A 69,210-nucleotide genomic window follows, 5' to 3' on the forward strand; every position below is an offset into this window, starting at 1 on the left:
CTCCCACCATTGTCCGTGTCCTTGGGTTGTGTATACATGCACATAAATTCTTTGGTTACTCTCTCCCCCTCCACCCACCCGCCCATCTCATTCACTTTTCTAGGCTTCCTTCCTCACCCAGGGATGACCATGCAGTGGACTTCCCACCAACTCAATAACCACGTGTCTCAAAGAGCTAAGACCCAAAGAGCAGGAAATACATGCTCACAGGTTGTTGCAATACCAAGCAGAAGAAAATGGGAACAGTTATGGGATTCTAGACTTGGCAGCAATCAGTTTGGACAGATACTTTCTGGAGAACGTTCCACTTGAGTTGCCCCTCGAATTCTTTGGAGGTCATCAAATGGAGATGGAACAGAGGGTGTGCAGGGCAGGGCGCATGCAGAGTGCCCTGAACTTGAAGGCTGTTGGTTGTGGCAGGGTGAGCAATGCCAGTGCCATGGGCAGACCAATGTGGGGCGCTGTTGAACAGCCGGAGCTGGAAGGCCCTGTGAAGGAATGAGGCTTTTTACTTGACGGGGAGAGAGGGGATTTTCTGGAGGCCAGTGCAGCGTGGAGGCAGAGAGACTGACAATGCCTGAACCAGGGAAGGTAGTGACCCAGAACACAGTGGTGACAAGCCATCCAACTGGACAGAGATTATTAAGTGGTAGATGGGACATGGGGTCTGCTTGGTGGGGGATGAGGGAGAAGAAGCAGGCCACACATGCAAGCAGGGTGCCAAGGGATACTGAAGCATGGAGGGGCACAGGGCCAGCAGAGAGGCCATAGTGAGGGGCAAAAATGCTTTCTGCCTTGGCAGAAGGCCAGGCATCACCTCTCTGCCCAGTCTCCTTATCATCAGTCACTGTGAGCCCCCATCAGCCACAGCAATGACAGCTCACCAGTTAGGAGCAGCTCAAGGACCCAGCATGGCTCTGTCTGGGCTGCTATTGCTTAATGGAGGGCATGGCCACACTGGGGGCAGGGGCAGGGCGTTGGAGGGGGAGGACGGAGCTGGCCTTGGGTGAACCCTGGAGGGGTGGGGGGTAGGGATGCCATGCTCCTGGCCTACAGGGTACCCTGCCCCTAGGAATGGGCATTTCTGTTGAGCCACTGGGATGAACCCCCCTAACTACGCACCATTTACTCTGTCACCCCCAGAGCCCACCAGTGCCATGTGGCGGGAGCCAGTGCTTTCCAACCAAGTGTTATTCAAGTGGGTGTAGATGCTGAAAAGATAAAAGGTTCCAAAGGAACAAAATCTTCCATCTGCTTCCCTTTTAGAAAGAGCCCCTATAGAGTCCTTAGGTGGCTTAGTGGGGGTCACACAGGCACACAGCTGGCCCCTGTTGCCTTGGCCACATGTGGAAGGTCTCCAAATGCAGACCAATGACCTACCTGCCAAGGGCATCAGAGCCTGCGGTGAGTGGCCACCACTCTCTTCAGCCAGTACTGCCAGGGATGGCATGACTTAGGGACTCTGCTCAGGGACAATTGACTCACGTTTATGCCAATGCCCCTGCCACCTGGCCCCAGCACTCACAGGACCAATTGCTTGGTCCTCTCCCGGCAACCCTGCCTGCCTGGGACCTGGAAGACAGCTGAGCCTAGGAAGCCAACTCACAAGGGGGTTTGTGGGTCTGATGCTGGCTGAAACTCATGTCTGCCCAGATAAACCAGACCCTGCCCCCCCCCCACCTCCAGCAGCCAGCAGGCTAAGCAAAGGTCTGGAGGGGGGAGAAAAAGCTGGGGGGGACAAAGGCATGGGGCGTGGGTGGAGATGCCAAGTGAAGCTGTCTGCAGAGGGCTGAGGAGTGCAGGTGACAGTCTAAAGCTTCCATCACTGTCTCCAGCGGGTTCCTGGGCCCACCGAGGCCTGTGGTCAGAGGCAGAGACCTGGGTGTCCTCATGGCTCTGCCACCTCAACTCGAATGGCAGAGTGATTCCTGCCATGTCCTACCTGGGTGGGTAGCGTATATTCGTATAGCAACCCAAAAGGAGCCCAACCTGCCTCATATACCACAAAAGCTTTGCTTCCTTCAGATCCCAGAGCTCTGCTGCCCCATGCATCTTTGAGCTCACGGCTTATCGCCATTGCTCCCGCCCTCACCCAGAGAGGCTGAATGACCCACAAAAGCCCCCACCCCCTCCCCCTGTTTCTGCCTCTCCAGTCTGTCTTCAGCCAGTAGCCCTCTGATAGGTGGTGACCCATGTCAGGTTCACCTTCCCAGGCCATCCCCTAGTCCTGCCCACCAAGGGATCTGCAGCCCCCTTCTCCCACCAACCTGTCCCATTATCTGCCTTCTTCCTGCTGTCAGAACACTCTTTCCTCCAGAAGAGTGGCTCACTCCACCACCTTGTTCTGATCTTTTCTTAAATGTGCCCCTTCTAAGAAGCCTTCCCTGACCCCTGCACCCAACTGAAACTGCGCTCCCATCGCTCTGATACTGGTTTCTCACCAGCAAGGCCTGCTATGTACCCATCTCCCAGCCAGATGGAGAGTGTGGGAATGCATTCAGTCCTGTCCACCCTTCTGTGCCCGGTGCAGGCTTGTAGTAGATGTTCAGTAAATATTTGTCAGATGGCGAACTGGAAGGATGGGCAATGGGAAGATGTGTGGGTGTGGGAGAGGACAGCACATTTGTGGGTCTGCCACTTGGTTCCTACATCTTCCAGCAATGAAGGCTTTTAAAACATGGATAGCCATTTTCTGAGGTGCCTCTCTGTTTCCCAGACTTCTCAGGCAAGGACTGTCCTAGGTACCCGTGCTTTTTCTTGACAGGTGGGGCAAACATCTGGAGGAACTGGGGCCGCCATCATGTTACAAGCCCCCTGAAGGTTGTGGTGCATTCACTAGGCTCTGAGTGGCGGGCTGGGCTCTCCTGAGAGCAGCAGGACATAGGGCTCTGGGCTATTGTGTTTCCATGGAAGGTTCTAGATCAGAAATCTGGATTGGAGGCAAGTTCTGCCTCCAAGAGGATTCTCCTGAGCCAGGAGCCTCCTCAGAGGTGAGGGATGAGGCCCAATTGATCCACGTTGCCAGGAGGCCTCTGCTGGTGTGAAGACCAAGGTCTGGTGTGCACTGAGACTACTTCAGTCCTAGTTTAGGGTATGGCCTTGGGGGATGCTTCCACTCATGCGCAGGCAGGCTGCAAAGCCAGGAAAGAAAGGTAGAGAAAGACCAGCAGGAGAAGCTAAGGGCCTGGGACAGGCAAGCCCACCAGGCTCAGCAAGCCCTTGTCATCCAAACCGCCAGACCCTGTGAAGACCGAGGGCGGGGCAGCCCAGCCAGCAGTTCCTTGGGCAGGTGTGGGCAGTGGCAGTGGGGTATGGGGACAATGAGAAGAATGACAACTTCATGATGCTCTGCAGAGGAGTGAAGGTGGTGTAGCCAAGGAGTCAGCTGGCTGCTCTCTGTGTGTGGGTTGGGTGGGTGGCACTGTGCTGTGGGGCAGGGCAACAGAGACCTGTGGCTGCTTTCCAATTTCTCCTGTGTGCCCTGTCCTCCACCCCTTCCCTTCCATTCCCTTTATCCCCTCCTTTCCTCCCTTCCCTCCTTCCCCCTTCCCTCTCTCCCTCCTTCCCTTCCCTGGCCCTTCTTCTCTTCCTCTCCCTCTCTTTCCCTCTCTTCCTTCCCACTTCCTCTGGGCCTCCTCCCTTCTTTGCCCCCACTTCCCAGGTACCCACAGGGCAGCAGAGACACCCTGACCTGACACCCAGCTGGCCCTGTCCATGGCTTGGCCTGCTCCCTGGATCCCTGTGCATCACCGACCCTGAAACCGTGAGCTGTGAGCGGCAGAGGCTGAGCCAGGATTTATAGCATGCAGGTCTCACAGGGCGAGTCTTAATCAGGCAAGAGCCAGAGCAGGACAGATTGAACGATTTGCTGGAGGAGGGGCATGGCCTTGAGAGAACCATGGCACAGCTAACCCACCCATGCCAGAGCAAGACCCTCACTAATCAATCCTGCCCTCCCAGCTTGGGTGCTCACAGTGGCAAGGCTAGGGGTGGCCTGACAGGTGAACCTGGCAGGGTAAGAGGGCCACTGACCCAGACTGGGGGATGAATTTTGCACTTAGTGAGTCATGACTCGGACTGAGTCAGAGAATTACAGAGAATGATTTACAGAGAATGTTCTAGAAGAGTGGACCTCAGTTTTGTCTCAACTGTGTCCCTGACTTCTTCTCACCTCCTCATCCCCAGGTGTCTACACTTGACCACTTCCCTGCTGCCACCACCTCCGCTATACCTTCCCCAGGCACTGGGACCTCAGGTGGCCACCTTCCCTTAACTGAGGCTGTACCTGTGAGAAGGCCCAGCACCCTCTCCTCCCAGTGCAACAGGCAGGATGGGTGACATGGCCAACAGTTCCATCGAGTTCCACCCCAAGTCCCAGCAGCAGCAAGAGGCCCCACATGCAGGCGGCTTTGGGTGCACGCTGACTGAACTGCGCTCCCTCATGGAGCTCCGAGGGGCTGAGGCGCTGCAGAAGGTCCAAGAAGCCTATGGAGATGTCAGCGGGCTCTGCAGGAGGCTGAAGACCTCGCCCACAGAAGGTAAGTCTGCCCATAGAGACCAAGCACAGCTATCTGTTCACAGGAGACTCTGAACCATGTGCCACCCAACACTCCTCTTGGCTATCTAAGGGCATCCTGAAGATGTTCCCTACCCCCAGGGCAGGCTGGGCCAAGGGCTGGGTGGTGCTAGTGCAGCAGCTTCCTAGAGACACTCTAGACCATGACCATGCCCTCCCAGGTAGCCATTTTCCCCTGAGCAGGAGATGGTCTGCATGGAATAAGGAGGTCACCCTCTGAGCAACCTGCAGTCTTCAAGGAGCTGTGGCCGGACCCCTGCACCCACACCTTCATAATCAGCAGCTCCTTGCTCTCGTCTCTTCTTCAGAATAATATAAGTCTAGGGACAGAAAAGGGGAAGGGAGGAGGCAGCGCCAGGCCAATGCATGCAGGCAGGATGGCCTCTTTCTGCGTGTTCCAGGCGCCCCGTGTGCTCACCCCTCTGTCCAGTTGAGCAGGACTAGAAGAGGAAGAAGAGGTTCAGAGTGTGGGCCCTCTGAGGGCGTAGGTTGCAGGAAGCCTCTCCTTGGCAAGGGAATAGGTGGCTTGGGGACAATGGGACCTGGGAGGGTGGTACCCAGAATGCTGAGTGGAGGTGGCACTGGTGGGAAGATGTCCCAAAGAGGTGCAAGCTTGAGGCAGTGTAGATGTGAGAAGATCTGCCACAAGGAGCCTCTAGGGGACCTAGGGAACATCCTGTAGAAGGTTCTAAGAGTAGAGGCCTGACTGCCATCTTGGGTTCCTGCCTCTGCCCTGTGGTCCTTTTCCCTTGATCCAGAGGCAATCTTCTGCCCTGCCCTGTACCTTCCCTAGTCCTCCCCTAGTCCTCCCCTAGTCCTTCCTGCTGGGTCTGCTGGGACACCAAGACCACCAGGAGCCAGGCTTGGCCCCAGGTTCCAGGAGCTAGAGTGTTTTCTGGCCCAACTGGCACCTCCCTGGCAAGGATGCTGGAGCTATCCCAGCCCAGTGCCAGGCTTACTCTGGCCAGCACTAATTGATCTCATCATCTCTGCTCTCAGCCCTGGCCATTGCCTTTGTCTCCTGCTCCCTGGTCCCATCTGTCTGTGGATGGCTTGTGGGCTGGAAAGGGAAGTGGAGATGGCCCACCTGGGAAGAAGTGGGCCCAAGGGCCAGGTGAGAGGGTGCCCACCTGACCAGGTCAGGAACTCCAAGGTGGGTGGGCTTCCCTGGACTTCCTGCGTCTCTCTTGGTTTGCACTTTAAAAGGCCCATCCTGATACAATGTGTCACGGGGGCAGATGGTTTGACTCAGGGCCAGAGGATCTCTCTCCTTCCCTCCTCCTTACCTCCCCCATGATCTGGGGCCATTTAGCCACAAGAGCTCAGGCCTCCCCCAGATAAAAGGAAGCAGATGGACTTCAGCTGGCAGCTCTTTCCTCTGCCTGTCAGGCTTTGTTAAATATTTAAAATGTCAAGGCCCCTGGGAACTTGCCTGATTCTGCCACAGCAGCTCTGGAGCACACCCGGTGCCTGTGGAGGAGCAGGCATGGAGAAAGGCAGGTGTCCAGGTGGGTGGCCCACCCCCAATAGAAAGAGCCAGCCAGGCCTGGTCTGTGTCCTGAAGGATGAGTGGTACAAGGACCACCCCTCCCCTCTCCAATCCCTGGAGCCCTCAAGGTCTGGGCACCAGGAGTGGTTGACTCTGGCCCTCCAGCAAGTGTGGGATCTTTGAAAACCTGCTGACTTAGTCCCCAAGTTCTCACCCAGACCCTCACTCACTCTTGCTCAGACAGTGGACTCATCTCATGGGAAGGATTAGCTGTGCCCCAGGCCTTGCACCAAACCCCTGGCAAGGTGGGCAGACTGGCCATGCTGGCAGGGTGGTGCTTTGGGGAGGGTGGGCAGGTATATGGTGTATTGGGAGAGGGGACTTTTAGCAATCCGAAGAATTCCAGAAGCCAAAGAACCTGGGTCTTAGGCCAAGCTCAGTGGTAGGCCTGCTTGGGGGACCTGGGTCCTGGCCCTTCCCGTCTGGCCTCCACTGGCAATCATGGAAAGGAGGGGGCAGATTAGCCTGGAACCACACGATGCGGTCTTAATCCAATTCCAATGGCATCTGGCCTCTGCTCTGGGCAGGGCGCCCATCTGTGTCCATGCCAACTGGCGGCCCCGCACCCTGGACCTGGGCTGCCCTTGGGGTCCTGCTAGGCCAGGGAATGCTTGGAACCAGAGGGGCTGCAGCTGCCTCCCCACACTGTGAGTACTTTAGTGGCAGCAGCTGTCAGGACCCCAGAGCCCACAGGAAGGTCAAGGCCTCCAGCTAGTCTAGGGCAAGGGAGAGAGAAGCATTGCTGCAGCATCAAGGGCAAACCAAAGCCAAGGGACAGGCTGAGGGAGGGAGGGATGGAGAGAGGAAGGGAGAGAGGGTGGAAAGGAGCTCCTGGGGACTAGGCCCCTTGAGAGGCCAGCTTCCCTTAAGGACAAACTGGGTTTGTAGGGCAGGGAAGACAGGATGCAGCTTCAAGTGGCACCACAGACCATAAGCTCTGGGGGGTGGGCATCCCTCTCATGGACTCCAGATCAATGTCTTTTCCTAGGGTAGGGGTAGGGGAGACCTGGGTGTCTGGGTGCCTCCACAGTCCTGACCCACCCTTTGTATCTTCTATAGCTCACGGACACAGGCCCCAGTCAGGAGTGGGGCACAGGCCCTCGGCTCCGTCCCTGGCCTTTAGGAGCTGAGGTCCTGAGCTTCTCCCAGACACCCAACTGGGAAGGTGCAGACTCCAGAAACTTGAGCCACAGCTGGCCCAGCACGATGAGGGGGAGAAGGGCAGGGACAGCTGCGGCTCTGCTGGGAGGGGAGGACAGTATGTGGTCATCGCCTTGCTGAGGAGACGTGCCAAGTCAGTGCTGGCTGTGGGCTTTTCCTCTTATCAGTCCTTCCACCTCCAAGGGGCCCCACACTGCTCCTCCCCAGAAGCCTTCTTTCCCTGCCCAAGGCACCCACCCTCCTTCCTCCCAACTCCTTCAGCGCCACACTTAGCATTTCCTTGTTCTCAAGTCTTTTGGGGCCTGGTCTGGTATGCCTTCCCAAACTGCCTGGGAGCACCCTTCTGGGCAGCCCCTGTCCCTCAAAGAGACCTTGGGAGTGGCCACTACTCAGGGCTGAGAACTGCAAGTCGCCATCTGTCCACCAGGTGTCAGTGTGGGCCTGGCTCTGGGGAAAGAGGAGAGAAAGGCTAGGGGAAAAGGGCAGCGCTGGGTGTGGGGAGCACCGCACAGATGAGCCTGGAAGGAAGCTGAATCTTGAGGGTTGAAGGTGGGGCAAGGGGACTGTGTCATCCTATCTACTTGCCTTTGGGGAAAGTTGCCAAGTGGGTGTCTTGCCTTGGGAGGCAGTGGCCTGGACACCAGTCCCACATGGAAGCCTTTGGTACTTTCATGCATGTGCCTGAGGATACTCATGCTCTAGAGTCTAGAGCCAGAGGCCTCACATAGGCCTGGGTAGGAAGTGGGTTGTCCCAGGAAGAGAAGTAAGGGCCCAGCTTCCAAATGCCAGGCTAGCTCCTTTGTAGCCCTTAATTCTCAGCCCCTGTGTCGACCAGGCCTACCTTCCCTCCCAGCCCACACACAGCAGCTTGTCCAGTGTGTGGAGGTGCCTCCCAAGCTCTAGAACCATCAGGTCAGGCCCCTGTCAGCTTCTCAGCCCACGTCACAGTGCCCCATCTGCTCAGGCTGCAGGAGCTTTCACAGTGGGACTTGTTTCTCAAGTCTTCACCCTCCTTGTCCTTTGCCTGGTGGCCTGAGGACACCGTGGCATGAGTGTGAACCATTGACAATGCCACTAATCTTATAGACGTACAACAACTGCCGAATATGCAGATGCAATGGGGGGGCCTGTGGGCAGGGCAAGGAGCTCACATCCTGTCCTGCCCTTTATTGTGTCCACCAGCTCAGGGATGGAAGTTGGAGCTGCTTTGGGGTTTGGAAAAGGCACTAGAAAGGAAACAGCTGTCTCTGGAAGGCAGGGCATGAGAGCACAGGGCTGGGAGTAGTCTCTGTACACCTCCTAGGCATCATGGGTGCCAGGCCCTTGCTCAAGGGCATGAGCAAGACTGATGAAATCCCTTCAGAGGGACCCCCTGTAGTCCCTAGACCTCCCCAGGAATATCAGGAGGATGGTCCAGCCCTTCCTCATGCTAGGAGCTCCACATTGTCTAGTGGTTACATGTCCACGCCATCCGGGCAGCTGGAGGGGCCACATCGGCACTCCCTCACACATGCCCCAAGGGTTGCCAGGCCAGTGCAGTTTCCACCTTCCGATGCTTTCAGTCCAGAATGGGAGGCAAGCTTGCTCGGGAGAAGGGGAAGGAGCAGGGCCACGTGGGGCGGGGCTGCGGGCTGCCCTTCCCATCACCTCTGCACCTCCACTCTCCATTGCAGGCCTGGCGGACAACGCCAATGACTTGGAGAAGCGCAGGCAGATCTATGGGCAGAACTTCATTCCTCCCAAGCAGCCCAAGACCTTCCTGCAGCTGGTGTGGGAGGCCTTGCAGGACGTGACCCTCATCATCCTGGAGGTGGCCGCTATCGTCTCCCTGGGCCTCTCCTTCTACGCACCACCTGGAGAGGAGAGCGAAGGTGAGGGGCAGGGCCTGGAGAGCCAGCAAAGGGGGGCAGGGGGGGCAGCGCAGTGGAGCTGGCAGCAGGGGAGGAATGGAGCCTGAAATGAGGAAGGGCCACAGGATGTCCCCACTACAGCGGCAGGAAGGAGCCAGCTAGAGTGACTCCCCTGCGCCCTCTGTACTCCCCTCTGTCCTTGGGCACAGCGTGCGGGAATGTGTCAGCTGGGGCAGAAGATGAAGGGGAGGCCGAGGCTGGCTGGATCGAGGGGGCAGCCATCTTGCTGTCTGTCATCTGTGTGGTGCTGGTCACGGCCTTCAATGACTGGAGCAAGGAGAAGCAGTTCCGAGGCCTTCAGAGTCGTATAGAGCAGGAACAGAAGTTCACAGTCATCCGGAATGGACAGCTCCTCCAGGTCCCTGTGGCGGCGCTGGTGGTGGGGGACATCGCCCAGGTCAAGTATGGTGAGTGTGCCCATCACCACCCACTCCGCAAAGGGAACTCAGCTCTCATTTCAGGGGTGGTGTGAGGCAGAGGAGACACCTCCCCTCCCCCAGTGCAGGCCTTTTCCCCAGGAGCACGGGTGCTCTCACCTATGGGAGGTTGGAGGTGAGGATCATGGGCAGGAGGCCCCAGGAAATAGGCTGTCCCCACAGCCTGTCAAGGGCTTCCCCAGCACTGCAGGACACTTCTGTTGTCCCCACTCTCTGGGAGCTGGACCATAGGGCTAGGGGTGGGTGGAAAGGAGGAAGCTGAAGGAAGAGGGCCCTGCATCTGACGGGACCCCCCCTGGGTGAGGTAGGAGGCAGCAGGGAGGAAGGCCGCCTGGACCCATAGCCTGTGGTTCTGGCTGCCTGGCCGGCCTTAGGAGACCTTCTGCCTGCCGATGGCGTGCTCATCCAGGGCAACGACCTCAAAATCGACGAGAGCTCCCTGACTGGAGAGTCAGACCACGTGCGCAAGTCAGCTGACAAAGACCCCATGCTGCTCTCAGGTGAGGCCTCAGGGCACTGGCCCAGCCCTGACGAATCTGGGAGGTGGCTGGCCACCATCCTTGGACCAGCCCAGCATGGAGGAGCCTTGGAAGATATTTGGCCCATCAACCCCCACAACCAGCAACCCCCCCAATAGCCCTTCTGGTGATGGAGTCTGAAAACTTCACCCCCTTCAAGGTCAGAGCAACCTATGGAAGGCGTGGTGGCGGCGTTCCAGCCTCAGGGAACGACATGGGCTTTTCCAACCCCAGAGGACCTTGAAGTCCTGAAGGAAGCCCTCAGAGGTGGGAACTGGCTCTGGGTCAGCACAGTGTTGTGCTCCAAACCAGACCCTTAAGAAGAGCCAGTGGGGACAATGTTCCCTTTCCAGAAGGTTCTGTCTTAGCCCAGTGTTTATCCCAGTGGCAAATGCAGTGTACAACAGAACAGAGAGGTTGGAGGCCCCAGGTGAGCCTTGTGAACAGTTCAACCCGTGCCTCTGAGACGGGAACTGCTCCAACCCAGGGAGGAGGCTTTGGTCTAGGCTGAGGGTCAAAGTAGCCTCCAGGGACCTCCAGATGCTGAGTCCCTGCTTCAGGAATTCCCAAGACAGAACCTGTAGGTGCTGAGCATGCCTCCCACCTGGCAGTGCGAATCTCTGTCTTGATCTCTCTGTGTTGGCTGTGCCAGGCACTCATGTCATGGAAGGCTCTGGAAGAATGGTGGTGACAGCTGTGGGTGTGAACTCCCAGACAGGCATCATCTTTACCTTGCTTGGGGCTGGCGGAGAGGAGCAGGAGAAGAAGGATAAGAAAGGTAAGGCCGCACAGACCTCAGGTTCCCAGCCCTGATAAGTGCCGGCCCCTCTTCCACTCAGCTCGCTTGCTCTTCTTTGCCTGCCTGCTGGCAGTTCCCCACTGGCCCAGTCCCTGGCTCCAGCTCTAGGAGAGAAAGCCCTCAAGAGGTGGGAGGCCATACCCTCTCTTCTGATTCCTTTCAGGGACCCCCCTTCTGGGGTCTTTGCCCCAGAGCCAGCAGGGCAGACCCCCCAGTTCTGTGTAAAGGCAGCTTCCCTCAGATGGCTGTTCCCCAAAGGCATGTGTGTGCCAGGGTGAGGGGAATGCCCTGCCTTGGTAGGAATGGGGTCAGAGTGACAGGTGCTTGAGAGAATGCTGCCTACCCTCAGGGGTGCTCAACCACCATGGTAAAGTGCTGAGGGTCCCAGGCCAACATGGCAGCCGGGAAATGCAAGTCATGCAGCCCGAGGTGGAGGGCTCCAGAGCAGAAAAGACCCAACAAAGGATGTCCGGGGCCAGAGGAAGCTGAAATGGGCAGGGGTCTTCACTCCAAGGGAAAGCAGTATCGAGGGACAAATATCTTCTGAGAAGCCAGCTCTGATAGCCACCCTGGCCTCCCTGCTGCCTTCTCTTGCCTTTGCTCTGAGCCCCAGGCATGGCCAGTGCCCCCTCCAGTCCTCAGAACAGGGCTTACAAAGCTACAGAACTGCCCTCAGCACCCGCACCCGGCCCTGGTCCTTCAGGTCAGGGCCTCATTCTCTTCTATGACTCAGGCTTGTGCCTGCTCACGACTCACCATTCTCGGACCTGGGGCTCCTGGTCCTGTAGTCAAACCAGGTGGGGAACAGAATTTTCTAGATGTGTGCCTCACCACTGAGAGAACCTACCAGGGCCTACTAGAGGTATAAACAAACCGCACGCATGCGGGTGGAAGGAGTGCTCCAAGCCTGCAACCAGGGCCCCAGAGTCAGTGAGATGCTGGGGCTGGTGAGCTGGGCAGGGGACAGAGGGGTGCCGATCACTGGTCCTACCTCAGTCAGTCAAGGCCACTGGGCCTGAAGAGCAAGTGGGATCAGTCTACCCAACCCCAGCAACACAGGGACAGGTCAGCATAAGGACATGCTAGTATCCCCAGGCCTCGACCACCCTGCTCCCGGAGGTGGTGAGGGAAGAGATGGATGAACTGCTTTTGCCCAGAAGCAGTGGGCCCTGTCTCCTGGCACCTTCCAGCTCCTGGCTGGCCAGGCCCACCCTTCACAGCCAACTGGCACTAATGGACCCTCTTCCACCTTTGCCACACTCAGCACCCTCTCCCTGCAGAGCTTATCCCAGTGTCTCTCCACAGTAAGGTCTCTCCAGGGAAGCCCACCTGACTTTGCCTGGTGGTCCTTCATCAACGACCTGGTAGCTAGTTGGCAAGGCACCCTTTCCACACTCCTTCCTAGGCCCCCCTTCTTTGACCTGGACAAAACCACTCCAACCCCTCCCCCCAGGTCCCTCTCCCCTTGCCCTTCTCCAGCACTCCAGGCTGGGCTGCTTAGGAATCAGAGGGGGCACCTCCACCAGCTGGCTTCCTGGAAGAGGGGAACCCTGAGGGGACCCTGGAGGGGTAGCAGAGCTGGGCAGGCTCAGGAGAGGGAGCAGCAGCACCCACAAGCCCTCACTGACATCTTAGCCCAAGGACCAGGCCACTGTGGAGATAAGAAGGTGGCCGCTCCCAGTGCCTCCCCCAGCCCTTGCTGTATCCTGACTGAGTCTATCTGCCCAGCACTCCCTGCTGCCACCCACTTGTTTCTTACCTTTGGGCCTTGATTCCAAGTCATCTTTCTCCTTAGGGTACCTTCCCCTCCTTTGGCTCCTGTGCCTCTTCAAGCTGACCACAGTCTTCCTCTTCCTGTAGTGCTCATCCCAAACCTCCCTCCCTCCCCCACAGGCCTCCCCTGGCCCTGTCTGCAGCCTGGGTCCTCTGGGCCCATTCTTCCTCTGGGCCTCCACAGCCGCACGGCTTCCGGCAACACCCCCTCATTTTGCTGTATTGTCACCATGTGTCTACAGGTGTCTCCCCTCCCCACAGAAGCTTCCTTCACCTCTGAACCCCTCTGCACCTTCTCAGGGGTCCTGGGCAGAGAGGATCCAACCCACATTCCACTCTGCCTTGCAAGGAGCCTCTCCCTCCTCCTTGGGACCCCCAGACCAAACCCTACTGCCTGGGACCCACCTGGCAACCTGTGTTCATGGATCCCTAGTGACATAAGCTATTGGGTGGCAGCTGACAGATCAGCCCACAAGCCTCTCCTGCCCCAGGTCAGTCATCTCTGGGTCCTGCAAGCTCACATGTGGCCTCCAGGAGGAGCTGGGCTACAAAGCCGGGCCCCAAGCACAGTGCAAGGCCCCTGCTGCAGTCCCCTCACCTGTCAGGTCTCCTGGGCCCTTCCAGAGTTGCAGCCCTTGGAAACCAGAGACACAACCAGCACTGTTTACCTTGACCTTGAGAAGTCTGTCATTGCACAGGACCTGACACCTAAGTGCAGGCTTTGGTTGCAATGAGCACATTCATGTAAGTTGTTGGCTGCAGGAGCTAGAGGAGGCAGGCTGGGTCTTTGCCCTTGGGTGCACCCACCACCTGATCCCTCCACATAAGTCCACCTAGGGTCCAGCCTATTCGATGACTCTGCTGCTCCTTCCAGCATAGGTGCCCAATGCCCAGCCCAGTGCCCTGAGCTGGGCGAATTCCTAGAGTCTCTTTTGTCCCTCAAAAGTACACATAGAGCTGGCTATGAGCCAAGCTGCAGAGAAAGCACATCTCTAAGCCAGCAGGCATTAGGAACCATCTAGCTAAACTACTAGCACTGGTTTTGTCTGGGGGAAGGCACATCCTGACTGCGAAGACCTGCTCAAGGTGGCAGAGCTGAGACCAGATACCTGACAGCTCTCACTCCCTGTGGTGATGGCCCTCTTGGAAACCTCCTACTGCCAGCCACATGTGACCCAGGGTCCATTGAGGGTTGGCTTAGGGAGTTCAATGGAAGGCTGAGGTCAAGGCCCAATGGGAAGCCCAGATACTCACAGCGCCTATGTGCCATGTGCTGGGAGGTGACGAAAGGGCATCAATGTGAGCCTGAAGAGGACAGGGCCCTCCTCCCCTCTCTCCTGCCTTTCCCCTGTGCTCACTGCTGGACTGGCTGTGCCCTGCTGTCCTATGTGCATGTGTGTGTGCCAGGGCCATGTGGGTGTTCTCAAGTCTCCGTGTCTGTCGTTCCTTTTCCATTGTAGGCAAGCAGCAGGATGGGGCGATGGAGAGTAGCCAGACCAAAGGTAATGCGCACCCTGTGCTCAGGATGGGGTGACGGATGGAGGGCACAACTCAGGGTGGGGGGCTGCCTACCTCAGTTGCAGGAGCAGCACCTAGAAACCAGGTGAGTGGGCAGGGCAGCCCCCTGCAGACCCTGCCAGGAGTGTGCAAAGATCACCTGTGAGCTGGCATCCCGGTGAGGAAACTGAGGCTCAGAGAGGGTGACTTGCCAAAGGCCTAATCAGGCCTGTGGGTTTCCCAGTTCAGCTGCCTTTCTGCTGGGCAGCTCTCCAAGGGGCCGAGACCCACTCTTCTCTCAGCCCAAATGCCTGGTGGGAGCCAAGCCTCTGTGGCCAGAATGAAGGCTTATCAGCAGTCATTCATAGGCACCAAGGATTCAAGGGTGGATAAAGCACCATCTCAGCCCTCAGGACGATCACAGTCCAGATAGATGGCCCCAGGGGTGGTATTAAACTGCAGTGTGGGACCCAGGGACAAAAACAGTGTCAGACAAGAAAATAAGAATTCAGAGCATAGCTGGGGTTGGGAAAGCATTTGGAACAGGGTGACAACCGATGGCTAGGGTCTCAGGCTGGGGCAAGGAGTGACAATCAGTGGGTCAAGAGGCTCTAGTGGCCCAGCTGAATGAGGCCTTGAGTGTTGCTGAGGCCATGGGGTCTGGCCTGAGGCCCGTGGGAATAAGCCTTTGGTGAGTGGTCTCAGGCAGCCAAGGGAGAAGGGATGGGTAGGAAGACTGGAAGCAAGAAGGAGCAGCAACACAGCGAGGTGGCAGGAGGTGTGCAAGGGTGGTGTCAGGAGCACCAAGAGCCCCATTGGGTAGGGACAAGAGCAATGGAGTCAGAAAGATGAGTGGCAGGGCTGAGTGCCCCCTCTGGGTAAGCAATGGGCAGGATCACTTGAGGCAGTGTGGTTGGAGACCCTTAAGCCACAGAGTATGTGAGGTGACAGAGGTGATGGAGGCAGGGTAGGAGACACACCACCATCATCACCACACCAGGGGTAGCATGAGGAGTGCAGGGCCACTGGGGGAGTCATGAGGAGGCTGCCTGTTCCAGAGAGAAGGCAGGGAGGTGGCTAGAGGAGAGTATTGAAAGAGTAGTTCCATGGAGAGAGAGGTGCAAGGCTTGCCCAGGGCAGCCCATTTGAGCAACAGCCTCTGGCAACCAGGGAGCAGGCTGAGAGCACTCATGGTGATCTGAGTCAGTGCTGGAAGTAGGGGCTGTCAGGAAGAGACAACCTGAGCAGGGAGCAGGAGAGGAGAGTGCAAGGGCTCCTGGACCTCCCTGAGAGGAGAGGGGAGGTGGCTTGGACACTGGTGGGCCAATGAGTCAGTCAGCTCAGGGCTCTGGAATGTTCTTTGGGCCCCAGGCTTCGGCTCTCAGGTATTGAGACTTGGGGCGTTACAGGACTTGCTGCCCTGTCTGTGTGCCCAAGTTACTTGTGCTTGTGTCTGTCCTCCCTTCCCTGTGAGGCCTCAAGAGAACCATCTCCATCCCACCCAGGAGGGCCTGGGCTGCCTAGGACAGAGGAGAGAGAGGAGAAAGCCCCGTGTCGTGTCGTACTCAGAAATCAGAGAAACTCCCTGAACCCTGTGCCCTCTTGTATGATGTGGCATGTCTTTCCCTATGAAAGACCCTTGTAGCTGTCACTCCAGCAGCCAGGCCCTAACCTTGACTGTGGGGCTCTTCTGTGTGCAGCTAAGAAGCAGGATGGGGCAGTTGCCATGGAAATGCAGCCCCTGAAGAGTGCAGAGGGCGGGGAAATGGAGGAGCGGGAGAAGAAGAAAGCCAACGTGCCCAAGAAGGAGAAGTCGGTCCTGCAGGGCAAGCTCACCAAACTGGCTGTGCAGATCGGGAAAGCAGGTGGGGGCTGCAGAGGGGTGGCCCAGGGTCCCCATCGGGCAAGGAGGACGCCAAGTTTCCTGGACATGAGGCCAGGCCATGAAAAACAAGTGGGAAACAGATGTGGCAGATGGTGTGGGCCAGATAGCAAGGGGATAGGCCAGTGAGCTGATGGCCATCAGGGCCTGGTCCAGCCCTTCTGGCAAGCATGGATTCTGAACCCACCATAAGGCCTGAGACAGGGGCATCTCCCCCAACTCAGCTCAAGCTGGCACCAGCTGCAGTGTCCCTTACCTCTTCCCTCTTGCTCTCTCCTTTTCTCACCCCTGCCAACCCCCATTTCTGTCCCCACCCTCTGTTGCCTCTGTTGTGGCTGGGCAGGGCTGGTGATGTCCGCCATCACCGTCATTATCCTGGTCCTCTACTTCGTGATCAAGACCTTCGTCGTGGGTGGCCGGGTGTGGCTGGCAGAGTGCACACCAGTCTATGTGCAGTACTTCGTGAAGTTCTTCATCATCGGTGTCACTGTGCTGGTGGTGGCCGTCCCGGAGGGCCTACCTCTTGCTGTCACCATCTCTTTAGCTTACTCTGTCAAGGTAATAATACAAAACACAGTAGTAGGACTAAGAATCTGTGATACCAGGTTACAAACCCAGAACTGGGGTGTGAAGCCAGTAAGCATCTTGAACACAGTGAGGACTAGAGAAAATTTGGTATCTATCACTCAGGGGCAGAGCAAGGGAGCCTAGCTGGGACCCAGAGCCGAACTCAGCCATCCTTCCCCACTCGGCTTCCTGGGCACAGTGACATGAGCCAGAAAGCAGGCAAGCAGTGGGATAGACCTGGCATCTGCAGGATGAGAGTAGGGAGCATGGAGAGCACAGGGAGTTGGAACTGGTGCCACTCGCAGAGGTGGAGGCAGGGGGAGGATGATCAGGAGAGGTCCCACTGGGAGACAGTGGGTGGAGCATGGCAGAGATTAAGGGTGAGGGGAACTGTAGAGAGGGCACTGTGGGCAGGGGAGTGGTCGTGGGCAGTAGGGAGGCCCCAGGTGAGCTCTAGGAAGAGTGACTGCCCAGAGTTGGCCACTCAGCCTGTCTGATGAGAGTCCTTAAGCCTTACTGGCCTGCTACCTAGGTTTGACCACCACCCTGCAGCTACTCCAAGTCGTGCCTTTGGGCACTGCCATCAGCCCCTGGTCTGTTAGTGCCAGAGTCATAATGATGTCTGTACCCTTTACAGAAAATGATGAGGGACAACAACCTGGTCCGACACCTGGACGCCTGTGAGACAATGGGCAACGCCACAGCCATCTGCTCAGATAAGACGGGCACACTCACCACCAACCGTATGACCGTGGTCCAGTCCTACCTCGGGGACACCCACTACAAAGAGATTCCGGCCCCCAGCGCCCTGACCCCCAAGATCCTCGACCTCTTGGTCCACGCCATCTCCATCAACAGTGCCTACACCACCAAAATACTAGTGAGCCAAGAGCAGGGCTGGGATGAGAGAAGGGGCCTGGGGCTCACTATGCTTTCTTGAGAACTTTTGACCAGAGCTACAATAGTCTCTGGGGTGTTGGTCACCTCCCCTTGTCCCTGGCCCCAGTACTCCTGCCCTGGCTGCTGGTTTTAGAAGCCCCTTCCAAGCCCAGTGAATGGTGGGGAACCTGCCCATCTAGTCCACACTGGAGGCACTCTTCAGCTCTCTGCCACAACACCCTAAAGACGTGGTGACCATGGCTGGGCTGGGGCCCCAGGGGTAGCAAGGAGGGTGGACTTGGGCCTCCAGCGCCATGCTGGTTTGCCTCACCTCACAGCCTCCAGAGAAGGAAGGTGCCCTCCCGCGCCAAGTGGGCAACAAGACAGAATGCGCTCTGCTGGGCTTCGTCCTGGACCTGAAGCGGGACTTCCAGCCTGTGCGGGAACAGATTCCGGAAGATAAGCTTTACAAAGTATACACCTTCAACTCAGTCCGAAAGTCCATGAGCACGGTCATCCGCATGCAGGATGGTGGCTTCCGCCTGTTCAGCAAGGGTGCCTCAGAGATCCTGCTGAAAAAGTGAGTGGGTCACAGGAGCGAGCTCAGGGCTGGGGATGCCAGGGGCTGGGGGCTAATTGAAGGATACAAGCATCTGGTATCACTACTGTACTAAAATAGACATAACATAAAATTGGCCATTTTCGTCACTTTAAAGTGTATAGTTCAGTAGCATTAAATGCATTCACAATGTTGTGCACGATTACTACTATCCAGTTACAGAATATCGTCATCACCCCCAAAGGAAAACCTGTGATGTCACTCACATCCCCCCTCCCAGCTCCTGGCAACCACTAATCTTTCTGTCTCTATGGATTTGCCTATTCTGGACATTTCACATGAATGGAGTCCTATGGCCTTTTGTGTCTGGCTTCTCTCATTCAGCATAATGTTTTCAAGGTGCATCCACATCATGGCATGGATCAGTGCTTCCTTCCTTTTTAGGGCTGAATAATATTCCATTGCATGGATAGACTACATTTGGTTTGTAACTCACCCACTGGCAGGCACTCGCATTGTTTCTACCTTTTGGCTACTGCGAATCATGCTTCTATGAACATTGCTGTACACATTTTTGTTTGAACACGTTTTCAGTTCTCTTGGGTGTATTCCTAGGAGTGGAATTACTGGATCACATGGTAATTCTGTGAATAGCTTATTGAAGAACCACCATGGTGTTTTCCACAGCAGCTGCACCATTTTACATTCCCGCTAGCAATGCATGAGGGTTCCACCTTCTCCCCACGCTCAACAACTTCTGTGACTTTCTTCTTCTTCTTCTTCTTCTTCTTCTTATTATTATTATTACTATTATTACTACTACTATCCTTGCCATCCTAGAGGATGTGAAGGGGATCCCTCGGTGGCTTTGATGGCTATTCTATGATGACTGGTGATGTTGGCGCCTTCTCAGATGCTCCTTGGCATTTGCACTTCTTCCTCAGAGAAATGTCTATTCAGATATTTGCCCATCTTTGATCTGAGTTATCTTTTTATTGTTGAGCTGTGAAAATTGTCTATATATTCCGCATACTAGATCCTTAACACGTATCTGATTTGTAAATATTTTCTTCCATTTTGTGGGCTGCCTTTTCACTCTCTTGATAGATTTTTTTTTCTTCTCACTCTTGATTTGTCCTTGGATGCACAAATGCTTTCAGCTGGGAAGTCCAGTTTGTCCTCTTTTTTCCTTCTGTAGCCTGTATGGGGTCTCTTACTGGTGAAGAAAATGTTCTAAGGTCGACTGCTGTGAAGGTTGCACAACCCTGTGACTATACTAAAAGCCAATGAACTATACACTTTAAAGGGGTGAATTGTGTGGTATTGGAATTATATCTCAATAAAGCTGTTAGAAAAACTGAGGGGGAAGCATGCAGCTCTGCCTCCAAGTGCCCCAAACCCCTTAAGCCTGATCAGCCTCCACACCTCCCCTTGGCCTTGGCCTCTCTCTTCCCCAGTATTGCAGCAGCCCCACCCATCCTCCTCTGCCCACCTGGCAAACGCTTACTACAGAGCCATCTTCTAAGGCGCGACCTTATTGTATCTCTGCACCCATAGCAAGCCTTCCAGGGCCTTCAGGACGGGGTCCTCAGCAGGACATCCGGGGTTCCCAGCACCCATAGGACAACCAAGTGCACCCCCTACCCACCACGTCCCAGCCTCTGCTGACCACTGCCCCACCCTGAATGCTCTTCCCAAAACTTTGCCCATGTACAGCCTCCCCGGTGTGGTTCAAAGGCCACCTCCTCCCTGAAGCCATCCCCCATGGGGCCCAGTGGGTATGGCAGCAGGACTTGGAGGAGCTCAGTAGTTGGGCACTGGGCTCCAACCCCTGCTCTATTCTTTACTGGCTGTGTGAATGTGAACAAATGACTATCCCACCTGGGGCCTCAGTTTCCCCTGTAACATGGAGATAACAGGAATACTTACCTCCTGCGAATGTTGTGAAAATTACACAAGTGAATTCATGCCAACTTTTGCTGTGATTATGCCCCCCCCCGGCCTCCACAGCCAGCTCCTTCACCCCTCCTTTGCCCCTCCTTTGCCCCTCCAGCACACCCGCCTTGACTATTTTGCTCCTTCCTCTTCTACACCCGAATTCTGCCAGCTCTCCCCATCCCAGCCCTTCTGAGAAGCTACCAAGGTCACCAGAGCTTGTACAAAGGTTGCTGCCTTTGTCATGGCCCACTACATGGCATTCAGTTTTTGCCATTGTGCCACACTCTTGCCCTAAAGTCCATGGAGTCTGTGCGGAACTGCAATGAGCCCTGCGCTCTGGCCTCCCATAAGTCTCCTAGCTTACGCCACTCTGAGATTTTAGCTCCTGGGGTTGCCAGACCAAAGGACCACAAACCTGATGGCTTAAAACAATGTAAATCTGCCCTAGCTGATTGGGTTCAATGGTTAGAGTGTCAGACTGAAGGGTCCCGGGTTCGATTCCAGTGAAGGACACGTACCTCGGTTGCAGGCTCCATCCCTGGCCCCAGTTGAGGCGAGTGCGGGAGGCAACCAATCGATGTGTCTCTCTCACATTGATCTTTCTCTCTCTCTCTCTCCCCCCCCCCCTTCAGTCTCTCTGAAAAGCGATGGAAAAAATATCCTCTGGAGAGGATTTAAAAAACAACAAAAAAAAAAACACCCATAAATCTATTTTCTTCCAGTTCTGGAGGCCAGAAGTCTAAAATCAATGTGTGGGCAGGGCCACACTCCCTCCAAAGCCTCCAGGGAAGGGTCCTTTCCAGCTTGTTGTCACTGGCAGTCTTTGGCGTTCCTTGGCTTATAGACGCATTGCTCCAGTCTCTGCCTCCATCATCACATGGACTTGTCCCGTGTGGGTCTCTGTCTCTGTGTATCCTCTTCTGTTTTTATTACACCAGTCATTGGATTGAGGGTCTACCTTAATCCAGTTGAGGGTCTACCTCAACTTTGCAACCACCCTACTTCCAAATCAGGTCACATTCCAAGGTTCTGGAAAGAACACGAATTTGGGGGACATACTTTTCGGCCCCACACAAGCAGAGTGCTTCCTTCCTTGGAGAAGCCTGTGCTGTGTTGGATGGAGGCTCAGACTGACACCATCCCAGACTCTCAGCCAGCCTGGTCCCTCCTGCTCTGTCCCTGCCCCAGGTGTACCAACATCTTAAATAGCAATGGGGAACTGCGGAACTTCCGCCCTCGGGACCGGGATGACATGGTGAAGAAGATCATCGAGCCGATGGCCTGCGACGGCCTCCGCACCATCTGCATCGCCTACCGGGACTTCTCTGCCACCCAGGAGCCTGACTGGGAAAATGAGAATGAAGTTGTGGGCGACCTCACCTGCATAGCCGTCGTAGGCATCGAGGACCCCGTGAGGCCAGAGGTAGCTACCCTCTCCTCTGGGATAGGCCCAGGTTGTTGGGATTGGGGGATGGGCAGCCTTTCTCCCTATCTGGCTCCCAGAATGTGGCCTTTGGACATAAATGCAAGGAGAGAACCGCCTCTTTCTCCTTCCTTCCCGGCTGTCACACCACTTCCTTCTAGAGTTATAGGTAGAGCAAACTGGTGGCCCACAGGAGTCTAGAAGTGTGGGTGATGACAGAGCCTCAGGTCCTCCAGGGGGCATAGCTACCACACCCCAGATCAGACCCTCCATGGTGCACTGGACGCTGCTTGTCTTCTTGCCTTTGCACCCATGCGGAGGCGCTGTCCTGCCTGCTGGAAGGCCCCCTCCTGCTTGGCCTCCAGGCCTGGCTCAGGCTCTGACTCCACCAACTGAGAGAGGTGGCAGTTAGAACTTCGACAGCTGTGACACCCTCAGGACTGTTGGAAGGAGAAAGAGGAAACGGCAGGATGCTGAGGCTCTGGCTTGGTGAAGTGGATGGATGGATGGCACTGCCATCACTGGACTGGGAAGTCCAAGGGAACACAGGTTTGGGGGGCAAAGGGCAACAATTGTAGGTTGAGGGTTTGTTTGCTGCCAAATAAAGTTCAGGACATCCCTTTGGAGATATCAAGTGGGTAGGTAGCAATTGGAGTGGGGAGCTCAGAGCAATGGTCCTAGCAGAAGAGATTCCAGAAACATCTTTATATGAGCGATGTCTCAGGGAGCAATGTGCGGCTGGAGCAGAAGCTTTCAAAGGAGACTCAAAGGAAAAGGCCAGGCAGGGAGGGGAAACCATGAGGCCCATGTGGCCAAAGCAAGAGGACTGCTTAGCTCCATCACTGCAGAGGCGAATTCTTGACATTAGGACCTCATTGGAGACCTTGACTGAGCAGGTCCTGTGGGATGGCGAGGCAGGGAGCCAGTACATGTACACAACTTTCCTGAGATCTTTTCTGAAGGGAAACAGGACAGAAGCTAGCCATGGTAAAGAGTGAAAGACCAATGGAGAGGGTGGTTGGTCCTTAAGGATGGGATATCCTCCAGGGAGGGAGAGCCTGTAGCACACTAGGCCCGGAGGGAGTGTGCGAGGCACAGGGTGCAGGCTTCAGGCTGCCGGAGGCAAGGATGGGCCCTCTCTCCTCCCAGGGCCTCTTCACCTCTTGTCAGAAGCAGGGCCACTTTGATCCTGCCGGTTAACCTGAACACATGTGTGTACGAGCGGCCCTGGGGGGGTGCCAAGATGAGGGAGAAGAAGCTTCGGGGCTCTCCTCTGGGAGACAGGCATTCACACACTAGATCATGTACAAAAGGCCCACGATTCAGAAGTCAGTGCTTGCCACATCTAAACACTGCCACATGTCGTCAGTGACCACATGTCTACGAATTCCAAGGAGACTGGGTCCACCATGTGAAGAGAGGGGGTCTTAGGAGGAAGGGGACAGTGGCAGAAGGGAAGGGAGAGACTTCCAGACAGAGGAACAGGCTCAGAGAAGGGCAGTGGGAGGAGTAGCCTGGGAAAGTGGGGTGCTGCTGAGGGTAGCAAGGCCACCCCCCAGGGACACAGGGGTTGGGTCTTTCTCTTCATCAGACCAGGGAGAAACTGAGGCATAGAGTGGAGGAGGGCTGTGTCCACACAGCGAAGCTGAGTCATAAAGCTGTGTTGCCCTAGCATAGACCTAATGGCCTTCCCCTTCTGAATGGAGCCCTTCACACACATCTCCGCCCTCTGGCTGGTGTTCAGTGCTGCTCACACAGTGGTGGGTGTCCCCTCCTTACTTCCTGGGAGGTGTCTACAGTACAGTAGCAGCTCTAGACTTTTCCACCCAGCTTTCTGGGGCTGCCAGGCGCAGCCAGAAGGCTGGAGCTCCTTTGGAGTGTGTCACAGACCCAGGAAGATGATGTTCCCTGACTCCCAGGGCCCTGGCCAAGGCCATTTTCACACCATTATAACCAGCCCACCCTCCCCTTCCACCTCAGCCACTTGCTGGATGGAGGGTGTGAAGTGAGGAACTGGTCTTGGCCGTACAGCATAAGGAGCTCTTCTGGCCTGATTCCCTGGGCCAAGGAGCCCTCATTTCTGGTAGAAATAATAGTTGAACTAACTAAAGCTGAGTCATAGAGGTAAAACTGGAGACCTTAGATGTATTTGCAGATCTTCTGGTCCAAGTTGGCTTGTTGACAGAAGTGCCAATGAATCCACACTAGGGGGACAGGGGCAGGTGGACCTGTCCAGAGCGGCTGCACGAGTGGAGTGAGGCCCAGCCCTGCTCCTGCTCGGTGTTCTTCTAGGAGTGGGATGTTATTATTTTGGTAAGTTTTCATCTTAGAAAATCTGGAACATGGGCACAAGTCCCTTGAAGGGTAAGATGAAAGCCCAGCTTCAGTGGTGGCCGGCGGGGAGAAGTGTGGGGCAGGAGAGACCCGAGGCCAGCGATGGCTGCTTATTTCAAATCCAGAAGCAATGTTGGTGACAGGGCCCAGGGAAAGGGACAGCTCCTCTCTGGCTTGAGAGTGGCTGAGAGTCTGCACAGCAGATGGCACTGCAGCGGTCAGGCGGGGGAGGCCAGACAGACACCCACAGAGACCAGCCAGTGAGGTACAGGTCAAGGAGCGAGTGTCAGGGCCCAGCGGAGTCCTGGGTGGGAGAGTGGATGAGTCTTTGCTAAACCTTGGGGACCCAGATGACTGCAGCCAAAGGAGGACTGAGGTCTCAGCCATGGAGGGATGGTGGCCACAAGGGCCCTGGAGGCAGACTGTATTAATGGCGAGTGGGCTGGGCCACAGGGAGGCAAGTGAGGAAAGACAGTTGCCTGATGAAGGAGACGGTGCCCTTGGAGGGAAGGGGGCTTCTTGCTACCTACATGGAACAGGGGAGCAAGGCCCAGGTACAGCAGGGCTCCCAGGAGTCAGGTTCATCACAGCCACTTGGTGGCAGCGGAGGGGTGGCTTCCAGCCATTTCAGGGACAGGAGGGAACTCCCTAGAAGGGGAGCATCTCCTGTAACTCATCATCCAGCACCCCAAGAGCCACAAAAACCAGACGATGTCCCTGAGGCACATGACTAGGGGTGCAGGAGGCAAGCCCCCTTCCTGGGGCTCAGCCTTCTGGGCCACTTGGCAGTATTTGCTTTAGGAATCATCAAGTCAGTGTCACAGTCCTAAAATGGAGGTTCTCTTACTAGGCTCCAGGCCCCACTCTTTCTCATGCCCACTTTCTCACTGGCTAAGATCACAGCCACTCCCCATGACCTCAGGGGCCACCAGCATATGGGGCCTCCCGAGTCAGTGTCCTTCTGCACTCCACCTGGCCCCACCTGCTATCTACCTCCCCTGGGGTTTCCCAGCTGTGCTGCCCCATCCCTACAGCCTGGTGGCCCAGCTCACCCCCTTGTCCCTAGGCTCCCAGGCCTGGCCTCTGGGCCTTACCTGGGACACCGTGTGCTCTCCCACTCTCTCTCCCTGGGCTCAGACTGTCATCAGGGCCTATTCTCAGCTGGGAGCAGTGAGTACCCACCGGGTGGGTGTGCTAGGTCCATTGGACAGAGCAGGGAGCTGGGTCCCCAGGCTGCACCCCTTGCCGGGGCTATGTTCTGGCATCTCACGTGCCTAGGCCTAACCTCCTTATCCAGTTCCCCAAGCTCCCAGTCTGCTGCTCAAAGCTCCCTGCAGCTTCGGGGCTCAAGAGCCACCTCTGCATTGGTTTTGGAGCAGGAACATCTCCACTCTCTGGGAGGATGCCACCACCTCCAGACTGGTCTCAACTCCCTTCAGCCCTTTTTGTATTCAGCAGCGGCAGTATCTCTTTTTTCCCCCTTTTTCAGAATCCAGTATTATACAGGGTGTCCCAAAAAAGTGTATATACACACTGAATAATTATAAAGGCAGTGTTTGTTTATTTTTTTAATACATCTTTATTGATTTCAGAGAGAGGAAGGAAGAGAGAAAGAGAGAGAGAGAGAGAAACATCAATGATGAGTCATTGATTGGCCACCTCTTACACATCCCTGACTGGGGATCAAGCCCGCAACCCAGGCATGTGCCCTGACCGGGAATCGAACCATGATCTCCTGGATCCTCGGCCAATGCTCAACTGCTGAGCCACGCGCAGCCAGGCATAAAGGCAGAGTTTATTAAAATACGTTTCATTTTCAAAACTGAGCTATCAGCTGTTACAGGGTATATACATTTTTGGGGGGACACCCTATATTTTGAAAATGGAAATGTATGCTACGTAACCAAGCAATGTTTCGTTTCTTCTAATGAGTAGTAAAACCTGAAGCCCTAAATGTCTTAGGTTTTATATTGTTAAAAAGCGGGGGGGAGACAAGTGAGAGAGTTGCCCAGAGTTTGGTCACAAGCCAGCTGACAGCCTGGAGCCTTCCCTAAGTCAGGCCCCAAAGGGACAGGCCCACAGTGGGCCCTTCTGTCTGGCAGGTGGCTGGGGACAGAGGTTCCTTTCTCATTCTTCCAGACCTAACTGACAACCGCCATGCAGCTAGCCTGGTGAACAGAACATATTGAAATGGAAAGTGAGCTGACAGAGCTGGGTGATTTCTGTAATCACCTTACCATACACAACTCAGACAGTGACCCTAGACAGAGTAAAAGCTTCTAGTAGCTTCTCCGAGCCTTGCTTGTGGTGTCAGGGCCTGGATCTGAGTCGTTGCTGGTTCCAGGAGCCCAGCACAGTGAAGGAGGCACCTTAAGGGGATGCGGGCTGAGGGACTGAGGGAGGCACCCTGTCCACTAAGGGCTAGGCTGATGGCAGTTGCAGAACATACAGGTGATTCTCCACGCTTCCTCCAGGCCTACCCTTCTGCAGAGGCCTTTCCTCGGGACCACAAGGGTAGTGAGGGTGCTGCAGATCTGGATGGAGGAAAGATCTGGATGGACACAATTGTCTTGCTTTGATGGCTCCATCCACCTCTATCATCAATTCCAGGTCCCTGAAGCTATCCGCAAATGCCAGCGTGCTGGCATTACAGTCCGAATGGTGACCGGGGACAACATCAATACAGCCCGGGCCATTGCAGCAAAATGTGGCATCATCCAGCCTGGGGAGGACTTCCTGTGCCTGGAAGGGAAGGAGTTCAACCGGAGGATCCGCAATGAGAAAGGCGAGGTAGTTCCCAGCCCATTTGCCCTCCCACAGAGGGCTGCCTGGCTCTGTCCAGTGTTCTGTCTATTTCTCCACCCTCACCCACCACCTCTGTTCAGCCCTGCCTGCCTGCCCGTCCAGGATCTGCAGCGGCTGTGTGTTTCCCCTTCCCAGATAGAACAAGAACGACTGGACAAAGTGTGGCCTAAGCTGAGGGTCCTCGCCCGATCATCTCCCACAGACAAGCACACTCTTGTCAAAGGTAATGAACCAAGCTCACTCTTGCTTGTCCCTGCCCCTGCCCCTGCCCCTGCCCCTGCCCCTGCCCCTGCCCCTGCCCCTGCCCCTGCCCCTGCCCCTGCCCCTGCCCCTGCCCCTGCCTGAGGTGGCATGATGCTGGCTGGGGGCGGCTATCACCCCTGCATATTTTCTGCTCCTAAACATCCAAAGCTAAGCTCCCAAATGGGTCTCCAGGGCCTGCCTAAGAAGTATGGTCCTTGGCTGTAGACCTGTTGCGGTTGGGGAGTAAGTTTGTGTCTCTGAGCAAATCACTGCCCCTCCCTGAACCTCAGTTTACACGTTGGGAAAATAATGGAGACCCTCTCAAAGGGCTGACATACCAGAGCTCACCCCTCCATTTCTCTGGGCTAACAACATGAATGGAAGATGCCAGTTGAGCCTAGCCTCTCATTGTAACAGAAGGGGAAACTCAGCTCCCTGGAGAGACATTTATCCAAGTCACATAGCGCTGGGCTCCTGCCTTCTACCAAATCACACCATCCTGCATCATGTCACTGGGTGATGGACCTGGGCGGGAGGAGAGGCACGGGGCTCCCAGTCAAAGCACAGAGACTCAGTTTTGGAGGTGATGGGGAGCACGGAGGATTGGGAGGGTAGGCACAATCAAAATCCCAGAGGGTTTCCAGAGCCAACTGTCCCCCCCCCCCCGACACACACACACCCCGGGCTGGTCATACGGGGCCCCGCTGTGTTTCAGGGATCATTGACAGCACTACTGGTGAGCAGCGACAGGTGGTGGCTGTGACCGGGGATGGCACCAACGATGGCCCAGCCCTCAAGAAGGCAGACGTGGGCTTCGCCATGGTAAGCCACCCAATGCCAGCCTGGTTCACCATGCCTGGCAGGGCCTTGTGTCTCTAGGACGTTAGCTTTATGCGGGAACCTGGGAGTTAGTGTTAAAACAAGTCACAGAGTGCCTGAATGTCTCTCTCTGACATCCTGGCCACTTGGGCCTCCCACAGGTTCTGCCAGTCAAGGGACACAGGTGTGATTTGTTTAAAGGTATTTGGTGTGATGATGCCCGAGGTGAGAGTGGGGACTGGCCAAACTGCTGAGGGGCTTGGTGGGGGGGGATGCTTGTCAGTCGTGCACCTGCCTCACTCACTCCCAGTCTCATCTAAACGGACCTCTGCCCCAAGTGTGATCAGCAGTGTCCCCAAGCAAGTGTTTCTTCTGTGCTTCTCTTCTGTTGCTTCCATGGGGCTAGTTCTTTCTGTAAAACTCTGACCCCACTGAGCAGGGTGACGTGGTTGGTGCTGCCCAGGTAGCTGGCCCTGGCACCACAGCCTTCTGCAAGGAGTTGTGCTTGGCCACTGAAGGCAGAAATTCAGCAAGCTCCCCTCCCTACCTTACCAAGAAGGAGTGCCCTTCACTCTGCAACATTCAGTGCAGCCCACCATAGGCAGGCACTGGGGGTGTGGACTGGTCCTTCCCAGAACTCTAGACCCAGAAGGGGACCAAACCCCAGCCCCTGGGCACTGTGAGAACCAAGCTATTCTCGCATCAGAGCCTCCCAGCAGCAAGGATGGAGATCCTTCTCCAAACATCCCTGTGTGGACCAGGAGGATATGTCCTCACTCTGCCAAAGGTGTCCCTGTCCAGGACTCAGGGGCTCCTAATGCAGCTGCTCTAGCATGCCAAGACTGGACAGAAGACTCATTGGTGGCCATGCATTTGTGGCACTCTTTTTGTTTATGAGCAAAGCTGCGAGACAACCTGCCATTCGTAGTACAAAGATATGTTGGATGAAATGAGAGCTGCTCCCAGCTGGTGGGGAACCCCATTTGGAAGGAAAGGCAGAGAGTCAGCCAGATGGGCTGGGTGGAAGACGGGAGGTGGGGAATGGGCCTAAGGACACTGTGTGTGTGTTCCCCAGGGCATCGCAGGAACTGACGTGGCCAAGGAGGCCTCAGACATTATCCTGACCGATGACAATTTCACCAGTATCGTCAAGGCAGTCATGTGGGGCCGCAACGTCTACGATAGCATCTCCAAGTTCCTGCAATTCCAGCTGACGGTCAACGTGGTGGCCGTGATCGTGGCCTTCACGGGTGCCTGCATTACTCAGGTGGGCACTGGGACCGCCTTACCCAAGGAGGACCTTGGGCTCTCCCTCCCGCAACCCATGGGGCCTATAGGAGGCAGCCACTGTCCGAGGCCTCCTGCCTCATACATCTGGACCCCGGTGTGGAGAGCAAACCCAGGGGACCCCGCTGGCAGGAGTGTGCAGGTGAAGAGCTCCCCTCTGAGGGCCCTGTTGGGAGAGTCAAGTGTTGATTTTTTTTTTTTTTTTTTAACTGAGATAAAATTCACATACCAAAAAGTTTACCATTTGAGAGTATATAATTTAGTGGCACTTTGTACATTTACAGTGTTGTGCAATTATCATCTCTATCTAGTTCCAGAATATTTCTATCATCCCAAAAGGAAACCCCATACCCATTAGCAGACACTCCCCATTCCTCCTCCTCAGCACCTGGCATCCACTGATCTACTTTCTATCTCTATAGACTTACCTATTCTGGACATTTCATATAAATGGAATCAAACAATGTGATTGTTTGTGTCTGGCTCCTTTCACTTAGCACAATGTTTTTGAGGTCCATCCATGTTATAGCATGTGTCAGTACTTCATTCCTTTTGATGGAGGAACAATGTTCCATTGTGTGGCTACAGCACATGTTGTGTGTCTGTTCCTCCAGCCATGGGCATTTGGGTCATTGGCACCTTTTGGCCAATGTGAAGAATGCTGCTGCGCACATGCCTAAATGAGGCTTTATGTAGACGAACATTTTCAGCTTCCCAGGGTCTAGATCTACTCATGGAGGCACTGGGTCCCCTGGGAACTCCATATTTAACCTCTGAAGGCACCTCTTCGCCTTTATCAATAGTCCAGTTCTCCCCATTAGTGAGTGTCTAGAATTTGTCTCCCTTTCAAAGGTGTTTTTTTTCAATTGAGATAAAATTCACATAACATAAACTACACCACAATAACCATTTTAACCCTTTAAACGTGTACAATTCAGTGGTTTTTAGTACATTCACAGTGCTGTGCAATGTATCTCATTCCAGAACTTTTTCATCACCCTTGTACCCGCTAAGCAGTCACTCCCCCACTCTCCCCTTCCTCAGCCCCTGGCACCCTTTCATCTGCTTTCTGTCTCTGTGGATCTGTCAGTTCTGGAAGTTTCATGAGAATGGAATCATACAGTATGTGGTCCTTGGTGCCTGGCTTCTGTAAGTCTTATTTTTAACCAACAACTCAGAGAGGATGAGGAGAAGGAGGGTCTGGTGCAGTTTCCGCCTCTTCCTGCCCCTCGGGTGTGGGAGACCAGGAGACCACCCATTAGTCAGGCTCTGTCACAGTCTGGGGCAACTGTCAACCTCCTGCTAACAATTTGGACCACACCTTCTAGATCACAGCCACCAGGTGAGAGAAGAAGCAGGAGACTGGCAACATATTAAGAACAGGAATTGGAAAGCCCAGTAAAAACTCCCTGCTAACCTTAGAAAACATAGGAATGGAGATGTCATGTTTCATGGGAAGGTTGGATTTGTTGCATTTTCGCTTGAATGAAATTCCAGTGACATTGACCCTGAGCTGAGTTTCTTCCCAGGAGTTGGGGGCCAGTGGGGTTTCCAGCTCCACACTGGAGTGACTGCCTCCTCTCCACAGGACTCTCCTCTCAAAGCCGTGCAGATGTTGTGGGTGAACTTGATTATGGACACATTTGCCTCTCTGGCCCTGGCAACAGAGCCGCCCACTGAGTCACTGCTGCTGCGGAAGCCGTATGGTCGGGACAAGCCTCTGATCTCCCGGACCATGATGAAGAACATCCTGGGCCATGCGGTCTACCAGCTCACCGTCATCTTCACGCTGCTCTTCATTGGTAGGTGGCCTTGGGGCACACGGTGCTGTTACTGGCCCTTTGGGCTCTGGGCCTGTCTGGTAGTGGAAGACACAGATGAACACCTGGGGATCCAATTTCCAGTGAGGACCCCTCGACCCTCACCTCCTTGTTGTCCTCTGTGTATGCCCCACCCAGGTGTCACAGGCCCCTGAGCAGCTGAGAAACTGTCCACTGCTCCACAGAGCAGGTGGCATGTCTCATTGTATACCCAGACCAGATCATTCACCCATCTGTCCACTGACCCCATGACTATTTCTCCAGAGGACAGTGACCAGAGCACTCTACTGGAAGTTGTGGGAGGAAGACCAGGAGAGAAAGGGGAGAGGAAAAGTGAGAGGGGGAGGGAGGGAAGGGAGGGGAAGGAAAGGAGGGACAGAGGGAGGGAGGCAAAGAAGGGAAGGTGGAGAGGGGAGGAGGGGAGGTTTGTGAAGAGGAAGGGAGAAGAGGGAAAGAAGGAGGGGGGAGAGAAAGGGGAGGGAGAAGGAGAAAGGGCAGAAGAGGGAGTGGGGGAGGGAAGGACAGGAGGGAGAGGTGGAAGAGAAGGAGGACAGGAGGGGAGGGGGAAAGAGGGGGTCAGGAAGCAAGAAAGGGAGCAAAGGCAAGGAAGGGGAGAGAAGGCAGAAGCAGGAGCATGGACAGCAGAGAGAACTGATGGGGAGAGGCTGGGCAGAGGGTGCTCAGGGTGAAAACCACAGGGTCCCAGCCACTGGCTGTGCCTGCAGCCCAGACATGGAGAGCACTGAGCCCTCCAGCACCCTGGCTACTTCTAGGAAGTTTGGTGCCAGTGTCAGTTGTCCAGTCCTCCTCCTAGTTTTCTTCTGTGCCGGGTAGGCTCTGTTGAGCAAATTCCTTTTCTTATGGGGGGGGTGGATGTGTTGGTTTGTCTGTTTGTGGTCTTTCTTCCTTATGTCGGGGAGCTCTCTGAAAATCTGGGGCGCTGGACCATAGGGTGGCCTGGGTCACTGTCACAGTACTCCAGAGCCTGGTGAGGCTCGGCTTTCAGCGCATATTCCTGGGAGCAGATTCAAAGCTCAGTGCAGGAGTCATGGTGGGGGCCCCCAAATGTCAGTACCTAGGAGTTCTCTGGGGTCCTTTCTCTGATTTCTTGGGAGCGAAAGCCTCTCCTGGCCTGCCCGAGGGCCCAGCCCGGCTGCCTTGTCCTAGGGGCAGCGCAGAGTAGGGCTGGGCTGCCCTACACCCTGCAGCCGTCCGACTCCTTCCCAGCCTACCCCCAACTCCACCCAGCAGGCAAGTGACAAAAGGTCTGTCTCAACTTCTTCATTCCTGCCCTCGGGTTTCAGGGTTCAATGCCAGTCCCCAACCTCCCGCCCCCAAGGTCCAGCCCCTGACGTTGGCTGTCACCCTGTAGGGTGAGGGACTCCTTCCTCTCCCCTTACAGTTATCTCACTGAGGAGTCAGGGCTGTGCCTGGCTTGGGGCCCTGCTCTCCTCATGCACCCCTCGGCTTACAGGGGAGCTTTTCTTCGACATCGACAGTGGGAGGAACGCACCGCTGCACGCGCCACCCTCGGAGCACTACACCATCATCTTCAACACATTCGTCATGATGCAGCTCTTCAACGAGATCAACGCCCGCAAGATCCACGGCGAGCGCAACGTCTTCCACGGCATCTTTGGCAACCCCATCTTCTGCACCATCGTCCTGGGCACCTTTGCAATTCAGGTAGGAAGAGTGGCCCCACTCTTGGGAAAGGCAGGAGAGCAGGGAACCACGTTTGCCTGCTACTGGCCTCTGTTTGAATCAAAGCAGGCTTCACCCTGGGTCCACCTGCTGGGATCCAGAGGGGCTCAGTGGGCTTTCTCAGGCCTGACCTTCTCACAGGTCCCTCTGGGTCTTCCACTGCCATTTCTAACACTTTAGTCCTTGGTGGGAGGCCACCATAACTCCAGAAGCTTCCTTTGGAGATGCCCTTGTCCCCAGCACTGACACACAGGCCTCTGCCTACCACAGTGCTATGGACAGACTGGTCAGTAGGGTTCATTAATTAAAAGTGTGATGTATAGTGAAGCCAACAGGCTAGAGTACTTTGTTCCTCACAGTTCTCAGAAGAGGGTCTGCCATGCCATGGGGCCCACCAGGAAAGCACCTGGACCAGTAAGGAGGCTGAGGGAAAGCAGGGAACTGTAGGCAAGAAAGAGCCTTTACTGCAGTTTCTAAGGGAGGAGCTGTAAGGCGGGGTGAGCAGGCTGAAGACTGCCTAGTGTGAGTGAGTTCAGGCTTCTGGGGCAGAGGGCTGTCCCTGGTTGTCTGGAACCTGGCCTTGGGTGAATGGGGCCGGGGACAGTGGTCTGAAGTGTGAGAGCCCAGTAGTGGAGGTGGTTGGTCTGTATTTAAAAAACTCACCACTAGATGGAGGCTTCCTCTCAAGGAGGAGGCAGTGAGGGAGCAGGAGGCCCAGCAAGGTGAATAGGGCATGTCACCTGGGTGTCCAGCATGTGCACACAGGGTGGAAGTTAAAGCATCAGGTCTACAGAAGCTTGAAATGGGGCTAATCTGTTGAGCCCACCTGCCTGGGAAAACCAGCAGCCTGTCTGAGTCTCTGAGCAGGACGGTGGTGCCAGCCTGGAGGCCAAATGCTGGAGGAGGAGGGCGGTGGCAGTAGGTACGCCGCAGGCGGGGCCCGCCTCCCTCCCACCCCTCTCCTGCAGATTGTCATCGTCCAGTTTGGTGGAAAGCCCTTCAGCTGCTCCCCTCTGTCCACGGAGCAGTGGCTCTGGTGCCTGTTTGTTGGTGTTGGGGAGCTGGTCTGGGGACAGGTGAGTGTCTATCTTGTCAGCTTTCCTAGTCCTGCCCCCTTCCCATCTGCTCTGCAACAGTGCTGGTGATGGGCACAAGGCCAGGGAATCGTGGGCAGCTCAGGGACCCCGCCCCAGCTCCCTGCTCCAGAGCTTCAGAGCCCCAGCCTGGGAAAGCATGTGGCATGTTCAGGTGGGTGGCACAGCAGGGCTCAGGCCCCGGACATGCCACGACTCAGGTGCAAGGCCACAAGTGTCAGCAGAAAGAAGGCAAGGGGCCATGGCTGGAATGTCACAGGGCCTTGGCAAAACCACCCATCACTCCCCTTTTCATGATTGGGCCTGACAGTCACCCCTTAAAACTGGGTGCCTTGGAAAATCCCCACCTATTTGAAAACAAACAACATTCTGCTAAATCCTCCATGGGCAAGAGAAAATCTCGAGAGAAATGAGGAAATACTTTGAGCTGATGGAAAGAGAAACCCTGACACCTTGAGCTCTGTGGGCTGCAGTTAAATCCATGCACAAAGGGGAGTTCCCAGCACTTGGGGATTAAGTCAGGAAGAAAGAGCCTGGGTGCTGGGGCTGCTCAGAGCACAGGAGGGGCCAAGCCCAGGCCTCTGACATTTCCCGGGAGATCTAGAACATGGGTGTAGGATGCTGCGTCCAGGATCCACTTTGTCCTGTGTGTTACTCACCTCAGGCTGCCACAACAACTATCACAGGCTGGACGGCTTAAATAGCATAGATTGTCCTCAAACAGCTCTAGAGGCTAGAAGTCCAAGATCAAGCATACATAGGGTGGGTCCAGGAGAGACCAGGCACAAGCTTCCAGGACCCCTGCCAGTGCAGTCGTGCAGACAGCACAGTTTCTCCCAGCAATGATGTGTGACATGCACAGGGTGCTGCCACCAGGGACATGTCCCTGACCAGTGGCATGTAGGGACTTTACTGGGGTGGGTCCTGTAGGCCTGGAGCGTGAATGTGGCTGACCTCATTCACTCAGTCTCCAGCCCTAGAGGTCAAGCTCATATGTTCAGCCCACGCCCCCATCAGAAAGCACTCTGACAGCATAGAGTACCAGGCAGGGTGCTCGGCCCAGGCAAACTAAGACCCTCTCATCAGGCAGGACTGCCAGGAGCTTAGAGTCCCCATCCCAGGAGCTGGGGGCCAAGCCAGAGTTCCCTCTGGTACTGCAAATCCCTTAGCTCACACACTAGGCAGGAAGGTTGCACCAGCTGCTCCTCTGGCCTTCTCGCTGGCTGGGGGGGCGACAGGGAAGAGCCATAGGCATGCACACTGGGGTGCTGCAGCCCACCCCCCTTCCTGGCGTAGGGCCCTGGGCTCCAGCCATATCACTACCCCCTCTCTGGGAAATACTCCCCACTCGGTTCCCCAGGGACTGCTCTGGGTCTGCTCTCCAGAGGAAAGAGGCTGGCTCTCCCTCTGGAGAGTGGATTTGGCACCAAGCAAAAGTGGCCCAGGCATGTAGCCTCAGGGACAAGGAAGGGATGTCCAGTCCCGGGTGTGGGGAGACACAGCCTCAGCTATTATCAGAGACAGGCAGTCTGGGTTCCTTCTGAGCCCCAGCAGAGCTCCCACCCTGAAAAGCCCAGCCCTGCTCTGATGGCCACCTCTACCTGCTATCCCTCGCCTCTGGTCCCCAGGTCATAGCCACCATTCCCACCAGCCAGCTCAAGTGCCTGAAGGAAGCAGGGCACGGGCCTGGGAAGGATGAGATGACTGACGAGGAGCTAGCAGAGGGGGAAGAAGAGATTGACCACGCCGAGCGGGAGCTCCGCAGAGGCCAGATCCTCTGGTTCCGGGGCCTCAACCGGATCCAGACGCAGGTAGGCTGCCATGCCGCCAGGTTACTCCGGCTTTTCTCTTCAAGAGGGTGGCAAACAAGCAAGATGCAGAGAATGGGTGAGGTGAGCCTGAAACTGACAGGAAAACCCTTGGGTCTTGCTGCCATGATCATAAGAGCAGTTGCTAGTGTCCCTATGCCATCCACAGATGTACCCACCAGCAGTTGTGGCACTGAGATGGCCTGTCCCCAACCTCCCATAGTGGGAACGGTGTTAGCTACAGGTGTGTGCTGTGACCAGTGGCTGTCTCTCTGGGGCCTCTGAGGAGCTGTTGGGCCTCAATGCATTTGACGGAAACTGTCCCCAGGTCACAGGAAAGGGACATTCTGGGGATGACATAGATGCCATTTCAAGTAGCCCTTGGCAAGCTCACCATTCATTGGGTTATGTTGTGAATTCTATGGAAAGATGTCATTTGGGAAGTGGACTCTGGCCACCAAGTTGGTCCTTTCTGTTCACCCTACTACAAATATCAGGCTTGTAGTCCTCTTTAAAGTCACGCAGCCACTATGATTGCCAGCTGTGGGCACTTGCCAAGGATTCACGAGAGCCTGCCTGCCCAAGCCAGCCCTGTTTTCTGCCCCCAACTCTTCCCAGCCAGCCTTCTCTCCAGAATGTTCCATACTCGCTGTCTCGCCATGGTTTTCCCACGCACTCACTTGTGATCCCATCGCAGCCTAGCCTCCCTCAGCGTCCCAGAGGTTCTCATCAGGGTCTGCAAGGCACCCCCCCCACCCCGCTCTCAGTCAGACCGCCCCTCCCTTCCTGCTTCAAAGCTGCTTCCCAGCGCCCTTCCAGAAGTGCCCTCAGCCCTGCTGTCCCTGGTGGCTTGCTGTCCCCTCTCCACCGCGCTCTCTGCTCCAGCCTGGCACCCCCACCTCCCTCTGAGACATTGGTCCACCTTTCCCGTGGCCCTTGTGTATTGGAAAATCCCATGGACCAGGGTGTGTGGGACCCAATAAGGAAGGAAGTAGGAGCGGGTGAGAGCTTCCCCACCAGTGGGGGATCCTGCCTGACTCTCAGCCCTCAGCCCTATCAAGTCACCTGCAGCCCCCTTTCATCCAGCTTCTCCCTCATCCCCTGCCAACCTGCCCCACCATGCCCCATGGACGCTGGTCTCTTCTAGTACAGTTCCCAGCACCCCTCACTCACCACCTCCTCCTCGGCCCAGCCTAGAACCCCAGAGTGCCACGCTGGCACCAAGATGCCTCACAGCACCCACACTGGGCTCAGCCCAGACCACAGGCCCTGCAGCCCCAGCTCACCTCCTCCCAGCTCCCCAGCTCCTGACCAGTGACTCCAGAGCCCCAAAGACATCTCAGACCCTCTTCTCATCTCCCTGCACACCTGCTGCATCAGGGTGGCTCAGCAGCTCAGCTCTGCCTCCTTGTACGCAAGTCCCCAATCCTGCTGCCCCCCTGCCCCCCCCCCCCCCCGCAGCCTCCTCTCAGCATAGCAACTCCCTGCCCCTCCTGGGCTTCCTGCTGTTCCACCTCCAGCCCAGGACCCCCAGCCCCACTGCCCCTGACCTAGCTCCAATTGCTTCTCCTCCTGGGGGTCCCAACCAGAAGAAAGGACACCACCCGAACTGGTTTGGCAATTCTCCAGAGTCTGTTTAGGCAACTTCCAGCCTTGGGCCCCTCGGCCTGGGACAGGACCCGATACACATCTCTCCCGGATGTCTGCCCTCCAGCCTGTCACACATCACCACAGGCAATGTGCCCAAAGTCCCTTTCCTCGGCAGCCTGTGCCTGCCCCACCCCAGGTCCAATGCTGCCTTCCAGTGCACACGGCTCACCAGCTGCTCCCACACAACCCCTGGGGGTTTGTGGGGCTCAGCCTCAGGCACCTTCCTCTCTTCCCCAGGCTCCAGCCTCATCTCTGGCCACGAGCTCCCAGCCTCCTGCCGGTTCCACCAGCCTTTGCTCAACTTAGCCCCCCCAGTGCCACTCTCCACATCTTCTTTCGTGTAGCCTCTCTCCCTGTCCTAAGGGTGAAGTCCAGGGTCCAGACAGTGACCTTCAAGCCCCTGCCTCTTGGTGTCACCCCATACAGCCTGCACCCCTGTAACCCCTGCTGCCTTTCCAGATGTGCACTCTGCTCACCTGCTTCGCTGTGCCTCCGTGCTGGCTGCCATCTGGGCTCCAGGCCTCCCCAGCTCCCGCCGTGTCCCCTTGGGGCCCCTCCTTATCCTGCAGCAGCCCACTCAAAGGCCACCACTTTGTGAAGCCTTCTCAGAGTCCACTCCTTTCCGCCACCTTGGACCCTCATTGACTCGTGGCACACACACTCACGGCGGTTTTTTCTCCCCATGACCAGCCATCTTTGCACCCCGCCCAGGGTGCTGGAATCACTGAAGAGCAGAATACCTCAGGGACCTTTCCAAAGCTTCAGAGTCCAGACCGCCCCCAGAGCTTGGGATCCTTTAGGGCTGGGTGAGGTGGCACCAAAGAACTCCATGTTTAAGGAGCTCCCCAGAGGTCCAAGGGGCTTCTTCAGTGGAATAGCAGGAGGCCAGGTCTCAAGCTCATTCCTCTCAGCGCACCGAACACCTAAGCCAGTGTGGCCAGGGAAGAGTGAATGTCTTAGGTCTGGCAGAACCCTGAGCGCCTGGTAGAAGAACCGGAGTAGCCTTTATAGCCAGATGTCTAGGTTTCCCCGTTGCCTTCTGGCCACTCAGCTGTGAGCCCCCACCCACCTGTCCTGGCCCTGATTTGCTCTTGTCTGTCATGCAGAGCCCAAAACCAGCCTGAGCCTTCGGGGGGGGGGGGGAGTACAGCAGCACCTTGCCCCTTGGTCAGCCCATTTCACTTCCACCAATGAACCTAAGATGATGCGCCTAGCTTTTCTAGCAGCTGCAACAGCAGCCCTGCTCTGATCTGAGGCATCTCAGGAGAGGTCAGTGGTGCCCAGGCCACCTGTGTGTCTGTGTCTCCTGCATGCCTGTGGGTTCTTGGGCCTGCACTGCCCCTGGCCAGCAGAGTGGATCCCCAAGGTCAGAGTCTTGGACTTCCAGGCTGTTCTGACTGCCTGTGTCCATGTAGACACTGGCCGGTCAGGTCCCTGCTTAACCCAAGAGGAATGGGGCCCAGAGAGAAGGGACTTTACCAAGGTCGCCCAGTGAGAGTGTGAGCCTGCTGGGGCCCAAGTCTCTGTCCCCTGACCCCCTAGTGCACTCCATGCCCTCTCCACAGAGCCATTCATTCCTCCATGAGGTCTCGACTTTGGCGTGTCACATTCACCTCGCTTCTCAACAATGCCGAATCAGTTGGTTGCTTTAGCTCACTCTTCAACAGTGTTCGTTCTTTTTATTCAAAATACTTGCTTGAAAAGCAGAAATAAAGTCCCCCCAGGTTGTATGTACACCCAAGCTAAGAGAAACATTCTCTAGGTAGTTGGCCCTGGATTTCTGGATTTTGTGAACCACAAAATGGCTCCCCAGGTTTCAGAGGCCAGCACATTTTATGTTGCTAAGTGACGGCATTTCTAACCTGCTACTTGCTCTCACCATCATTTCATACTAACATATGAAGACACCAGGTGGTTAGGATGCCACAGCATAATAAAAAACCCAGAGCATGGAGCTTTTTGGAGCAGTCATGACATGGTGTATTTCACATTCTATATAAACCAATGAGAAGTTTCAGCAGTGACTGGGCTTCCAGGGGTGGAGGATGGGTGACAATTTTGCAGTATTTTTACTGATACCATCATCCCATCAGGATACCACATGCAGAGGCCAAATCAGAGTCAGGAAAGACATCTTTCCCTTCCCTCGTCACTTTTGCCACAGCAAGAGTTCCCTTTTGAGACAGACCTATCTCCATAGCCTTAGAAACATCTCAATCTAGGGAGGAGACGCGCTCCCTAAAGAGACAGTGACTTCATGGCATGGGTCATCTTCTTTCAGTGTGTTGGGGGACAGTCAGCACTGTGCTAGCCCTCCATGGGGGCTCACTATGCCTTACTCACAGGTCTCAGTCCTGGTTGTGAGGCTCCCCTGCTCAAGAGTGGGATGTGCTGGACAGAAGGGGGACTCGGCGGCCGAATACATGACAATAAGTCTTTTCCATAGCGTGCCCAGGGGTTGAAATGATGGACATATTCATTTTGGTTGGGGTAGGGGGAGTCTGAGCACTCAAGCTGCCTTCTTTCAAGAAGTCTGGCCCTATGTCAGATACCCCACTGGACCAGCTACTGCAGGGCTTGAGGGTGGGGCAGGTCCTTGGGCCCAAATCAGGTAGACAGTGCACTCTGGGCTCCAGAAATGCATACTTGCCTGCTGTTCACATCATCCAATGAACTATAGAGCACTTTCCACAAATCAAACCCACCTTCTAAGACGAAAAATTCCCTCCCACCCCTGAACTGAGGGCATTCCCAAAGAGGTGGCCAAACGTGTGCCACACCAGGCTGGCCTCCCAGAATCTAGGCACATGGTCTCACAACAGTGGGACATTCACTGTGGCCGCTCAGCTGCAGTTCCTTGGAACCCCACACCCGGGTCTGGCCCACTCCTGGGCCCCCATGCCAGTCCAAGGCAGAATCAGGAAGTCCAAAGACACTGCAACTCCCAGTGAGTTCACCCATATGGTTCAATCTAGGATCCATTTCCCTTTTGGCTCTTAGGAAGCTTAAAGGGTAGGGGACAAAGCAAAAGCCATGTCTGCTCCCCAGAGTCCAGGCTCTCAGCTCTCCCTCCTGCCTTGCCTGTGGCCCCCTCCCCTTCTTTTTAACTCCATTCTCCCACCGAGGCTTCCCCTGGGTGTCCCTCTATCACTTGGATGAGCCATAGAAGGAGAGTGATGGGCAGACCTCCCGGCAGGGTAGGGCAGGTTGGTAGGGTAAGGTGTAGTGTAAAGAAGGACAGGCCCAGGGAAGGGCTCCTGTCCCCCTGCCGTCCATCAAGGAGCCCTGCTACAGGGAACCTTGTTTCTAATAGGAGCATGTCATATCCCTCAGGTGTGTTGGGGAGGAAAAAAAGGTTGAGAACCACTGACCTAGGATAACAAAGTATTGCAGACACAGGTATTGATTGATGAGTGGCTTGCCATGAGCTTGCCGTGAATGCAAATGACTAAATGTTTGCAGTGTGCCTAGCTGTTAACTGCCCGCCCCCTAGTCTTCTGAGTGCTGATCATTTGCTCAGCAAACCCTCTCTTGGTGGATGACACAGAGGCCGACCTGGGCCATGGCCACGGCCCCGCCAGGGAGCTGGGCGACCTAGATGAGGCTTTGCTGTCATGATATGTGCCCAGTGTGGCCCCTGTCCTTGCCCAGCCCCATCCCCGTGCGGTAGCCCGGACAACAGTGCAAGCCAAACTTTATCTCATTTTCTCTCCCACAGATGGAGGTAGTGAGTACCTTCAAGAGAAGCGGTTCATTTCAGGGTGCCGTGCGCCGGCGGTCTTCGGTCCTCAGCCAGCTCCATGACGTAACCAATCTTTCTACCCCTACTCACGTAATTCTCTCTGCTGCCAATCCCACCAGTGCCGCTGGGAGTGAGTCTTGAGTCCCCTTTTCTCTCATAAATGGCATCTCTGGGGGAGGAAAGGCCTCCCCATTCTTCCCTCTCTTTTTTTCAGTCTTGCATCCTCTGCTCACCGTGGCTTTTCCGTTCTTTCTTTATTGCCCTGTCCAGTCCTTCCTGCCCAGATGGTGTGTCTCTCCAAAGCCATATTCTCTTATGAAATGTACTGAATCCATGGCACTGCTGGACCTTCTGTCCTTTTCTTTGTTTGGGTTTGTGTGTTGTTGTTTTTTTTGGTTTTCATTTAGTGCTCCTTCTGTCATTGGTTTTCTTTTCTTGAACTTGTTTGCACTTGCCAATGGTTCTTCATGAACTTGGGGTGCTTCTGGTGGTGTCTGGTGTCAGGAGGGACCTTGCTCAGTGTTCAGTGGGGCAGCGAAAGGGAGGCAAGCAGGCTCAGGGCCACCTTCCAGGGCTGGAGGGGAAGGCAGGTGCCTTTTTGGCATCATTTGCAGTGGAAGAATCCAGCCCACCTATTTGAGACTTAAGTGTCAGCTTCCAGAACTCTCCTTGAGGTGGTTTCCAAAGGCACTAGACCTGATATGAGCTTCAGGAAGTCGCTGTCACACGCTCCTAGATGGGCTCGGAGGTGGCCCGCTGCTCCTGCTTAGGTGCTGCCTGCCCCATAGACCCTGCCCTGGGCCCCACCGGGTGTGAGAGGGGCTGAGGGGCACCGGAGCTCAAGCCTTCCTCCCGCCCCAGCCTGCACTCCATCTATTACATTCCCATTGGTTCCCAAAGCACCTTCGCTCTTTCCAAACAGGCCTTGGCACTGGAAGGTCTTAACGCGGTCTGGTCGCCCTTTTTCCTCCTTCCTTTGAGAAGCTGGGAGAAATCATTTCTCTTCTATATGCTCCAATGCACAGTTTCTGCCGTGTCCGTCACATTTTAAAGAGAAACCAGGGGCTGTCCTAAAGGGGTAGAAACTTCCATAATTACTCACATCTTTTCACAAAGACAAAGGGCAAGCCACTAGAGCACGGAACCCGCCAGCCCACGGAAAGCTGTGGTTGGGCCCCCTGCTCCCACCTAGGGCAGCCTGCTTCTTATAACAAACTGGAGATTTCAAACACCAAACAGTAAACCTTTGAGTATGAGCCCAGAGCCCCTGCCAGGACGGTTCAACGTTTCCTCTTTCCTTTCCTTCCAGAGAGACCCGGCAGCCACCCCCCTCTGTGCGCCCACCTCTGGCAGAGGGGTCACTAACCACCCCGCCCCCAGTACTTCGTTCTGCTTGATCTCACCCCCTTTCCTTCTTCCTTTGTCTTGTCTGGTCCTTTTCCTTTTCTTTTCTTCTTTTTTTAGGAACTGATGAGAGGTCCCAGTGGGGGTCACCCTCCTCTTGCTAAAGCTGTCTTTTCAGGCCACTCTGCCCTTTAAGGAAGGGATGTGAGCCGCACCGGCCCCCACCAGGCCACCTTGTCCCCTTTGGAAACTGCACACCCCCCTTCTCCAAACCACAGGCCGCACGTGCCTCCACCTTCCTCACACACACTGGGCCACCCGCCTGGACCACAACTATTGACCAGCAGACGCCACAGGTGAACTGGAAAGCTCTGGTCTGTCCCAGAGGGACCTTGCCACCACTTCACCCAGAGAGATCTACAGAAGGCCTGGCCACAGTCAGTTAAGGACAGAAATGGTCACAGTGTCCTAGGAGACTAGGAGCACCTCAGTCAAGCACCGGCTTGGCAGCAGCACCTTCCTTCCTGGGAACGAGGGGACAAGAGGGGACAGGGGTCTGCGTGAGGGGCACACGCTGACCTGCTCCTGTCCCTGCCTCCCCTTTGACTTCCGCCACATGTTCTTTTGCCATCTCTCTCTGCACTTTCTGTCTATCCATCTGCCTATCTGTTGACTTGAGAGGAAAGCAGCCAACACAGACCCCACTCCACATGCCCCTCAGGCTTTCTCCATAGCTCTGGCCTTTTCCCACTCCTAAGCCAGCCCAGGCCTCCCCTCTGTGCTCCTAGTGAGGCTGCTGGCTCTCGGGTCCCTCTGAATTCCTCTGGCTCTCTCCCTGGGGCAGCTTCTCTCTCTCCTCTCTTCTTCAGCTCCTAGTACCTTCCTTCCTTCTGCAGCCACCTGTTGCCCACCCCTCACCCCTGTCTTCCCACTTCCAGGAGCCCAGCAGTGCCACCTCTCCCACTGGTCATGAGCCACTCCAGGGGGACCTAGCTAGCACCTGGCCAGAAGAAGGGCTTCTGTCCCTTCCACACCAAGTGCTGCTGGGCAAGGAGTAGGTGACAGGGCCCCGGTGAGATCTGAGCACCTTCTGTCTGAGGAGAGCACTGGTGAGCCTGACAGCAAGGGGGTCCCAATGTCCTGACTCAGAAGGGTCAGCCTAAAAGGCTTATCCCAGTTAAGTGGCAGCACCTCAGAAAGGACCCCACTGTGGAGAAAGATGCTGGTTGGAAGACCAGGCAACACCGGGGGACGCACCTGCTTCCAGAAGCCGCCGACCCAAACTGCCTCCTGCCATCATCACCGTGTGGCAGATGGTTTGGAACTCTGAACCGGCCCCCAGTCCAAGCAGCGAGGACCCCAAGAAATCACCAAACCCAGCACTCTCATCAGGGGAAGGCCTAGCAGCGTGGGGGCTAGCCCCAGGCCCTCACTTTCTCTTGGAACTTGTCAGAAGGAAGGCAGGGTGCTGGCCACGACAGAGCTCCCAGCTTAGCCAAGAGGCACATTGTAGAAGGTACAGAGGACGAGGCACAAGGTTTCCTAGGGAAAACCCCGGCTCTTGTGTGAAAGGTCCTGTCTTCCTTGCCCACCTCACAGCCAGTCTGCACTTGTCCCATGTGCTGAGCAAGTCTCTCCAGCACACCCAGGCCTCTTGGCCAACACCACTTCTAGTGAGAGCCTCAGGCTCTCCAGCTGGAAGGCCCAGGACAGGGTGTGGACAAGGAGCCTAAGGGTCAGAGTGATAGGTGACCTCACTTACCAATGCAGGCCCCAGCACATAGCACCAATGTAGGAAGTAGCTGGAGAATGTCCTTGGAGCCAGAGGGAGAGGAGCATTCCCTGGAGGGTTAACCAGGGGAAGCCAGAGAAGCTGTGAATATTGGGACTCAGTGTGTCCACATCCACACCTGCCCACCCTTCGTAGCCAACCTCTGATGCTTGAGGCACCCCACACCATGCACACAAGCATCTTTGCCTACTCGAGACTCAGGAGTCCCAACATGGCCCCCACTCCCTCGGTAGAGCACAATGATTTCCCAGGTCCAGGATGGCCTTGGCTGCCTCCTCCCCACTCACTCAACCATTTCTCCACCCTCCCTGGCCTAATGGCCGCCCCACATCATGGCTATTTCATCTCATCCTAGGGTGTAACACCTTCCCCTTCACAGTCACCACCTCATATCAAGAAATCTCAGCTGTGTGAGGTCAACCCATATGAGCAGCTTAGGAAAGAGCATTCCTTAACAACCATTTTCAGTCTTTTCGAAACCAAGGGAGTACAAAATCCTATCCCCTCTTGGTATGTCAGTGCCCCACCCCATTCCTGCCCCAATCACATTCCCCAGCTGAGTGTCAGAATCCCCCAAGGTGTGGCCAGCGATAAGCAGCCAGTCCAGGGAGCTGGATGGCTGCCTCCAGGTACAAGCTGGCACACCCCAGTCCCTCCCCAGCCACATTTGACCTGATGGCCCTCCCATTCCAACAGGCAGCTGAGCCTGGCCCGACCCTTCCCAAAGCCACACCGGGCCTCTATACTCGAACGTTTACTGTGACAGTGGTTCATGAGAAGGCTCCTGACCCAGCTCAGCAAAAGGGACAGGTGCTGGCAGTGAGTTTGGTAAGATGTGGCCAGAAGGGCTCCCTCAGGGCTATTCAGTTCTAATTAACCATGCCGGAACCAGATCACCGCAGCTGCTTTATTTTAACTGGCTTTTGCAACCTTCTGTCCAGCTTGGCAAAGCCAGGCCAGGTGAGCCCCACGATTTCCTTGGACAGCCCCTTCTGAAGCCCAGAAGGAACATGCTCATCACACACAGGGCAGAGAAACCCCATCACTGAGGCAGTCTCATGGAGGGAGAATCCTTGCAAAGCCAAAGCAGTCTTGTTTGCTCCTTTCTCAGAAAGTTCAATGATTTAGAGCCAAGTCTCCCCACTTGGGTTTCTGGGAATAGTGTATTTGCATTTTTTTTCTGGGCTATTTCACATTGCGCGCGGTCTCCACACTAGAAACAGTATCAGCCCTGCCCTTTCTGAGCCTGGGTTAGCTCAATGCAATGTCTTGTTTACATTGGCAGCATGAGCCTGGGCTCTCCGGGTCCTGGGCACACAGGATAGGAGGCAGTCTGCACAGAACTCACCAGCCGTTAGTTAGTACTTTGGCTGCCGACATACACAAAGCTGCGTCTGTAATTTGGTTTGGGTTCAGTCCCTCAGTGAAAGGGCCAGCTCTGGAGTTTGCATTTTCACATTTCCTAATCCCATGGTGAGGACAGGGAGCCTTCTCCTTGCTGTCCCTTCAATTGTGGCCACGTCACCCCACACTCTCTGTGTTGCTTTCAAGTCATGGTTCACCCTCACACCTGCAGGGAGGGTTTGGGCCTGGGAACTCTGAAGTTCCTGGCAAACAGCTCCCATGGCACTCCCTGGCTGCTGCGTCCAGAATTTGCTCTAAATCCAAAGCCCAGATGCCAGGGGAGGCGACAGGACCCTTCTCCTTGCAGAAGGTTCTGGATTAGTGGTTGGTACAGAGATGGACATGTTCGTCAAGTGTGTGGGGGCTTTCAGGGAACAGCGGGAGGGCAGGGCAGGAATCAGGAGAATTCTGTGAGCTCAGCAATGAGGCAGGAGCAGAAAGTGGGGAGCATGACAACCCGAGCCCTCTGCTCCCCCAGCAAAGGGGAAAGGCCAGAAGGTGTCAGCATAGTTTCTGTTGTTACTGTTGTCATCATTGTTCAGGAGCCTTTGCTTTTATTTTCCTCTTCCTTTCTTTTCATTCCTTTTTTATATTTCTTTAATGGGAGGGTGTCCCTCAGTCCTTGGCTTGCCTCCCTGTTCCACATCCCTTCTCCACCCCCCACCACCTGCATTGCAAACTCAAGTGGTTGAAAGTCAAAACAAAAGTGGGGCGCATCCACTTTCAGCTGTGACCTTTACCCTGTCTGTTTGAGCCCCAATCATCCAGCAGTAGTAGGGTGACAGTGCAGAGTATGACCCAAGCACCCTTTGGCTTCAGCTCGGTGTGCCTGGGTGGCCCTGTGAACCTGGAGTGTCACCCGGGTTCAGGCGGAGGCCGGCCAGAGGTCGCATGTGGGGCAGGGCCAGGCAGCAAAACACAAGCAGAGGAGCAAGTGTACACTCAGTGCAGCAGGGCACAGCCTCTGAAGAGAAGGGAGCATCGCAAGAGAAATGTCAGGGACGCTCTTTTAGATAGAGGTTGTCCAGGGCAGCCTCTCAGAGGCTGGATATGGAAACTGAGTGCCAAACAAGGAGCAAAGGGCCGCGCGGGATGGTCAGCAGAAGACTGGCCCAGGCAGGGAAAAGGCAGTGCAGTGGCCTGGGGCGGGACTCAGGCGAGTTAGAGTTAAGTGGGTAGAGAGCCATTGACTGGTGACGCCCTCACGGCAGACACACGCCAGGCCATGTGGGCCCTACTTTCAGCACCTGCCCACTGAACCTCTGCTGAATGCAGGTGCCATGCGAGGTGCTGGGTACATCAGTAAACCAGACAGACAAACCCCTGCCCTCGGGGGCCTTATATTCCAGAGAGAGGAGACAGAGGAGAGAATCATGGGGTGGAGGGTGTTTGAAGGTGAGTCATGTGGGAAGAAAATGAAGCAGGAGAGGCGCTGGGTTCTGAGGGAGAGGGGTGGGTTGTGCTCTAAACAGGGAGGGAGGTGAGGCCCACTAGGGAATAGCCTTTCTGGTGGGGGAAGCCCCGGTGCAAAGGCACTGAGGCAGGAGTGTGCCTGGGGAAGAACCGGGGAGCCTGGGCTAGAGTGCAAACGGGGAAGGGAAGAGAAGGGCCTGAAGTAGCCCTGTTGGGGCTTCGGGTTTTCCTTTGAGGGAGACATGGCTGTTGAAGGATTTGGACCAGTGGAGGGTATAGCATGCTCTGGCTTTTGTTCGGAAGGATTGCTCAGGCTTCCATGCTGAGAATAGACTTCAGAGGTCAGCAGAGGCAGCAGGAAGACCAAAGAGGAGGTGTAGGGGTGGGTTGAAGTGAGAGGCAAGCAGAGCTCTGAGTCTGGAGAGAGCTATGGGATGGCAGAAAGCTGGTATTAAGGCCAGGGCAGATAGGAGCCGATAGGAAATGCATTGGTGTAGATGAAAAAGAGAAATGGCCCAAATACGAGCCCTGAGGCCCTTGGATAGGAGAGGGTAGGTAGAGGAGGGAGGAGGACCTGGAGACCCAAGCCCACCGGGAGGCCAGGCTGTGGTGCCAAGAGCACTGAGTGCCCAGCCGGGAGGTCCCCAGAGAGTGGGGGCGGGAGACGACAGGGCAAAATGAAATGGGGGCCATGAGTACCAACAATTTTCTCCAAGCTGTTGCCAGCAGCTAGAGGGGATTTGGGCACCAAGCGAAGGTCTCTTTCAAGATGGGACAAATGAGTAACCTAGACAAGGGAGAGGAAGATGGCGACTGGCGCGACATCCTGGAGTGGGTGCAGGAGCTAGGGTGGACATCTGGGCAGTGAAGGAGCGGGGGCATGAGGGACATCGTGCCTTAGTTTGGGTGAGACAGGAAGCTGCAGGAGAGCCTCCCAGCCCCAGCCCTGGCCAGATCCTCCTCGGCCTTCCCAGATACCTCAGCCATAACCCTAGAGTCAATCATCTTTACTGGAGTGTTTCCATGTCTCTCTTTTACTTCTGAATTCTCCTGCTGGAGTGTTTGGAGTCCCCACCAGCAAGGTGGGGGAGGGAAGGGCCTGAGCCAATAGTCAGAGAAAAGGGACCCCAAGGGTGTCTGTCACACAGGTAGGAGGAGATAGAGGGACCAGATGGGGGGGGGAGTCCCTGCCTTTGGGGCTTGTGAATCCGAGGGGCCTCCAGGGCCCCAGCAGGCAGGGCAGCAGCAGCGGAGATGGGAGGGTTCCACAGTGAAGAGGTCGGGAACCAGGGGCCACAGGACACACTGATGTACGGCACTAGGGTCAGGTATCCAGGTGCCTCCCAGGTTCTACTAGAGCCCTTTACTGGGATGGGAAAACTAGGCGAAGGCTAAGGTCAGCAGGGCCAAGGCTGAGGGTGCTCCTCGGCCTTCCTCAATGGCCCATTAGCCATCTGAGCAGAGGTGAAGGAGCAGCAGGTACAGAAGTCTGGCATGCCGGGAAGGGTAGGCCTGGCTGCAGATAGGGGGAGGTGATACAGAGGGTGCGTTTGGCATCAAGGGTATGTGTGGACTGTAGGCAGCACTGACAGACAGCCTTGAGGGTGGTGAGGTCCCTTTTGGAGTGGTAGCAATGGAGAGGTGATCTGAGGACCCCACCCTGGGCCCCTGGGACCATCCCAGGCCAGGAGAGGAGCCTGAGGAGGCAGTGAGAGCCAGGTGCTGGGAAGGGCACCGCTTCCACTGTCTTGTGGTACTTTTGCTGGGACACACTGAACTCTGCCACGGGCCCACCCCTGGGACCCATGTGTCAGTGCTGGCCGCCAGGGCAAGTGCCTCGTGGGAATGTTTGCCACTCCCCACCTCAGGCACCCACGGCGCCTGCCAGCATTGAGCAGCCTGGAAACGCCCCGTCATAGACAAATGCCAGGCCCTTTGTTAATAGCCCAAGATTTGAATGCACGGTAATGGAACCTGCAGGGTAATGGAACCTGCAGGTCAGCCGCAAACCCAACAGAAAGCCCCAACCAGCAGAATGTCTGAGCAGTCGGCCCTGGCACCCTCTGTTGGTGACTGAGCAACTGCTCTGTGCCAGGTTTTGGCAATAGGCAGCAAAGAAGCAGATCTAATTCCTCCCCCAAAGCCAGTGACAAGACAGGCATTAAAGTGAGTCTTTAATTACACCCGGGAAGAGCGTACTGAAGGAAGAGCATCCTGAAGTAAACTTCCAGGCCTGAGCATCAGAAGCTGGGGAGGGAAGGGCTGACTACCCTTTTGGGGCAAAGACTTTGGAGTTCAGCCAGGTGCTCAGAGACCAGAGGAGGGTTTAAGCAGGGACCTGGCCTGATCATGTGACCCAGGTCCAAGTGAGGGGATGGGCTAAGCAAGGGGAAAGGCTGTGGCCAGAGTCACTGGATCATTGCAGGCAAAACCACCACAAAAGGCCCCCAGGGTCAAGGGCAGCAGCTTGCAGCTTGCTCTCATTTCTGTGACTTCAGGGGTGTGGCCCACAGCTGGAATGGGTACTCCAGCACCATGGCCACACAGCCATGTGGATGTCCTGGTCGCTCCCCCACAATTCTGGCACCAGAAAAGGCCCAAATAATGAAGCTATATCTACAATGGCTACAAAAAGTACATTTTGGGGTTTTTTTTTTTCATTAAAAATGTCAATTCTCAATTTCTGTGTCACCCTGATCTCCAAAGCCAATCTGGGGGAATTAAGGAACTAAGTGCAAATAGTTGGCTGGCTGCAATCCGAAGATGTGGCTTCACCAAATTCATAGAAAACTCTAACCAGATTTAATATGTGGAGGTAGAAAATTCCAATTTTATGGAGCTCTTTGGCTCACTATTTTGCACTTGAAAGGCTGTGAGGTTTGCCTAGTTTAAACTGATCCAGGAGCACTGTGCTTGGCAGAGCAATGCCTAGGGTCCAGATGCTGGAGGGTTGAAAGGGACTCATTGTCAACAGTGTGATGATTCGTGACCTAAATGAGGGAGCAGCAAACTTCTGAAAAGGGCTTTGCAAGCCAGGTCTTTGTCCCAACTACACAACTCCGCAGTTGGATCTTGAAGACAGCCATAGACAATGCATAATGAAGGGTGTGACTGTGTGCCAATACAAATTTATTTACAAAACCAGGTTGAGGGCCAGAGTTAGCTCTTAGGCCACAGTTGGACAACACCTTATGTAAACCAAGAAAACCAAATCCCAGAACCTTGGACCTGGAATGACTTTGGAACTGCTATTGTGCTCACCCACTCACATAGGGAGGGGCTGGTTTCGCCATCTCAGCACAAGGCCAGCTAGCTCAAGTGGGGCCCACCAAAGGCCTTCCCATTGACTCTGGCTTCTAGAAGCAAGAGGGAGCCCAGGCTGGGGGCCAAGAAGTGAGCAAAGAGAGGCAGCAACTCTGTGACTTGGAAGCCCAATGACACTTGAGCAGACATGTAAGTGAAGGTGGAACACCATAGAAGGGGGGGAGGTCAGGGAGACTGAGGGGCTAATTCTGGGAGCAGGGTCTTGCAGAAGGTACAGAGGTCAGAAAGCCACCATGGCTAGGGAGCAGGGCATTGTGGGAAGCTCTTCCCTCTGGAGAGTTATGCTGATTTGAGGTCTGCAGATGCTAGTGGGGTGGCCAGGGAAAAAGGTGTAAAAAAGCCTGAGTGGAAGAACCAAAAGAAGTTGTCTTGGAGAGTGAAGAGGAGGAGGAGAGTACAGCATGAGAAAGGTTGGAGGGGCAGGTAGCACCAGATTGCAAAGAGCCTCTGGTGGCAGAAGATGTGTGGATAGAAGGGTCTGCTAAGGGAAAAGATGACCCAATCAGATGCACCCAGTTACAGGCCAGGGGGCTATAAAGAGACACAAGGAATGCCACAGTGGATCAGAGCATCTAGGCGGGACAGGTTTAGTGGGTGCAAATAAAAAGTGGGGCCATTTTCAGTCTTGGATGCCTCCAGATGGGGGACTAGAAAGTTCTCAAGCCTGGAGCTCTGAGGAAGGGCCTGGGCCACAGGCTCTGGTTGTAGCCAGATGAGTCCCAGAGCCATGTCCAGAGCTAGGGGGTGGACCTGGGGGTGTGGAGAGAGAGGAGGGCCAGGGCCAGGCCAGGGCTTTCGGGCACCCTGGGACAGAGAAAGGAACAGTGGAGGAGATGGGGTCAGAGTATCCAGTGAGGTAAGAGGGGGGCCAGGTATGGGTAGTGTCAGAGAAGCCAGGAGAAGTTTCTAGAAAGAGGAGCAGTTGGCTATGTTGAGTGCCCCTGAGGAATCAAGTAAGATGGAGACACAAAAATGGCTGCTGGACTTAGCAGGAAGACTGATGGCCAGATAGTCTGGGCATGGCAGGTGTTAGCTGTGGCCAGGAGAGCTGAAAGGGAGAAGAAGAGGTCCCTAGAGAATGAAGGGAGACCCACTCAAGAAAGGTTGTCAATGCATCCATAGGCTAGAGACTTTCTCTTACCAGGAAGTTCTTCAGACTTTCTGGTAAGAGAAAGTGAAGAGCCCACTCTCCGGCATTCTCCCATCTCCAGATCATCTTTCTGTTCTACCAAATTGGAATTCAGATTTGGCAGAGACCCCAGGGACCACCTAAGCCTATCCTGCCCCAGTGCAGGGAAAGGGAAGGGAGCAGCCAAGAGCCCAGGGCTTCTGTCACCCTGTAGTTCCAGAGTATCTGCCCAGGTCAGCCTAGAGAAAGCCACTGCCACCTGTCCTGCATGTGGGTAAGTTGACAAGACTGAGACCCAAACTGAAAACCCTTACCACAGCCAGGCAGAGCCACCCCAACTGTTCCATTTCAATGAATGAACATTTGTCACACAGTAACCCCCTGCCATTGATGTGGGTGGAATTTGCCAGCACCCAGTCTGCCATTGATTGTCTCCTTTCTTCCTTCCTTCTTTCCTTCCTTCCTTGCCCCCTCCTTCCCTCCATCATGCCCCCTGGGGCTCCTGTCCCTCCATCTCCCGCTCCAGATCCGAGTGGTGAAAGCATTCCGTAGCTCGCTCTATGAAGGCCTGGAGAAACCGGAATCCAAGACTTCCATCCATAACTTCATGGCAACGCCCGAATTTCTGATCAACGACTACACCCACAACATCCCGCTCATAGACGACACGGACGTGGACGAGACCGAGGAGCGCCTGCGGGCGCCGCCCCCACCCCCCAACCAGAACAACAACGCCATAGACAGCGGCGTCTGCCTGGCCACGCGGGGGACCAAGTTGGCTACCTCGCCAGTGTTCTCTTCCGGGCCTGGGAGTCTGCTCCACAGCGTGGAGACGTCCCTCTGAGCATAACCACCGCCAGCACGCGCACCCCTGCACACGGGCACCCAGGCGGGTGCGCAGGCCTGCGGGAGGGCACAGCCAGGTGGCTGCAGACGTTGCTCGCTTGCACAGCACTTGCAAGAAACGGTCCATTCATGACTTCTTACCCGGGACCAAGGAGATGAGGAGGAGGAGGAAGGGACGAAAAACCAGAGAACAAGAAGAGCTGTGTTTCCCACTTTTTTTCTATCAAAGCTTTTTTTAATGACCACTACAGTGCCACCAGATATTTGTCATTGGGCTCTGCGGTGAGGCAGGGGGTTGGTTTTGGTTTCTTGGGAACTTTGTTGCACCCACTGGAAAGCAATTGGATCAACAGATTCATACAAAAGGAAAACAGGCAAGCACCACTTTGCGAGGTGGGGAAGGGCGCCCCTAAGCAGGCAGCCCACACACGGACCCAAAGCACCAAGCACCCCACCCCCAGGACACGTGCAGTGGGCGCGCGTGCGGATAGACATCTACGCACATATATGACCAGATGCATATTTAAAGAATAAGGAACTATTTATCAGCATGATATCTCCATTCCTCTTATCAGGTGTTTTTATTTCGAAATTTCATTATTTATTGTGGCAGGCTTTCTTTTTCCCCCAGGGAACTAGACTGCAAGGATATCTTTTTGGTTACTTGCCCTACCCAGAGCTCCTCTCCTCCTCCCCCCCCCCCGCCCCCATCCTCCCTCCTCTTGGCACCGTTCAGGCAATGTCTCCATTGAGGTTCCCAGTAGAAGGTCGGAGGTGAGGACGAAAGGGTGAGGTTAAGATGGAAGCAGCTACAATTGGAACATTTGCACTTTGAGACCCCTGCCTATTGATGGGATTTTTATTTAAAAGGAAAATACCAAAGTATTGATGAGAATGATCCCTTCCAGGAGGTAGAAGGGGGAGTTTTGCTTTCAGTTTCCTTTGGTTTCAACTCCAATTCCAAGTGCTGAATTCTGGTTGGTGGGCTTTCTTTGTCCAAGGTCCAACTTCAAGAGCATGAAGCTCTGCCCCCTGCCACCTCTGACCCCATGTGGGGACCCAGGATGGGGGGAGGAGTGACAAGAGTCAGACAGAAAGCAACGGAGGAAGAGGTACCATCAAAACCCAAGAGGAGCTGACATGGCTGCAATGCAGACTCCAGCCCTCTTGGCACCTCCAACTGGACTCCCACACTTTGCTTTGGCAAATGCCAAGTTGTTGCTGAGGTGCCCATAAAGTGACTGGGGAAAGTTCTCAGTACAACCAGCCAAAGCACTCTTCTGACCCCAGCTTCCTCATTTAAAGACAACTATGACCCATAACAGCATGGATTTGTGTCTGTAGCCACCTACTGCGACATCAGGGAAACAGAAGCTGAGGCAAAACCCTGGGAGCTAGGGCACCTCGTGCCTGTTGCTCGGATCCTACCTGTGGCTCTCCCTCATGTGCCTGGAACGCTGAGGAGGTCAGCTTCCTGGCATGGGTTGCAGGTAGGGAGGGCGGGGTCTGGGTGCCCCACATGGTTCCCTCCGGAGCCTCTCCTTTCAGTGTGCCAAGCCTTGATTTCCCCCGAATGCACCTTAGCTGGGGAGGGAAATGCAGAAAAAGAGATTCTTCTACCATCTGAATTCACCTGTCTCACATTTTTCAGGGAGGCAGTGGGAGTCCAACCACGGCTCCATGTGCTTGGTGTCACTTGGGCCTGAGGCTGAGCCACTGGGGGACAGCTGGGAGCTGAGGGACATGGTGTCAGAATGGAAACTGCGGTGCGATGGGCACATTCGGCAGTTGAGCGGCAGCTGGACTGGTGGCAAGGCTGGTCCGCCTATCACGCCCCCATCTAGCACTGGGTCTCGTCTTACTTCCATCTGCATCTGTGCGCATCTGCGCCGGCAGCCAAAACATGCTCAGGCTCCAACATTAACATGAATGCCATGTCACCCCTTAACAGGAGTAGTCACATCTCGGGCAAAGGAATTTCAGTTAGCAAAGAAAATCCCACTTAAAATGCCAGCTACAGATAACTTAAAGCCATTCCTTTTTTCCAAAGGGCACATTGAGAATGTTACCCACGTGTAAATTGTCCCTATGTCCTTGTTTAAACAACCACAACAAAAAGGGCAACTCAATGTGTTGAGGGTCTGTGTGTTCTTAAAGAAGAAATAAAATTGGAAATGTCTAAACTGAAGAAGACAGGCTCCACAATGCTACACTCATGGGCTTCCTTCCACTCTCTGTTGTAGACACCTTGTCAGAACAAATGGTCCACATATATTAAAGAAAACCCTCGCTGCTGCTGTACAAAGTTGCCTACTGTACGTGTCGATTGTCTAGTCCCTAGGTTGCCTTTCCGTGGGCTGCGTGGTTCAGAAAAGGGGGGCCGTGACCTCGGATCATTGCTCTGGTTTCTGTAGTCTTCAGGCCGAGGGACCTGTCTCATCAGGGAGCCCCTCTCTATAAAACATTATATTATATGGAATGGCTTGGTCAACTGTGTTCAGTTATTAAATATGTTTTACATTTTTATCTGCCTGTTATAAAGATGAACAAAAAATATCTTAATGAGGAAGACCACAGATGCATAATAATTTAAAGTCTGTAGTTGAATTTCCTAATTAAAGAATAGACCAAAATTTCTGTGTATAAAAAAATGAAAGGCTCCTACAATCCTGGTCTGGGTAATGTGTGTGATTTATTATTTGGTGAATTCGCATCTGCAACAAAATAAAGGTGTCTTCGTCTGCCTCGCCCTCCTGGGCCAAGCCCTGGGAGTGGCGGGGTTCTCCTGAGTGTGCAATCGCCTTTCTAATCCTATGGAAGGGTTTCACCTGTCCTTAGGGTCAGGCACTCCTGGCAGAGGTTTGCATGGTGGTCCTCTAACTGTCTTGACCTGGAAGGGCTGGACCTGAATGCCTACTCTGGTGTGTCCTCAGAGGAGGGTGGGGGTGGGGGACCAGAGATGATCGAAACAATTCAATACCAGCAAACAAACCCAAACTCCAGAATCTTGGCACACAGGTAGACTCTGTCTTCTTTTCATTGTGGTAAAATATACACAATACAAATGTTACCATCTTAACCATTTCAACCAGTGCAGTGGCACTAAGCACGTTCACATTATTGTGCAACCATCCCCACCATCCAAGTCCAGAACTTTCCATCTTCCCAAACTGAAATCTGTCCCCATTAGACACTAACCCACACCCCCCTCCCTAGCCCCTGGCGCCAACCACTCTACTTTCTGTCTCTCCGAGTTTGACTCCTCCAGGGGCCTCATAGAATGGAATCATACACTATTTGTCCTTTTGTGTCTGGCTTATTTTACTCAGCATAATGTTCTCAAGCTTCATTCATGTAGAAACATGTATTAGAATTTCCTTCCCTTTTAAGGCTGAATGACATTCCATAGCATGGATAGACCATAGTATGTGTGTTTTGGGGTTTTTTTTTTCATCCTCACCCAAGGATATCTTTTCCGTTGCTTTTCAGAGAGTGGAAGAGAGAGAGAGAGAGAGAGAGAGAGGGAGAGAAACATCAACGTGCAAGAGACACATTGATTGGTTGCCTCCTGCATGCCCCCCGACCAGGGCTGGGGATGGAGCCTGCAACCTAGGTACGTGCCCTGGGCCAGAATTGAACCCGGGACCCTTCAGTCCACAGGACAATGCTCTAACCACTGAGCCAAACTGGCCAGGGCTAGACCATGTTTTGTTTGCCTAGTCATCCGTCAGCGGACACTTGGGCCACTTCCACCTTTTGGCTGCCATAAGTAGTGCTGCTGTGAACATGAGTATACAAATACCTGTTTGAGTTCTTGCTTCCAATCTGTTTAGGTGAATACCTAGAGTTGGAATTGCTGGATCAAACAGTAACGCTATGTTCAAGTTTTTGTGGAACTGCCAAACTGTTTACCACAGCACCTGCACCATTTTATACACCCCAAGCAGGGCCCAAGGGTTCCAATCAGACTTCCTCTTTAATTCAAAGCCATGGAAAGAAAAACCATCATTTTACTCATTCACTTGCTCCATGGGTCATTCCCCCATTCATTCTTTTACTCACCAGGTGTTTTTGAACACCTGTGCGAGGGGGCATCTGTAGTCTGTGGCCCATACCCTCTGCTTCACCAGCAGAGCCACAAAGTCAGCTCTGGCCTGAGACTTGCAAATGACTACTGCGGTGACAGCGCCAAAACTCCCCACATCTCATTTCCTCATATTTCAGCCCCTCCACCCTGTAGTCACCCTTTTAGAGTTTGCAGTGCCAGAGGATGCATTTTCAGGGAAAGTGCCAAGAAAGAAGAAAAATGGCTTCTCGGTTCCCTCCCAACCACCAGAATCTACTAAAAAAGGCAAAAAAGACAAATAGCCCCAAACAGCAAACAAATAACAGATCCCTTGCTTCTCCATTGATGTGTGAGTCCCCCTTGAATCATAAAACTAAGTAACTCTAGATTGGGCCAAATGCCATAGCAAGATGGCATTATGGAGAGAGACTGTGTTCCACCAAAAAGAATCGTTAATTTGTGTCTGGCTTCTTTTCCATTGATTTACACTACCAAATATGGTATGGGGGAAAAGGGCACTTAGCCAAATGGCTTTGGGGCAAGGAAACACTACAACACCCACCTCTCCACAAAGCCGACACCATCTTTACCACCCAATGACACTTGGGAGCAAGGGTGCATCTTGGCAGTCTGAGGAAGGCCCATGTAGGAGCTTCCTAAGACCGCTGTAACAAAGTTCTACAAACTGGGGGGCTTCAAACAACAAACATTTATCCTGTCACAGTTCTGGAGGCTGGAAGTCTGAAATCAAGGACTGAGCAGGGCTACACTACCTCCACAGCTCTGTGGGAGGGTCCTCCTTGTCTCTTTTATTTCTTTTGGTGGCCGGCAATCCTTGGTGTTCCTTGGCTCATGGCCACATCACTTGTCTCTGCCTCCATTGTCACATGGCCATTTCCCACTGTGCATGTCTCCTCTCTTCTTCTAAGGACACCAGTCATGTTGCTTTAGGGCCCCCACTCCTGTAGAATCTCATATCACCTAATGATATCTGCAAATACCTTATTTCCAAATAAAGTCTCATCCCCCAGGGGGTTAGGGTGTAGACACCTCTTCTGGGGAACACCACTCACTCCCTCACAGTTGGAAAGGAAGGGATGGGCCAAGTCCCTTGTAGGACCTGGTTTGCCCTCCTCCTTCTACCAGGTTGACATGCCAAGTAAGGCTCAGACACTTATCACTTTACAGTAATTAAGATGTGCCCTGGACTAAAAAGTTCCTGGGAGCTTCAGGTTCTAGAAAATCTTCTTGATCTCTCATTGCTGACTTTTTTGAAACTAAAACAAAAGAGATGAGAAGTTGTATATCTTCAATCCCCATTATTTTTTACAAAAGCCTCAGTATGAACAAACAAAAACCACCCTGTACCACTGACTTTAGTTTATATCCTATAGCCAAATGTCCTTACAAAGTTGGGCTGTCATGTCACATATTCCCAGACAGTGTCACATACATCCCAATACCTTCCCTTCATCTCTATTCCAATGACAACACACACTGAAGGTAGAGCTTCCAGTCCTGGCCACATCAGGAAAGCACGCAGAGTGACAAACACTGAGATGACAGGCCAAGACTCACAAAGCCAGCCTGTCCCAGGGAAGTGTGACAAGCACACAAGCAAATCAAGGGATTTTTTTTCTTCTGCTCCCCCCCCCCACCTTTAAAAAAATTTTTTTTATTGATTTTTAGAGACAGGAAGGGAGGAGAGAGAAACATCGATCAGCTACCTCCTGTATGCCCCCTACTGGGGATCCAGCCCTCTAACCAGCAACCCTCTGGTACACAGGACGAGTCACTTTTTTTTTTTGGTCAAGGGATTTTACAATAACGATCACAGTCTGAGGTGATTTGGTCTGACCTGCTCAGTTTATAAAGTGGGAAACTGAGTCCCATAGAAAGGAAGCCACTCAACTGGTATTCTGTCATCAGAAAAGGAAACCTAGACCCACAGAATCTCCAGAGAGCCTGCATTAGCCCCTGCCACCCCGAGCTTTCCGGTTGTGCTTTCCTGGTTCAGCATGGTAGCTATCAGTGGGGGGTGGGGATGCTCATTGAATCCTTAGGGAGCTTTACCCAACCATTCCCCTTGGGTCTGATTTGGGGAAGGAGGTGGGGAGGGGGATACACTGGAACAAGTGTAGTTTGAGAGCCCTCCCGTCCAGAGCAGGGGTTCTGCCTTCTGAGAGCTAAGAGTGCGGCCTCCTGTCAGGTGCATGGAGACCAGCGGCCTCGCTGGAGGCGGAACCTGAGATCCAGAGAAATAGAAGTTTCCATAGGAGCTTGTGATCTTGTCAGGGAAGAGATGATGAAGAATCCAAAAGTGAAACATCCATCTCTTAGTTCCATTCAAAGTAACAGTAACTGCTGGCCAAGGGCAGTGCCTTGTCAGCACAGGACGAGCAAGGCCTGGGGAGGGGGGCTGGGCCCGGTTTGCTGAGAAGGGCGCAGCAGAGGTGAGGCGCTTTTTAAACGGCCAAAGGCAGACAGGACTGGCAAGAGCACCAAAGCTGTCCTCAGAGGCCTGCCTGGGTGGCCCCCACCTGCTGCTCTCCATGCTCAGAGTCCTACCCCTGGGTCCTGAGCGTGGGCACTGACCCTGTTCTCCAAGGGCTCCCAATTAAGCTGGGTGTAGAGGTGGAAAGGACACAGAGGAAAAGGGGGCATGTACTTGGATCCCTCACCCTGAAGACAAATAGCACAGTCACTTCATAAACTCAAGCAAGCCCCACTGCCTGACTTGTCATGAATGTGTGATCTCTCCTTGTGCCTCCAACCAGGGATGAGTGCTCTAAAGCACCCTGGTGGACTCCAGGCATTCCAGCCATCCCCCACACCAGTGGATGCCATAGGGCATGGCAGCCAGTGTCCACAGCCCATGCTCCCTTGGTAACAACCTCTCAAATGAAGGGAAGTACCTGGGACAGTCCCCCAGACCATACGCCATTGTGTGTTACAGGATGGTCCCACCGGTGTGTGCTGAGCCCAGTGCGGGTTCCCAGGGAGAACCACCCAGGCTCTGTTTCTCAAAGGCACCCACGAGCAGTCCTTCATGAAGAACTGCCTTTTGAGTGGCAGTTGGGGGGGGGGTGCCATGGCTCTGAGATTCTCTAGACTCCCCATCTAGACTCAGTATCGACATTAAAATTTTGTTATATACTACTTCAATTTTGGTCAGATCTGGGTTTTTTGAATCCAGATGATAATCCCTAACGCCCCTTTCCAAAATGTATGCTCACTCACCAAGCAGGACGATTGCCAAGCACTGCAAATGTCCCAGTAGAGGAGTGATGACCCGTGGGCTCCTTTAGAAGACACCACCATGACATGGGCACATGCTGTGCCATCATGTGCTCAGGAAGTGACGGGAGGCCTGCCCAGGACCGGCTCCAGGCAAGCCACCTGGAGAGCAGGGCAGTTGTCAGGAAATCGAATCTGGACAGCACCCATAAACACCCCAGGGCAGCACTGGCTACAAAGCAAAGACACTGTTGATTTGTATCACCTTTTATTATACAAAATAAAATTTCATCTATGTTATTCATTCATACTTTCTATAAATCTGGCCTTTAAAAAATCCCCAGGGGTACAGTCCCACCTGTTCTTTGATTTTCCTTCCAATGATTCCAAACCTCAACTGTAGTCTGCATCCTTTCAAAGGACAAAAGCTGACATGGATGCCTTAGAGCCGCCCCACACAGCATACTCCTGCCCACCGGAGGTGCAGCTCCCGTCCCCATCCGGACCATGGCTACTGGGGACAGTTAAGGCATGAGCATCAAAGCGGCAGCACGTCATCGCCTTCACCAGCCCATCTCCAGCAGCACAAAATCAGTCCTCCCAGCTAGTCCTCTGGGGACTAGCCGTCACGGCGATGTGGTGGCGCCATCCCCTGGCAACCGAGCATCCCAGGCTTCTCTTTGGGCAGGCCTGGACCAGGGCCTTAGGGGATCTCTGTGTCCATGGTATAAATCTGAATGAGATCAGACACAATGTTATCAATGGTTGGCTTGGTAAGGTCGTCACTAAACACCTAGAAAGAAGGAAAACAGGCTCTGGTTAGACTCCCTCTGCGCTCACCAAGGCTCCTGCGCTTAGTGTGTAGTCACATGGGCAAGGGTGGGGGCGGGGGCGGCACGAGGACTTCACTATAGGAAATGATGATGGCTCTCTGCAAAGCCAATTCAGTTCCTGCCTGCCAAGGTTGATCACAAAGCAGAGAACATTCCTGATGGAAAAGGCCTGGGTAATCACCTGACCCAGATAGGAGAGGGAACTTGTCCTAGGTTACACAGTGAGTTGGTAATGGAGCTGGGCCAAAAGATCAGGCTCTTGCCTCCCCACAACCCCTGCCAGGGCTATCTCAGGTCAGGGGTCTCTGGGGATCTGGGGAAAGGTGCAAGAGTTCATTTCCAGAAATAAGCAGGCTAGATCCCCTGGACCCTACCCCAAACTGGGCTAGCCCCTGGGGAATGCCTAGACTTGCTCTATAGCCTGGACCAGACATCCTCAACTGTGCCAGAGTTTACAAAATTGTAAGGTGAGTCCCCAGGGGCCCAAACCAAGAGTGGCATGCAGCTCAGGGATGCCCCTGCATGTTTCCAAGGAAAGTCTTGTCCTTGCCTGGCTCCTGGGAGGGGATCTCTCTAGACCCCTGGCAGTCCTGCCTGATGAGAGGGTCTTAGTTTGCCTGGGCCGAGCACCCTGCCTGGTACTCTATGCTGTCAGAGTGCTTTCTGATGGGGGCATGGGCTGAACATATGAGCTTGACCTCCAGGGGCTGGAGACTGAGTGAATGAGGTCAGCCACATTCACGCTCCAGGACTACAGGACCCACCCCAGTAAAGTCCCTACACGCCACTGGTCAGGGACACGTCCCTGGTGGCAGCACCCTGTGCATGTCACACATCATTGGTGGAAGAAACTGTGCTGTCTGCACGACTGCACTGGCAGGGGACCTGGAAGCTTGTGCCTGGTCTCTCCTGGACCCGCCCTATGTATGTTCCTTTTGTTTTTCTTGTCAGGGTCCACTGCCTGTGTGCTCCTGGAGACCCCAAGCTGAGAGTGACCTTTAAAAAGTAGTCCAGGGCCAAAAGCTGGAAGTCACCCAAGTGTCCTTCCATGGAGGGCTAGACAAACACAATGTGGTCAGTCCAGACCACGGAATAGTATACAGCTTTAAAGAGGACAGAAACTCTGACACATACTACAACATGCTACTGATTTAGAGGCAGTGCCTCATGGACCCAGAGGCTCAACACAGCTTAGCACAAGGCCTGCGGCCACTAGCACATCCAAATGCAGGCAGACTTCTGGCAGGGAAGTGCATCAAACTTTGTTACGTTTCCTGAGCAGCACAGCAGAGCCCCAGCAGACAAGTGACAACAAAGGTGGTTGCTGCATAAAGTAGTGGCGGAGAGCATGTGAGCAGGAAAAGTATTTTACAAATCAAATATAAGCACTCTAGGCGAGGTGCCATTGGGAGATGGCCCTCATAGCTCACCAAGTCCAAAGGGTGCCTGGATTCAGGACACTCACAGTGACAAGGCCGAGTCACCCAGGAAAGGTGAAGAGCTGGGTAGGCGTGAGCACACACACACACACACACACACACACCCACAAAGAAGCCACTTCTTCCCAGTTGTAACAATTACTGGTTAAGTCTGTGGTGCTCAGAAAACAGGCTCATGGTAGAACTGCCCTCTGGCACTCCTCTTGTGAGGGCCAAGAGTGTGAAGCAGAAGCGGTACAGTGGGGCCCAGTGATGTTCAGGAGTAAGTGAAGAGAAAGGATCACAGAAAGGCAGACACAGAGAAGAGCCATCAACGACAATGGGAAACACTGTCCCTGACACACACACCCCCACACACACACTGAGGACACTGTAGACCCAAGCAGCTGAGGGACTGGGGCTTTGGTGCCCACCAGATGTCCTGAGAAAGCTACTCCCTTATTCCAACAGAGCAGGGCCACTGCATGCACAGGGCCTGGGAGTCCCTGAGAAGCCCCCGCATGGAGCAACACTTTCTGTCCACACAGACGCCTTTCATCCGCATGCTATCACGGGCGCATCTGGCCCAAGAGCGGACTATGGGTGCGTTTGTTCAGACATGTGAGCACCTATGTGTGCCAGGTCTAGGCACTGGATGCTGGGCAGCTGATAAAGCAGACAACCTCCCTGGCCTCCAGGTGCCTACAGTCTGGCGAGTGGGCAGGCAGGGGGTATTTGACACACAATAAAGGCCAGCAAAGCAAAGAGCAGGAGAAGCTGTCATCTCTGTGGAGGGTAAGCAGGCCAGGGGGAGGGGGTGTCGAGAAAGGGGAAGAAATCGTTTAAGCCAAAAGCTGCAGAAGGGAGGGGGAGCAAGGAGCAGGCCAAGGAAGGCACTCACTGGGCACACTCCTTTCAGGGAAATAGATGACATATTTAGAAGATTTCTGGCCACTGTGGATTTGTGGAGGAGGGGTGAAGCACAAAAAGGAGAGACCTTCAGTTACTTCAAACTCTGTTTATATAGAACCTCATTCTAGGACAAGGCCAGACAATGAGGTGTTATGAAAAAAGGAACACCATGCCTGGCTGGCGGGGCTCAGCGGCTGAGCATGTACCTAGGATTCAGGGGATCTCAGTTCGATTCCCGGTCAGGGCACATGCCTGAGTTGTGGGCTCGACCCCCAGCAGGGGGCATTCGGGAGGCAGCCGATCAATGACTCTCATCATTGATGTTTCTCTCTCTCTCCCTTCCTCTCTCTGAAATCAATAAAGACAAATTTAGAAAAAAAAGAAAACAGGAACAGCAAGTTTCAAGTATGGGAAAGAAAAAACAGAAAATGATCTCAAAATTCCATTTTGAAACAATGGGGCTACTAGGGGAAAATCTGACAGGACTGCAGAAGTCCTTGAGCACAGCCCTTCTGACAGATAGATTTCAACTCGCTCTCTACAAACTGCACTTTGGATGCTGTAGGTCTAGGGGAAGCAGGGAAATATCTCAGTCATCAGTCTCATCTCTCTCTCAACCTACCATCTGTCTAACCTGTTCGCCCACCCATCATCTTCCCATTTATCCTCTCTGCCCCCTCCCATCTACCAACTATCTGTCTCTATCATCTACCTATTGGCCTATTATCTAATCTACCCATCCATCCATCTTCTATCCATCTTCTCTCTCTCTCTCCCCATCACCTATCTACCTATCCATCATCCATCCATCTTTTTAGAGCACCCCCTGTACTTCTGATGGGAAGCCAGGTTTATTAACCTCTGATCTGTGAAAAGCTCCCACTCAATTCAATAAAAGTGCTTAGCTGAGCTCTGCGATTCTCAATCGGGGGTGACCCCTATCCTGGGACACTTGGCAATATCTAGAGACATTTTTGGTTGTCATAACTAGTGGGGAGGATGCCCCCTGCTTTGAGTGGGTGGAGGCCAGTGATACTGCTCAATATCCTACAGTGCCCAGGATGCCCCACCACAGAGAATGATCCAGCTCCAAATGTCCACAGTGCCAAGGGGGAGAATCCCTGCCTTAGACTAGGAATGACAGGGTATTTTCAAGCTTCAATATTCCCAAGGAGCCCACATCTCTCTGCTACAAAGACACCCAGATACAGAGACTTCTGAAAGTTCTTAGGCAAAGGAAAAGGGGACACATGCCAATGCACTGAGCAGTCACCTCACCTGCCACCATGGCTTCTCGGCCTCGGCCTCGGCGGGCACCTCGACCCCATAGACCTGCAGGGCCAGGTGGAGCACTGCCACAGCTATGTGCTGAGCCCGGAACCGGAGGCACAGCCCCCCGTGGTAGCTGTCCCGCAGCAAGGCCCAGGCAGTGACGGAGATGGGGGTCCGCTGCCAGCTGTAACGATTCAGCCAGTTCTTGAGGGAAATCAGGTAGTGGAGCAGGTACTGCAAAGACATGCCAGTCAACCAGTTGGCTTTCGGGGCTCTGGCCCCCAGTCAACTGCCTCCTCACTGTGAGGCACTGTGGTTTCCCTGCCCGCCAGCTACTCTCCCATAACCTGCCTCGGTGTATATAAAACATAGATCGGACCAGGTCACCTCCTATTCAAAATCCTCCCATGCTGCCCTGTATCACTTAGAAAAAAGCCCCAGTGCCTTCCACTGGCATCCAAGCCCAGCCTCCCTTTCGGCCTCATAGCCCACCCCACACATACCAGGTGGGCTCCATCTCAGGGATCTGGCACTCCTTGCTCCCTTTGCCTGAAATCATCTCCTCTCCTGCCCCAGTCCCCACGTGCCCACCTACTCCTGTCCCCCAGGCCCAGCTTCTGAAACCCGCCTGGACCACTTTTGATGGCCACCCCATGGAAATCCCTCTCCATCACATGGCCCTGCTCCAGCCACCATTGGCAATCACTCTGCCCATCTCCTTGCCCCACTCAAACATAAACTCCAGAAACAGGGCCCTTATCAGCAGAACAGAACATGGTGCCTGTGTGCCCAACCTGAGGCTAGGATGCTGGTGGTGGGACACCTGCTTTTAGAACTAGAGACAGGTGACTGCATTTTGCAATAGTGTCGGTGGCTGCAAACTCTTCATAAGTGACCTTCCAGCTCAGTTCTATCAGCTCCCACTCTTCGGAGACAGCTACTTTGCCTGAACCTACTCAACTGAATACACTAGTAAGCCCACTTGACAGATGTGAACACACCTGCATGGAGCTGCAGCACACCTGGAGGAGGGGATTCACCCACCACTTTATGCCTTCCCTGACCCCTAGGAAGGGAAAGACCACGGCTCGTGGGTCACACTGGGCCCTACTTGTGGTGGGTGCTGTTCTTCCCCAGACTCTGCTCTCTGGCTGCCCTACAGAGCCAGGGCCCTCCTGCCTTGCCCCTGCAGCAAGCAGGCACTTGAAAACACACTGCTTCAAAATTGCCACCAGGCATTTCCAGGAGTGGGTTCGTGGTTTGGAAGGGAGGGGTGAGATTATAAAAAGGGCAACATGAGGGACCCCTATGGTGATGGAGTTATTTTTTATCTAACTGGGGTGGCAGATGCATGGTACACAAGCATAAATTACATTGGATAGCACTAGCACAGTACAAGTAATGACCAAGTAACACCAGGAACCAGGGACAATGTAGCAATGTCCACACCCTAGCTGCTACATTGTATTAGTTTTACAAAATGTTTCCATTCAGGGAGATTGGGCAAAGTGTCTATTTTAAACGAGATGTCCCCGTTATTTCCGACTGCTTGCAAATCTACACTTACCTCAATAAAAATTCAACTTAAAAAGAAACAAAATCCTGGCACAGAGCCTCACCCCCCCCCCCCACACACACACACACACACTCCTCCAGCAGGTCACAATTTCCAAGTGCCTTAAGGGTTTAATGTGTTCCTTTTGCTGCTGTTTGAAACAGTTCTTCTGTTGGGACTTACGTGTTCCTAGCAGTCAAAAAGTGTGCTACTTAGCCCTGGCCAGTGTTGCTCAGTGGTTAGAGAGTTGGCCCCTACACTGAAGGGTCATGGGTTTGATTCCCAGTCAAGGGCACATACCTGGGTTGCAGGTTTGATCCCTGGCCCTGGTCAGGTTGCATGCGGGAGTCAACCAATCAGTGTGTCTCTCTCACATTGATGTTTCTCTCCAAATCAATTAAAAAAAAAAAACCTGAACTGGATGTAAGCTCCAAGGCAGAGCAGCAACTCTTGGGGACAGAAACTCTAGTAGGCCACAAAAGCAGCCCTGTTTCTCCGTGGCTCACTGAGCACACAATCTATGTGGGTCACAGGACCTTCAAGGGCTTCCAAGGGTCTCATGGATCCCAGCTTGTGGCCACAGCTGAGCAGGAAGAAAGGCAGAACCTGAGAAAACTCCACAAGTGGAACAGGAGAGGCCACCTAAGCCAGTCACTGTGTGCCGTCAGAGCCTTGGTGCCCAGCTGTGACTCTTCTCTTCTAATGTCCCCCACGAGCTCTCAAGGATTAGATGGGTCCACTTTCGGTACAAAGAATAAAGAGGTTCGTACCTTGTGTGGGTGCTGAAAGGAGACTTGGAAACGCAGCACCCTCAGCACAAGGAGCTCACACTGCACAATGCTGTCCCGGATCACCCAGAATCGGGAGTCCAGCTCCAAAGGCTCACTGCCTGGGTGAAAGTACCTGCATGGAGAAACAGCAGTTCTTACAGCAGCCAGGAAAGTGGCCCCAGCAGCCCCTGAAGTCATATGCTGTCCAGATATAAACTCCAATATCCTTCTGCTGTACAATTAACATAGTGTCTTCTTCTGTTTTTATAAATCATTCTTCATCTACTTGTCTAGTGTACAGGATAAAAACAGTAACAAATGGAGGAGAGAAGCCAGCTCCCAGCAAGATGTCAAGTGTAAAGATGGGCTCTTTGCAAGTGCTCCAGAGGAACTGGAAGTTCTAGCAGGCTGCGCCGGCTGTGTTTCCTGTTACAGTCAGGGGACTGGCATTGGGGACGGTCTTTAATACCTGGGACGGCAATGCTCAGGGCTCTCACTCTGGGCACAAGGGCTTTAAACACTTCATGGGGATGATATATTCAGAAGAGAACATGTATTTCAGCTTTATATTTCCCAGATTGTCTTTCTTTCCCAGATCACTCTGTCCTTATTTACACCACATACGTCTGTAACACTCTCACCTACACTGGATCACCAAGATGTAGGAGAACAGGACTTACACGCAAGTAATCAAAACTGTCTGCCGATGACTCATCCTTCCTAACTCCTCACTCATTTCCCAATTCCCACAGAGCCCCACCAGGGGCCCCATGTCTAATCATCGACCCATACAATTTCCCTCCTGTCAGTTCTCCTGCTGGGGGCCTGGCAATTACGAGTGGACTCCAGCTGACTCACTTCCCTCTGCTCTTTTTCTTAGTCTTTTGAGGTCCACTGTGAACCTGTCACGCTTTTAGGGTGTGGGGAGTGCTTTTTCTGTTACCTGTTTATTAAAAGAGAAACAGCACAAAACATCTGTCTTTCCTAACAATTAGAGTTCCTGGAAGGGCTATGATGCTCCACTAGTCAGTAAATTTCCATAAATCACTTTCTCCTGGGCCCTGTGGGTCTCAACGCAGCCTGCCCGGCTGGCTGGGCTCACATATCTTTCCCCAACAGGAATACAGTTACCTGGGCCCAGGGGTGCTGTCCACTGACCACTGTGCCCTCACCAGGGCCAGAGACACTACTTAGCAACTCTGACTGGGTTCCTCTCACTATCTAAATACAAATAAGCTCTGGCCAGTGTGGCTCAGTTGGTTGAGAGTCGTCCTGTGCACTGAAAGGTCGCCAGCTCGATTCCCGGTCAGGGCACATGCCCAGCGTGCAGGCTCGATCCCCAGTAGGGGGTATGTGGGAGGCAGCCGATCAATGTTTCTCTCTCACCCTTCCTCTCTAAAATCAATAAAAAATAAAAATAGAAAAATAAAATAACCTCATTTATTTCTCTAGTCCTGTGGCTCTAATTCTTAAAAAAATATAAATATGAATGAGACGATTGCTCAGCTGGGCCCACACACTCCCCTGTATGACGGGACCTGTAGGGCCTACAGAACCCAACTGGTTCAATCTGCCCTGTTCAATGCTCCAGATGAATCTTCTTCAACACATCTTTCTAGCTCCCTCTACTCCAGCTCTGCCCCCCCGTGACACCAGGGGCTTCTTCATACCCACCCCTCCCCACTCCACCTGGCCTTTGAGGCTTCCCATTTCTGGTCCCAACTTCTTTCCCACAGAGCCCCCTAAGGCTTCTGACACCAGGCTCGTTCCCACCTTTGCTGCTAGTGCTTCCAGCCTGGTTCAAGGTCACCCAGGTGCTTCCTTCTAAGCTTGACTGCTGGTGCCTGGAAGGCAGGGCACAGTGGGGCCCTTCTCTGCCCTCCCATTCAGGTGGACATCGGGAAGTCTCCCCAAAGGCCTGGGCCTGGATGCTGTTACCTGTTGGACACATTGATGATGTCTCGGGTGCGTAGGTGCTGCTCTTCCACTTTGCCAGCCAAGTAAAGGGAAGACATGGCCACTAAGTAGGGGTCATAAGCATCCAGACTGATCTCGCAGAAGAACTTATGGTAAATGGCACAAGCCGTAGCGACGGGAATGGATTGCATCCCTAGCTTGACACCTACCAAGAAAAAATAGGCAAGAGATACCTCAACCCAGGGCTCACACCCCCTAAAGTGTGAGGGGCTGCTGGGCTGGGTCCTAAGGGCACACCTGCCTGGACAAGACTGAGAGCTTGGAGCCTAGCCAGCAGTGAGTGCTGGGTCTTTCACAAAGTCCTCTCCCTGAGGGACAGAGCAAGTCTTCTCAGATCCCAGTGGGCTATTGGGAGCTCTGCAGATTCTACTCTTTTACCAAGTCCCAGGTCACACCCCAGCTTCAGATCTGCAGACCACCGTAGGTGAAGCAAGCTTTAGATTACTGCTGTTAGCACCTGGCATCTCAGCTTCTGCACAACATCTTGGATAGGGCCACACACAATTGTGTGTCTGTTTCCACCTTACCAAGCATTTAACTAGAGATCACCATTGCTCCCCTCAGCTCACCTAATCAAAATCCTGCCAAGATGACAGGAGCAAAAAAAAGGCCTCTGAGCATCAAGCGGGTACCACAGTCCTGAGGTTTCTTAACCAATGTCACCCCAATAAATTCAATAAAGAAATAAAGAAATATAAAGATTATACTCAGACCCTGGCCAGAGTGGCTCAGTTGGTTGGAGTGTCATTCCATACACCAGGTGGCGGGTTTGATTCCCAGTCAAGGAACATACCCAGCTTATAGGTTCGATCCCTGGCAGGGGCACATGCAGAAGGCAACCAATTGATGTTTCTTTCTCTCTCTCTCTCTCTCCTTTCCTCTCTCTCTAAAAATCAATTTAAAATACCCCCCCCCCAAAAAAAAAAAAAGATTATACTTAGCACTGGTTTCCTAGTCTGCAGGTTAGAAAATCAAGCAGAGTGCCTGCCAAAGGCAACTGCAGGCAGAGCAGGAGAAAAGCCATAGCCAGGCCCCAGAGAAGACTGATGCACTGAAAAAGGAACAGAACTCAAAAATCAGAGCGCAGAGGCCAGTGTGGCTCAGTTGGTTGTCTTCCTGTGCACCGAAAGGTTGCCGGTTCAAT

General features: G+C 54.2%; 2 protein-coding genes across 19 annotated transcripts in view; one reads left to right on the top strand and one right to left on the bottom strand.

The window, feature by feature from the left end:
• Window positions 1-4,330: 4,330 nt before the first annotated feature.
• On the top strand, window positions 4,331-52,024 carry ATP2B3 (ATPase plasma membrane Ca2+ transporting 3). 17 transcript variants are annotated; one of them, XM_016215150.2, is made up of 21 exons: window positions 4,331-4,538; window positions 8,960-9,157; window positions 9,346-9,603; window positions 10,008-10,133; window positions 10,804-10,950; window positions 14,184-14,225; window positions 15,921-16,085; window positions 16,446-16,660; window positions 17,307-17,549; window positions 17,887-18,128; window positions 21,234-21,468; window positions 26,413-26,592; window positions 26,743-26,830; window positions 27,566-27,672; window positions 28,745-28,936; window positions 30,545-30,758; window positions 32,251-32,462; window positions 33,449-33,556; window positions 35,203-35,385; window positions 40,751-40,837; window positions 51,707-52,024. In XM_016215150.2, the coding sequence occupies exons 1-21, from the start codon at window positions 4,331-4,333 to the stop codon at window positions 52,022-52,024; spliced, it is 3,768 nt and encodes a 1,255-aa protein (XP_016070636.1). The 17 variants fall into 17 exon arrangements, with proteins under 17 accessions (XP_016070636.1, XP_087685609.1, XP_016070637.1 ...); XM_087829483.1 differs by having other exon boundaries at window positions 10,804-10,929; window positions 40,751-40,864; XM_016215151.2 differs by having other exon boundaries at window positions 10,804-10,929.
• Window positions 52,025-59,590: 7,566 nt separating this feature from the next.
• CCNQ (cyclin Q) overlaps window positions 59,591-69,210 on the bottom strand; it is an 11,634-nt gene continuing 2,014 nt past the window's right edge. Inside the window, exons 2-5 of one of the 2 annotated variants that reach the window (XM_016215157.2) lie at window positions 68,028-68,211; window positions 66,090-66,222; window positions 63,771-63,998; window positions 59,591-60,062 (exon numbers count right to left, since the gene is read on the bottom strand). In XM_016215157.2, the coding sequence (XP_016070643.1) occupies window positions 60,033-60,062; window positions 63,771-63,998; window positions 66,090-66,222; window positions 68,028-68,211 (575 nt within the window). In that variant the 3' untranslated portion in view covers window positions 59,591-60,032. Of the gene's footprint in view, window positions 60,123-63,770; window positions 63,999-66,089; window positions 66,223-68,027; window positions 68,212-69,210 lie in introns of both variants that reach the window. The other variant, XM_016215156.2, reaches the window with a different exon arrangement.

Source organism: Miniopterus natalensis, chromosome X, assembly GCF_054644295.1.
Source record: "Miniopterus natalensis isolate mMinNat1 chromosome X, mMinNat1.hap1, whole genome shotgun sequence".
Classification (NCBI taxonomy): domain Eukaryota; kingdom Metazoa; phylum Chordata; class Mammalia; order Chiroptera; family Miniopteridae; genus Miniopterus; species Miniopterus natalensis.

Bases quoted from the DNA above. Each gene is read 5' to 3' on its own strand.
- ATP2B3 (XM_087829483.1), top strand. From the start codon at position 4,331: ATGGGTGACATGGCCAACAGTTCCATCGAGTTCCACCCCAAGTCCCAG. The intron at 9,604-10,007 runs GTGAGTGTGCCC...GGCCGGCCTTAG, and splicing joins CATCGCCCAGGTCAAGTATG to GAGACCTTCTGCCTGCCGAT. The intron at 30,759-32,250 runs GTAGGTGGCCTT...CTCGGCTTACAG, and splicing joins CTTCACGCTGCTCTTCATTG to GGGAGCTTTTCTTCGACATC.